This window comes from Pan troglodytes, chromosome 10 (assembly GCF_028858775.2).
Source record: "Pan troglodytes isolate AG18354 chromosome 10, NHGRI_mPanTro3-v2.0_pri, whole genome shotgun sequence".
NCBI lineage: Eukaryota > Metazoa > Chordata > Mammalia > Primates > Hominidae > Pan > Pan troglodytes.
In genome coordinates this window covers 131512560-131583561 of record NC_072408.2, presented here as the reverse complement: position 1 = coordinate 131583561, position 71002 = coordinate 131512560, and the positions used below count along the sequence as shown (strand labels likewise).

The 71002-nt window shown below is 50.8% G+C and overlaps 1 long non-coding RNA gene across 1 annotated transcript; it reads right to left on the bottom strand.

Annotated features, from left to right (window-relative positions):
• Nucleotides 1–35668: 35668 nt before the first annotated feature.
• Nucleotides 35669–58313, bottom strand: LOC129136690 (uncharacterized). Its single transcript, XR_008538583.2, has 3 exons — nucleotides 55960–58313; nucleotides 55044–55216; nucleotides 35669–37386 (listed from the first exon to the last, which is right to left on the bottom strand). It is a non-coding gene; the product is annotated as an uncharacterized LOC129136690 (long non-coding RNA).
• Nucleotides 58314–71002: the final 12689 nt, after the last annotated feature.

The window sequence follows — 71002 nt, the reverse complement described above, 5'->3', positions numbered from 1 at the left end:
GGGTGGGGACCGCTCCCCCAGGGAAGGGCAGATGGGGAGGGTGACTTTGCTGCTTCTCAGAGATGGGAAGCAGGGCAAGAGGAAAACCGCATAGGGCAGGGATGGGAGGCCCGGGCAGGGCTGGGCCTCGGGCGCCCTGGGCCATGCACATGGCCCCAGCAGACTGTTCCTCTCCCCAGGGCCTTTTGGGCCACTTCCTGCACACCCCAGAGAGGTCTGTGGCCTCAGCATGGAGTTAAACCTGTGCCTTCCTGATCCAAGGGGATGGTTTTGAGCTGTGAGGGGGCCTCTCCAGGACCACTGAGTCAGAGGCGAGAGAGATGGGTGTGCAAACACGGCCAGTGTCAGCAGGTCTCTCCCCAGATGTGACAACCCTCACCCGAACCGGACCCCTGGCACTGCTGATCATCAGGGTCAGAGATGGGACATTCATTCCCACTGGATATTTAAAAGCCAGAGCAGGGGTGTGCACCGTGAGTCTTTGAGGGTCTTCCATAACTTCCAATGCCATGTCTGGGTCTCTGACCTGGCTCAATCCTCACAGCAGAGGGAGGCCAGGGGCAGCTAGCCAGGCTTTCCACAAGGATTTGCTGTGCATTGACTCTGTCCTGGGCCCCGTTCTAGATGCTGGGATACAGCCGTGAACAAAGCAGACAGAGATCCAGGTGCTCCGAGGTTTATTCTAGTGGAGAAGGAGGTGGACACGGATCAAGTCAACATCAAGGCACAGACAATGGCATTGTGGGGGTACACAGCCAGCCTCAATTCCTCACCACCCCCCACATCTGTGCCCTTTACTGGGTGGCAAAGAAGTAGAGTGCATTTCCCCACCTCTTGACTTTAGGTCTGGCCATGTGACTTGCTTTGGCCATAAGAAGGCAATGGAAATGAGGCTGTGCTAGTATTGGCCCTATCCCTTCAGGGACCTTGTATTATGCTGTGCCTCTGTCACTGGGTGAGAAAAACAGGCCCTGGGTTAACTTGCTGATCCAAAGAGGAAGAGAGACAGGTGGGGCAGCCCAGCCCATCCTGGATCAGGTGACTCCCAGCCAACTGGCAGACACGGAAATGATAATGAGTGATTGCAGGTGGGAATCTTTTGTTACGCGGCATGTCGGCAGCAATAGCTAACTGATACAATCAGCTACTGCTAAGTGCTGTTATTAATGCCTTTTTATAGGCAAGAAAACTGAGACCTGCAGAGGTGAAGAAGCTGTCTTGAAGTTAGAGATGGCTGCGCCCAGACAAGAAGCCAGCTGTGCTAATTCCAGGTGGATTGTTCATTCATCCAGCCCATTTTTACCAAGCACCTACCATGTGCCTGTAATTGTGCTAGAAACTGAGGTAATTCAACGGAAAAGTTCCTTCTGTGAGCAACCTGTTAGAAGAGAGAACTCCTCTTTTCCTAGAGTTTCAGCAGAAGTCTGAGGTTTGGGTCCCATCAGCCTGGTGTGGGTCACCTGCCTGCTCTGAGCTAGTCACGGCTGCAAAAGAATGTGAAGCTCTGATTGACCAGGGTAGGTCACGTGTTCATGCTCCTCCCTGTAACTGGGAGAAGGGATGACCCCATCGGAACCAGACGGACTGAGAGCGGAGGAGAGATGGTTTTCCCAGAGAAAAAGGGGTGCTATTAAACCCCAAGAAGGGGAAATAGGTGCTGGGCCAATAAAAAAGAACAATGTATACTCCAGAGCTCCGGGGCCCTAATAAAGACCCCTGCAGCTCTCTGCTCCTTAGTGAAGCCCCCCAAGGTCCAGGGCTGCTCCAACCCCCAAGGTCCAGGGCTGTGCCAACCTCCCCTGCCTCCGACACTCCTCGTGGGCGCTCTGCCTGGCTCTCGGAAGATCAGATGTGATTTATTCCTGGCATCTGTGCCACCGCTTGCCGTGAGGTGCTTTGCAGCAGAATAATAAGTTACAGGGCCATTTATCTTGTTGGCGGCTTCGGATAAAATGAGCAGTCTGTGCAGACAGGGCCTTTAACGAACATGATCAGGGCTGTTCATTTAGAAACCAGGAGGCCTTGACATTGGCTTTAATTGAAGTGGTTAGCAGCAAGGGGCTTGGCTGGGTTTGTTCAGAATGGAGGGTTGCAGCAAAGGGCAGACTTGTCTTTGAGTCTTGTCTGTGCCTCTACTCTGTGTTTGACTTTGGGTAACCTCGGTGATCTCTTCCAGACTTTGTTTCCTCACCTGTGAAACGGAGATGTATCAGTCAGTATCGGCTCAGTTGTGTTGCAGTAACAAACAACTCCAAAATCTCATGGTTTTCTAACAACCAACGTTTGTCTCTCACCCGTGCTATGTGTCTGCTGTGTGTTGGCGATGGGCTCTGTGCCACGTCTTCTCACTCTGGGATGCAGAGGGGGCCTCTGCCATGTGGAGCATCATCGGGCTTGAGGCAGGCTGTGCACTGCTTCTTAGAGCTTCTTCTTAGATGCAACTTACATCACTTCTGCTGACATCTCATTGGCCCAGGCAAGCCACACGGCCATGCCTGACTTCTGGTGGGGGACGGGCATAGAGATGAGAAATCCTGCCTGTGACTGTTAGCAGGAAAGCTGGAGAATTATTATTTATTAGAGAGAGCAGTTCTGCTGAGCCATCGTAGAGTCAGGGTTTTTTTTTTTTTTCTTGTCCCTCCTGGGGCTGCTAATCATCTGAGCCGAATCCATTCTGTTTTTCGCTGCCAGATTAATCATTCTCCTTGTGCCTCTGCCACATCACTCCATCTGCTGTGAACTTGAGTGCCTGCTGCAGGGCATTGAAGCTGGTCAGCCTGGCACTCAAAGAACCCCTGGGCTGGCACCTCTCAAGATAGTCAAAGCTGAGTCAGAGAGGGCAGAGACTAGGTATTTCTCACTCCCCACTTCGTCTCCAGCTTCCAGAACTGGCATACAGTAGGTGCTCAGCAATTATTTGGTGCCTGGCATACAGTAGGTGCTCAGTAATTATTTGGTGCCTGGCATACAGTAGGTGCTCAGTAATTATTTGGTGCCTGGCATACAGTAGGTGCTCAGTAATTATTTGGTGCCTGGCATACAGTAGGTGCTCGGTAATTATTTGTGGCAACTATGAAATGACTTGCCCAAGCCCACATGCCAGGTTGTAAGCCAGACAGGGCTCACGGCAAAGTGCTCACTATTGACAAGGCTCAGTGCAGCTGCCCCGCGGCCACGGTGTTTTCTGGCACTCGGCACTCGCTGTGCCCCAGGCCTCAGGAGCCGGCTGTCTTGTGTGCATCAGTCCCTGGGGGTCCTTCAAACCACCCCCCAAGGAAGGCACTGTGGTAAGCAGGTTCTTTACTGAGATAGTCATCTGTGTTTATTCACCCTGTGATTTCCCTCCCTCAATTCCAAGGCAACATCCAGCCCTTTCCTTGATACTTGTTTTTCTGGGCAGAGATGAGAAGCCTCTGGAAGATAGTCCATCTATACTGGCCTTTTGTGAAAACTCGATGTATTAGTCAGGGTATAGATTCAGCTGCTGTAACAAAGAAACTCCAGGCTGGGCACGGTGGCTCATGTCTGTAATCTCAGTGCTTTGGGAGGTTGAGGTAGGAGGATCACTAGAGGCCAGGAGTTTGAAACCAGCCTGGGCAACATAGTGAGACCCTGTCTCTACAAAAAATACAAAAAAAATTTAGCTGGACATGGGCATGGTGGCACACACCAGCAGTCCCAGCTACTTGGGAGGCTGAGGCAGGAGGTCAAGGTGGCAGTGAGCTATGATAGAGCCATTGAACTCCAGCCTGGGCGACAGAGCAAGACCTTGTCTCAAAAACAAACAAAACGAAACAAAAAGAGAGAGAGAGAGAAGAGAAACTCCAATGCAACATTGGCTAAAGCAAGAGAGAAGCTTGTTTCTCTCTACTGTAAGAGGGCTGACGGAGGCGGGCCGTCAGGACGGCCAGGAGCTTTGCCTTACAGTAATTGGGGTCCAGCCCCTTCCATCCTGTTGTCCATCCCCCCTGGATATGGTCCTCATGGCGTGGTTGAAGCCGTGTTAAAACCAGACCCACATTCCAGCTCTCGGAAAGGGGGAGAGGGAGAAGCCCGTGAAGCAGGTGTGGACACTTCCACTCACATTCCAGCAGAAGCAAGGGAGGAGGGAGCGAGGTCTCCAGGTCTCAGGCTTTGTGGCCATGTGCCCAGCCAGTTTTACTCCCACAGAACAGGAGAACTACACGTTGGTCACACCGCAGCTTGCGAGGAAAGCTGTTGCTGGTTCTGGAGGGAGATGGAGAGAGGGAGCGAGATTTTCGTGTGCTGGGAGCAGGTAGCGAGGCAGGCCTGGTGACCTGGTTCTGCCGCAATGCTCTGGAGGTGAGGGGTCTAGAATTTGTGTCCTGCACCAGGAAGAGGGCGCCCTAAGCCAAGAGTTCCAGGACAGACAAGGCCCGCCTCCTTCACCCCAGAAAGGACCACTTCACAGTCCCCATTCCCCATCCCAGGTCTCTCCAGGGTGCCCAGGGGAACCAGTGACTGGAGGGACCTCATGGACATTTGGTCTTTGATCCGACCCAGCATGGAGGAGCCCCAGTCCTGAGACTGAATCTTCCTTCATCCTGGGAGGATGGGGTTTGGAATCAGTCCCCAGTCAATTGGAAAGAAATAAAAATCAGTTATATCTTGCGGCCTGACATGTATGCACGTTGCCTTGATATCCCTCTTACATTAAGTGAGGAGACTGGAGCTCAGAGAGGTCAGGTCACTGCCCTGTGGTCACACAGCAAGTTCACAGTAAAACTGGCATCGGGAACCAGGTTGGCGGTTTGCAGACCCGCATACGCTGTGGCTGTGCTATTCCTCTCTGCTGGGAACCAGGTTGGTGGTTTGCAGACCCCGCATGCACTGTGGCTGTGCTTTTCCTCTCTGCTGGGAACCAGGTTGGCGGCTTGCAGACCCGCATACACTGTGGCTGTGCTATTCCTCTCTGCTGGGAACCAGGTTGGTGGTTTGCAGACCCCGCATGCACTGTGGCTGTGCTTTTCCTCTCTGCTGGGAACCAGGTTGGCGGCTTGCAGACCTGCATGCGCTGTAGCTGTGCTTTTCCTCTCTGTGTGGGTGTGCAGGCACTTTTTGAAGTTTGGACACAGGGCAGGCAGGAGGCATTGGGGTGGTGGACGGTTCTGTGTACCTGAGGGCATAGGTGGCTGGGATTTGTTATGAAGGCTTGCCAGGGGTTCCAGAAATTTCAGCAGGCCACATTCTGGGAAACCTGTTGGAGGCTCTTGGTTACTTTCTAAACAAGTGTTTACCACTGGGCTGGGCTGGAAGCGGCTGGTGAATTATTCAAAGGCCATTGCCGGGGGGATGTCCGTGGCTTCTGCCAAGCCCCCTCCCCTCCCCGCTGCCTGCAGTGTTCCTGTTTGGGGAACCGTCTCTCAGGCTCCAAGGGGAGTGACGGGAGTGAGCTGTAGGATGAGTGGCCAAGAGCTTAAGGCTGTTCTGCCACTTTTGGGCCAGGCCAGTTAATCCCCCTCTCTGAGTCTCAGTTTCCTCATCTCTAAAATGGACCCAAGAATACTAGTGCAGGGACAATTACATGAGAAAATAGGTCGCTATCTAGCCCAGTGCCGGGTGCAAGTAGCAAGTACTCAACATAATGCCAACATTTTCCGGTAAAGTGGAGCTTTCCTGTTCTTGAAAACTCAGTAATTTTTCTCTTAGGTATGCGCCAAGGCAGAATTCTTGAACATGTGTCCCAGGCGACATGACTAAGAATGTGTGCAGCAGCATCATCTTCAAGCGTCAAAAGGAAACCCAGGCAGGCGCGGTGGCTCACGCCTGTAATCCCAGCATTTCAGGAGGCTTAGGTGGGAGGATCACTTGAGCTAGGAGTACAACATCACCCTGGGCAACATGTCGAGACCCCATCTATACAAAAATTACACAAGTTAGCTGGGCATGGTGGTGTGTGCCTGTGGTCTCAGCTACTCAGGAGCCTGAGGCAACAGGATCACCTGAGCCCAGGAGGCAGAGGCTGCAGTGAGCTGAGATCACACCACTGCTCTCCAGCCTGGGTGATGGGAGTGAAATCCTGTCCAAAAAAAAAAAAAAAAAAAAAAAAAGGGCCGGGAGCAGTGGTGCACACCTGTAATCCCAGCACGTAGAAGAGGCTGAGGTGGGTGGATCACCTGAGGTCAGGAGTTTGAGACCAGCCTGACTAACATGGTGAAACCCCCATCTCTACTAAAAAAAAAAAAAAAATCTAGTTGAGCGTGGTGGAGCATGCCTGTAATCCCAGCTACTTGGAGGCTGAGGCAGGAGAATCGCTTGAATCTGGGAGGCCGAGGTTGCAGTGAGCTGAGATCACACCATTGCACCCCAACCTGGGCAACAAGAGTGAAACACCATCTCAAAAAAAAAAAAAGCACAAACGAAACCCTGTTCCATGCGCAGTCACCCCCTGTTCCTTTCTCCCCCGGCCCCTGGCAAACACCAATCTACTGTACAGCTCTACGGGTCCAGCTGGTCTGGGCTTTCCATAGAGATGGGACCGGACACTGTGTGGCCTTCTGTGTCTGGCGTCTTTCACTCTGCATCATGTTTCGAGGTTTGTCCACTTTGTAGCGTGTCAGTGCTGAATCTGTTTTGTGGCTGGTCATATTCCATTGCATGGACAGACCGTGTGTGGTTTATGGAGTCGTCAGCGGGTGGACATTCGGGCTGTTTTCACTTCTTGGCTCCTGTGAATAACGCTGCTATGCGCATTTGTGTACAAGTTCTTGCGCGGACGTGCGTCTTCGTGTCTCTTGGGACTACGGACATTGGAGGCCAGTGCACTCCTCGTGATGGGGCCCGTCCTGTGCGTTGTGGGACGTTTTGCAGCATACCTGGAGGCACAGCACCCTCTCCACCAGTTGTGACAGCCAAAAATGTCTCCAGACACTACCAAAGTGCCCGGAGTCAATCTCACTTCAGGTAAAATCGAGACTCATCTGTGGAGAGTTAAAAAACAAAACCTAAAACCTAGTCACAGAAGACCACATACACCATGACCCTTGTGTTAGGAAGTTTAAAAACAACTACGACTCGATAATCAATTCTTTTTTTTTTTTTTGAAAGCCTCGCTCTGTCACCCAGGCTGGAGTGCAGTGGCGTCATCTCGGCTCACTGCAATCTCTGCCTCCCGGGTTCAAGCGATTCTCCTGCCTCAGCCTCCTGAGTAGCTGCGATTACAGGCGTGCATCACCACACCCAGCTAATTTTTGTATTTTTAGTAGAGACGGGATTTCACCATGTTGGTCAGGCTGGTCTCAAACTCCTGACCTCAAGTGATCCTCCCGCCTTGGCCTCCCACAGAGTTGGGATTACAGGTGTGAGCCACCTCGCCTGGCCTGATAATACATTCTTTAGGGTGAGCTTCTCAAAGTGTGTCGTCCCAGAGCTGCAGCAGCAAAAGCTCCTGGAAACGTGTTGGCAATGCACATTCTCGGGCTCTACTCCAGACTTGTTGAGTTGGATGCTCTGGGCTGGGCCACAGTCTCCCAAGTGACTGAGCACACTGTCGTGTGAGAAGCACCGGTTTAGGCACAAACATGCTCATGCCCAAAGCCCACAGTGAGGATGAAATACGTGTTTATTTCAATCGAGGAGTGGGGTTTACTTCTGGGGAGAGTCTGGGGGCAGATGTGTCCCTGCCTATGTTCTGTTCTTGCATTGGGGGTAGCTTCATGAATGTCCATTACATTGTGAAACAAATTCAAAACCACAAAAAGAAATGAAGAAATAAACCCATAAAACAAAAACAGGTCAGGCTTCACCAACCATGGGAGTGAGTCACAAGACAATGATTAATCCGATTTTATGCACCTGAGGTCATGAAAGAACTCATGTGGACCATTACTACCATGTGCAGGTTTATTCATCAAGAGGGGAGTGAGGGCCCCGCTGCTGTCCACAAATAAGCTGTGGCCTCTGCTGTCTGTTGCCTCCGCTTTTCTCAGACGCCTCTGCCTCTGGGAATTAGGGGTAGTTGCTAAGATCTATTGAACAGTTGCTGTGTGCCAAGTCTGTTAGCTTAAGCCCTCACGCTGGTGCCCCTGAAGTCCCCTTTTACAGATGTGGAGACTGAGTCTGGGAGGTTCAGTGATTGCCCAAGGTGTGGAGGGGCTTGGGGTTGGAGCCCCAGGTGCACATCTGTCCACACAGGCCCTTTGCAGGGCTGAAGCAGGATTACTCTGAACATCCAAGTCAAGGCCACCCCGGGATTTCATCCAACAATGAAAGCCAAGTTCAAGGTGTCTTGATTTCTTCTGAAATTGCCCTAACCTTACCTGTTAAAGGCCTGGCTGACTTGTGCTGTTCTTTTTCTTGAAGAAGTCCCCAAAAGATGAAATCACAAAGTCCAGAGCGGTGAAGACATTGCCCAAGACCCACAGCAGAGGCAGGATTCAAACCTGGCTCCCCTCCTCCAGGAAGTCCTCCAAGCCTGCTGCATTTCCCCAACTCCCACAGAACTCAGGGGCTTAGGGACATGTCAGCAGAGCCTGTTTGCTTTCTAACCCAACACTATGGGCCGCCAGCCCCTCACAGGCAGAGCTCAGACCTTTGACTTCTTTGTATGTTCCTCCTCTCACCTCTCTGATCCTCTCCTGTCAGGTCAGTGTGAGCTGGGCGCACATGAGGCATCCAACAGGCCCTTTGCGTGTGAGTGGGCAGTGCAGTGAGGCAGCCTGCGGCTCAGGCATGGGGCCCCCTGAGCATTTACCCTTGTCTCCCCCACTTCAAATTGTTTGGGAACAGAGACACCCAACTCTGCGAATTACACTGAAACCAGGAAGGTCCCACTCACTCCCTAAAAGAATAAATCAAATGACAGCTAACGGTGACCAAACCCTTTCTATGTGCTCTGCACTCTGCCTGGAGGAGTATGTTTAACACGCAAGAGGGCCTCTCTATCATTACTATCCTCCCCATTTCAGAGAAGGAAACAGGCACAGAGAGGCTGAGTGACTGGCTCAAGGTCACACAGCTAAAAAGAGAGGGAGCCAGGATGTGAGTCCTCCTTGGGGTGGAAAGACTCCAGCGAGGGCTGTGGTTTTGGCTTCCCATGGGGGAGGCTGGGGAACGAGGCCAGGAGGCCCCTGAGGCTGATTCTGGGTCTCTGTCACGTGGTTTCTCTTGGGTCAGCCAGCAGGGGTGGGCAGCTCTGAATGCAGGCTCAGCCCAGGCCAAGGAATGTCACAGCGGCTGTGGCTCAGCGGGCCAGCCAGAGCGGAGGCTGGGGGAGGGAGTGGCGTCTTGGCAGCCGTGACAAATAGAAAACAGATTGTGTTTCCCTTTGCTTCCACCCCCAGCCAGGGGAGGGGATGTGCCGGAACCCAATTACCCACTTACAATGGATGCTCTATTGTGGAACGGGAGGCAAGGTCGGGGCAGGGGGAGCAGGCCCTGCCCGAGGCTTGGTGTCCCTGGCACGGCCCCGTTGCTCGCCCGCCCTGGCTGACCTCCCTTCCTCCTGACTCTGCTGCCAGCCCCGCCGCCCCCTCTCCTACCTCACAAAGACCCAGCGCCCTTTCCAAAACTGCATCTTCCTTCCAGGCAGCCTTGACTCTCGCTGTGGAGCCGCAAGGACTGTGGATCCTTGTCTGAGCACTAAAGTCCAGCAAAGGTTTCTGTCACTCCTTCCTTCCTTCATTCATTCTTTCACTCATTCATTCCTCCCCCACCAGCCCCCTAATCTCTCTCCTCTCTCTATCTTGTTAATGATCTGGAAATATTTGAGCATCCAGGCAGCTTGGTTCCCATCGAGATCCACTCATTGATTCACTAAATATTTACTAAGCACCCACTATGTGCAGGCACTAAGAATCTGTTCATTCACCACTGTTTGTGGAGTACCTACTGTGCGTGAGGCCCTAGACAGACTTGCATTCACTTAGCAGGTATTTGTGGAGCATCCACAGAGATACATGTTTGTCCAGTATTTGTGGAGCGCGTACTATACGCCAGGGAGTCATTCATTCATTTACCAAGCGTTGGGGGGGCACCTACTACGCTCTGGGTGTTGGGGTGCCACAGTGAACAGGACAGACATGGTCTCTGCCCTCAGGCATCTTATGGTCCAGTGGGCAGGGGCAGACTCTTAACAACAATTTGATGTGCTGTGCATTTATTGCACACCAGCTGTGTGCAGGCTTCTTGGAGGGCAGGATTAGAGATGCACGCTGGTCCATGTGAACAGCCTGAGCATGAATCAGACCTAGATTGGGACTGGGGTGCCGACTGCATCACCAAAGAAGGAGACTGACTTCACCTCCAAGACCTCAGTTTACTCAGCTGTAAAATGGGTGGTGGTGAGACTTAGCCAAGGGGCCTGGGAAATAGGAGTTTGCTTCTGTTGGGGACAGCTGTTGCTTTTACCAACTCAGCATCTGTTCCTCCTGGTAATGGCGCCCCGGATCTCGTTGAGGAAAACAGCTTTCTTCTTTTCTCTCATCCTCTGTAGTTCAGGTGGGGCTGACCCCGCCTCCCTGGCTCCTGGAGGAGCACATGACCAAGGCTTGGCCAATCAGGTCATCCCATCCTCTGACAGCAGTCATTGGTCCAAAGGAGGGTCACATGATGTAGTCGGGCATCCGTGAGATTCTTACCTTAGGACGGGAGAGCCTGCCTGAGAATAAAACCAACCCAGAGGGCCAGGCGTGGTGTCTCATGCTTGTAATCTCAGCACTTTGGGAGGCCAAGGTGGGCAGATCACCTGAGGTCAGGAGTTCGAGACCCTGTCTCTACCAAAAAATACAAGGGAGGCTGAGGCAGGAGAATTGCTTGAACCCGGAAGGCGGAGGTTGCAGTGAGCCAAGACTATGCCAATGCACTCTAGCCTGGGCAACAAAAGCGAGACTCCATCTAAAAAAACCCAAAACAACAACAACAACAACACCCAGAGGAATGGAGAGAATGAGTCCTGGTGGTGCCATTGTGAGCCCCTGGATCCAGCTGTGCCTGAAACTCACCCAACCCCTGGACTTTTCAGTAAGATGAGCCGATAAACTCTCTCTGTCGCTTCAGCCACTTTGAATTGGGAATTTTGTCACTTGAAGCCAGGAGCCCTGACTGACAAATAGGCCTTTTCTCTCCCCTTATTTCATAAAACACCACGCGTGGAACAAGCAAAATTAATGCCCCTGCTTCCTAAACAGCCGATGAGCAATGGCTAATGGTAGAGGCTGGGCAATGACTCCTTTCTCTTTGGTGCATGAGGACATCCATTCTCTGGCCGGCCCCTGACCTCGCCTCACTGAGCTGGAGCAGAAATCACTTAACCTTCCAGGCGTCGGCGTTTAGAGGTTTGTGATGGATGGTGCTTGGCCTCGTGGGCAGAAATGGAAAATTCTCGGCCGTCTGATCTGTCCCTTCTTTCTGCTTTTCACGGCTGGCCCCGGCAGGAGTCAGTGGCGGGATTCGGAGATGGCAAGCGTGCTCTGTCAAGGGCCAGATAGTCAATATTCTAGGCTTTGTGCGTCATGAGGCCTCTGTTGTGCATTCTTTGTTATTTTTTGTTTTGTTTGTAAAAACTCCTTAAAAATGTAAAGAATGACCAGGTGCGGTGGCTCATGCCTGTCATCCCATTGCTTTGGGAGGCCTATGCGGGAGGATCACTTGAGGCCAGGAGTTTGAGACCAGCCTGGGCAACGTAGTGAGACCCAGTGTTTAAAAAAAAATTAGCTGGGCGTGGTGGCATGCACTTGTAGACCCAGCTACTCGGGAGGCTGAGGTGGGAGGATTGCTTGAGCTCAGGAGTTCAAGGCTGCAGTGAGCTGTGATTGGGCCACTGCACTCCAGCCTGGGCAACAGAGCAAGACCCTGTCTCAAATAAATGAATAAATATATAAAAATTTAAAAAATGTAAAAATTATTCTTAGTGTGGAGGCTGCGAACTCTTCTCCTTTGCTACTGGCTGGATTTGTCTCACAGCCGCGTTGTAATGGCCCCTGGATGAGGCCATGGTTCTGGGGACTCAGTGGCCCTTTTCTCTTTCCTGACTTCTCTCCCTCCCTTTCTTCTCCCCTCTCTCTCTTTCTTTCTTTCCTTTTCTTTTCCCTCCCTCTTTCCTTTCTTTGTTCTCTCTTTCGTGGGATAAAAACCCTTGTTCTCACAAACCCAGGAAATATCCTGGAACTATTTTGGTGTCAAAACTCATCCTTAAAAGTAGCCCATCTCCTTTGCTTGCCATTTCTCCCCATGGCACATAGTACAATTTGTAATTATAGATTTATTTCTTTAATTGTTTTGGGGGTATCTGTTTCCTTGTTCTGAAATAGAAACTCCATGAAGAAGGAAAGCTGGGGAGGGGGTGCGGGGTCTGGGTTTCCAGGCAATTTGGGGCTGATTTCAGCGAATGGGGGGTGGGACATGACTGTGGTGAACTTGACAAAGGGCAAGATGCTGGCCTTGCAGCTGTGTGGGCAGAGCTGGGCGGGGCTGGGGGCTGCTGGAGTCGCCTCTACACAGGCAGGCTCTGGCCACGACCCTGAGCCATGAACGGAGGAGGGAGTGGGCTCTCGTCCCTGGCCTCCCAGAGGCCACAGCTTGCTAGGGCCAGCTCGCAGGTGTGATTCTGCTCCTAAAGCTGGATCTTTCCTCTGCCAGTGGAAATCCATCGCTCTCCGGCTGCTCGAGAACTCCTGGCTACAATTTGGCAAGATTCGGATCTGGCTTCTTTAGGATGAAGGAGCTGCCGGGAGTCACAAGCAGAGACACTCATGTGGGTTCCGAAGGTCCGCTCTCTGGGCACCCCAGGCTCGGAGTATTCTAAAATCCCGAGCCATCCACAAGTTCCCTAACAGGACCCTTCTGGCCATTCCAACAGGACCCACTGCCCGCGTCGGGGAGGCCCACGTTTCAGGCACTGTAGACCAGCGGGGAGGAACCGCCTGGTGGGTCTTGAGCTGAGGACGTCTGGCCTGGGTGGGGAGTCCAGGCTGTGCAGCCCCACTGCATTTTCTGTGGGCTCCACTGCCCCTCGGGAGTCTGCAAAGGGTCCCAGCGACTCACCCATCTGGACGCCCTTCCTGCGGCTGCCTGTTCACCTTGGCTTATGCGTGGTGGCAGGTGGCGTCTGCAGGAGCTCCAGAGCACTGGGCCTGGTGGAGCTGCACCCCCAGCGGGTGCCCAGGGGTCAGACACGCCGATCCACATAAGGACACTGTGCCCGGTGTTTACATCCAGGTTTCATTCCATTGGATGGGAGCCCAGACCATCGAGTTATTAAATATTTATATAACGTCACTCATGCCTGGGCCTCTGTGGAGCAGTGCGACTGAAATCACTGGTGTATTTTGAGATCCCCCCATCTCTCATTCAAATTCCTTGTCAGGAAATTCCTTCTCATTCAAATTCCTTGTCAGGACTCCCCTTTTGTCAGAGTCGACACCATTATTGTCCCTATTCCACAGAGGGGAAACTGAGGCACAGGACTGTTAAGTGCCCAAGGTCACAAGGCTTGGTTGCAATTCATTCATTTATGTATTGATGTACCATTCAGTGAGGGTGCTGGGGGTCACAGGTGAACGAAGCAGCTCCTGCCCCTGCTCACGGGGTCTGGCAGGGAGTTGGGGGTGGGGGCACAGCAGGGGGACTTGGCTAAAGTCCAGGAGTCCAGGAAATCTGTCGAGCATGGTGTGGCCCAAGGGTTGAGCACCCAGCCCTTGGGGGCAGCTCTGTCCAAATTCTGGGCCTGTCACTTACTACCCGTGCCTCAATTTCCCCACCTCTTAGCCTTTTGGTGAAGACTAAATAAGTTGTTATGTGTATCTGTAATAGATGAAACAGAGTCTGGCACATTGTAAGTGCTGTATCCGTATCACCAGTGATCATGATAAATGCCAGTTGAGTACATGAACAAAAAGCAATGTTTCAGTTCAGTCTTTGAGCATCCATGGGTGACAGTAGCTAAAGTTTAGACCATGTGGGGAACAGTGTGCCAGCTAGAGGGAACAGCATATGCAAAGGCCCGCCCCACTACTGTACCAGGGCTCAGCGTGGATCTGTCAAGGGATGAGGCCTTTCCCTGGGGGCCCACAGAGGATAAATCAGAAAAGAACAGGCAGGTATGTCTGGGGAGGGGGGCGCAGAAGAGAGGGAGGGAGCCTGCCTTGGACCACGTGTCTCAGACGCACGTGGGAACAAGAATGGCAGTGACCTAGTCATCGGGTAAAATGATAGCTCAGTTCTGGGGACCAAGACCAGGACACGCGGGTCCTCCTGGGAGGCTTCTCTTCTGACTCCTCTCCTGGCCCCATAAAACCCTCCTTGCAGGGCCGTGGCCGCCGAGCTCTTCGGCTGTGGAAAATGAGGAGCCTGCTGCCTCCTCCAGGTGTGTGGAGGGAGCCGCTGTGACTTTCATCTGACAGCGAGCTGCTTCCTGACCAGAAATGACTCAGAAAGATTTGTCGGCAGAGTGCTGCAGCTGTTGTCCCGGGATCAACTGGGAAGCGCTGGATCTGGGTGGCAGGGCCACTCAGTGCCCATGGAACTCAGGCTTTCTCCAGGACTTCTGTCTGGGTCGCCTCCCTCTGAGGAAGCCGCCACCCCCAGAGGGAAATGACTGGCCTGCCATTCACCCCTGGGAAATCCTGCCAAGGCTTCTCTCTGCCCTCTTGTTCTCGTGATGGCCACTGAGGGAGGGCATGTAGGAGGGTGTTTATTCCATCAGCAAATTGTTATTCAATCAACACACATTTTCTCAGTGCCTCCTTTGCTAGGTGCTGATGAGACAAAGTTATAGGAGGTGTTGTCTTTACTCTCAAGATTTCAGCCTCATGTGAGAGACACATGCAAGCTGGTAATTTCTCACGGTGAAATCTTTATGGGTTGGGAGTTAATTCAGCCAGGCTCTCTGTTTGCAAAAGGTAAAACAAAACAAAGCAAAACAAAAGCCTCCAACTAGCTTAGGGGAAAAAAGGAAATTTAATTGTCATGATATAACTGAAAAGTTAAGTACATACCTTCAGGTACAGCTTGATCCGGGGGCTCAAAACATTCACCAGGATTTACTTCCTTTCCATCTTGGCACCCTGCCTGCTATGGTTCTGATTGCTATGGGGGGCAAAATAACCACCCCCAAAGATGTCCATGTCCTAATCCCAGGGAACATGTGAATATGTTAGCTGACATGGCAAAAGGGACCTTGCAGATCTAATGACGTTACATGTCTTGAGATGGGGGGATTCTCCTGGATTATCATAAGGGTGATGTAATCACAAGGTTCCTTATCAGTGAAAGAGGAGCATGAGTCAGAGAGAGGAGTTGTGACTGCAGAGGCAGAGGCAGAGGCAGGAGTGATGGCTTTGCTGGAAGGGGCCATGAGCCTAGGAGTGCGGGCAGCCTCTAGAAGCTGGAAAAGGCAGAGAATGGATGCTCCCCTGCAATTTCCAGAAGGAACACAGCCTTGCCAACATCTTGCTTTTAGTCCAGTGAGGCCCGCTGTGGCCTTCTGACCTCTAGAACTGTAAAATAATACACTTGTGTTGTGTTAACTCACATCTCCCTTGGTTCCAGTCTAGGGGGAGATGGAATATTTCCTCCCTGGTAACTCTGGCACAGTTACCTAGCCCTCCCTCTGATGGGACCAGCTCGGCTCGCATGCCCGTCTCTGAGCCAGTCACCTGGCTAGCAGTGCTCTGACTGGCCAGGCCTGGGGCACAGGCTCTGCCCTTTCAGGGGGTGGAGGCCACCTGACTGTCCTGGACTGCGTGGAGGAAATTCAGAGTGATGCCCCCATTGAAAAGGGGAATGAGGCTGCATGCAGTGGCGCACGCCTGTGATCTCAGCACTTTAGCAGGCCAGTGTGGGAGGATTGCTTGAGCCCAAGAGTTCCAGGCTGAGGTGAGCTATGATTGCATGACCGCAATCCAGCCTGGGCAACAGAGCGGGACCCTGTCTCTTAAAAAAGAGAAATGAATGCGGTGTACCCCAAAACAGTGCCTGCTCTCTACAGCAGGGGAGGGAGAACTCTCACCTGGCTCTGAGGAAGGAGGGAAGAGCACTGGGGGGCATGAGGAGACCTGAATTTTATTCGCCATTTCCGGTCTCATTCATGGGCTGTGTGACCTTGCGTAGGTGGTGCAACCTCTCTGGCCCTCCATTTCCGCACCCGTAAAATGGGGCTGATAGTCATGGCCTCGCATCTTCCTGGGCTGGGATCATTCTTGAGCGACAGGCTGGCTTGGAACGAGCCCCGTTGCCGTGCAGCTAGCCCGGGGCTCCCGGAGGGTGGGCGTTTTCATGCCTGGGCAGCCTCTCGTTTGTTTTCTCAGTGGTTTTGCTTTATCGGGGAGTTAAATGGAATCTTCGTCCTGTGACTCAGACTTCAAAGGAGATGCGTGACCTCCTGGGTTAAGCTGCCTGGGGCTGCTGGTGCCGGGTGAGAAGGCAACGCGGCGCCTTCTGTGTGTGGTCCCGGGGCCCCCAACCCAGGCCGCCTGCTTCTCTTGCTGACCCTGGCCACCGCCATCTCCATTTGTCGGGGTTTCTGTCGGAGTAGGAGCACTGGAGCTTTGACCCGTTTGTTGAGAAGGAAGGGGCTTCTCGGCCAGCTCGCCTTCCAGTTTGGTTCAGAGCAGGTGCCCAGGGTCACATGACACATTAATCAGGACTGACTGGCTGCAAATGGCAGAAAGTCAAATCAGGTGGGTGCAAAGCCCAGCTCCACTGCCTATTAGCTGTGTGACCCTGGGCAAGTTACTTAACCTCTCTGAGCCTTGGTTTCTTAATGTGTAAAATGGCGATGATAATAGTATTTACTGCACAGAGTTGTTCTGAGGATGAAATAAGTTGATAGAAAGTGCTAGAACACATCTGGCACGTAGCAATGCTCCAGAAACGTCAGATCTTGTTACTCATTGGCCTCTCCTCATAGTGAGGTGGGAGCAGGTACGCGGGGTGTCTGATTACACGTTGGATAGAAAAGGCCTTCCTGTCATCTCGCCTGTCTCATCTTCCCACAGCAGCGGGAAACAGCTGGGGCCTGGCCAGCATGTGGTCCTGAGCAGGGGCCTGGGGACGGCCTCGGACCCTTGGGAGGTACAGGGGAAGGCCACCTTGCTGTTGGGTGGCAGCCAGGGAAGGGTTAGTGACAGCTCATGTCCTGGAACTTTCTGTGGAAGCTGGATCTAGAGTAGAGAGTTTGTGAGATGACCCTGGCCGCACACTGGTTACCAGACAACTTCATTCCCACACATCCCGGGAGTGGGGTGTCATCCTCCCAACCACCCTCATGCTAACTTCCTGCCCATGGGAAATGGGCCTCCGAGTGGCTAGCTGGCTCCCTTCATTGCCTCCATTTAGCCTTCACCATGATCTTTGAGGTGTTACTGTTCCCATTGTACAGATGGGGAAACTGAGGCCCAGAGAAGTGAAGTCACTTGCCCAAGGGCACACAGCTAGGAAATGGCAAGGCTGAGGCCTGCTTGGCTTCTTGGCCTTAGCTGGGAATTCTGATGCAGTTTGGCTTCCTGTGCTATCACTATTGACCTTGAGGCTGGCTAGGAATCCACCTAGTCACTGCGCAGATGCAGACCCAGGCTCTCTGCAGCCCAGGGCTCTGACTTAGACGAGGGCACCAGAAAAATGGGATTTTCCTTCTGCATGGCCCATGTTAGAGGTTAGGGTTAGGGATTTATCCCCAGCTCTCCTGGCAAATTAAACGGCATCTATGCTCAGTGTGCTGCTGGGGATTGCGGTGAGTTCAAGGGCATCTGGATGGGCGCTGGTCAGGGAAGGGGCATTTGAGCAGAGCTTTGGGAGATGGGTAAGAAGTGGCTTTGAAGAACTGACCGGATTGGTTAGCATGCCTCAGCTATAGGTAACAGAAAACCCAGCACACTATGGCGTAGATGACAAGGCCATTTAACTTAAGAAGTCTGGAGGTATGAGTTCCCCGGTGTGGCTCAGCCCCTCAGTAATGCTATCGAAGACCAGGCCATTCAGTGTGTATCACGCTGCCATCTCTCTTGTCTCAGGGTTCCAATATGGCTGCAGCTGCTCCAGACATCAATTATTTACACTGCAGCCTCTCAAACTGGAAGAAAGGGGCTGGGTGGGGAGAGAGGAGGTCTTCTCTGTGTGTTTCTCTTATATCAGGAAGCAAAATCTTTCCCTGAGTTCCCAGCAGACTTCCTTTGATGCCTCCTTGGTCAGAAGTGAGTCACATGACCACACCGAGGCCCGTCGCTGGCACAGCAGTGCAGAATGATCATCCAGCTGCCTCACCGCAGGGCTGGACCTGGGGCTGCCTCTGTAAAATCGGGAGCATGGACAGTGGTGTCCGGGCTGTGTCTGTTCGTGGACAGGCACTCATTGAGCACTTACTGTGTGCCATTCACCCTTATTACTGCCATATCAAAAGAAAGATCAAAATGAAATGTTTTGGAGGCCTCTTGTTTAACTCTCACATTTTACCAAAGGGAAAACTGAGGCCTGGGGTGGCTTGGCAACTTCATAAGTCACCCAGTGGGTTAGTGGCAGAATGCTTGCCTGTCTGTTCACTGTTGTACCCCAGTCCCTGGAGCAGTGGCTGGCACTCAGGAGGACCTCAGTAAGTGGTGGATGGGTGGGTGGATGTGTGGGTAAGTGCGTGGATAGGTGCATGGGTGGGTGGGTGCATGGGTGTGTAGGTGGGTGCATGCGTGGGCGGGTGTGTGGGTGCGTGGGTGGGTACGTGCGTGGGTGGGTGGGTGCATGGATGGATGCATGCGTGGGTGCGTGCGTGGGTGCGTGGGTGGCCGGGTGCATGCGTGGGTGTGTGCGTGGCTGCGTGGGTGCATGGGTGGGTGGGTGCGTGGGTGCGTGGGTGGGTACGTGGGTGCGTGGGTAGGTGCGTGGGTGGGTGGGTGGATGGATAAATGTTCTCAAGGAGCTGCTGGGTGGAGACAGGAGTCAGAAATTGTGGTGGTAACCACAGCACCACACTTGTCTAACTATCTGACTTCCATCCCTCCTGCTGCGAGCTTAGCTCTTTGTGGGTACACCTTCATGGCAGGGCAGAGGGGAGCTGGTCGCCACCCTTTTTGTGGTCTGTTTCTTTAAACAAAGTCCCACTTCCACTTCTGGGGAGCTTGCAAAGCCCTGTCCCGGGTGGCCCTGGCGGGCAAGTTGGGCGGGTGGGCCTCAGCCCCCAGGAGGTATTGAGAGGCCCAGGGAGAGGGAAACCCTGGGCACAGTCCCAGGGAGAGCTACGCCAGGAGGCAGCAGCGGGGAGGGCTGGGCAGTGGGGTGGGAAGCATTTGGGGGTTCTGTTTTCAGTTCCTGTCACTGCCCTAAGCTCCCCTCACATCTGGGGGAGCCTTGAGAGATGATGGGGGGCCCTGGAGCTCCTTGCAGAGCCCTAGGCACTACAGGTGCTCTTAGGTTCTAACAAGAGCTGGGCTTCTCAAAACTGCACACAGCTCAACCAAGAATTTTGCTAAAATGCAGGTTCTGCTGCAGCAGACCTAGGGTGGGGCCTGAGACTGCGTTTCCAACATGCTCCCAGAGTATCTGGGGCTGCTGATCCATGGAGGACACTTTGAGTAACACGAGTTTAGAGCAATGCTTGCAAATTGTTTTATTTTATTTTATATTTTATTTTATTTTATTTTAATTTTTTGAGATGGAGTCTCATTCTGTCGTCCAGGCTAGAGTAGAGTGGCATGATCTTGGCTCACTACAACCTCTGCCTCCCAGGTTCAAGCAATCCTCCCACCTCAGCCACCCAAGTAGCTGGGATTATAGACATGTGCCACCATGCCTGGCTAATTTTTGTATTTTTAGTAGCGACAAGGTTTCACCATGTTGGCCAGGCTGGTCTCGAACTCCTGATCTCAAGTGATCCGTCCACCTTGGCCTTCCAAAGTGCTGGGATTACAGGCGTAAGCCACTGCTCCTGGCCTGTTTGCAAATATTTTAAAACACAACCCCTGGTAAGAAGTACATCTTGTAACCCTGCACACATACATGCGTGTGTACACGCACACACACACACAAATGAAACTATAATAAAAGCTTCAGGAACTTGCTCCCTGGTTTGCCAAGGGTCGCATGGCATACTAATCAGGACTTACTGGTTGCAAGTGACAGAAAGTCAAATCAAGGGGGTTCAAATCTCAGCTCTACCGCTTCCTAGCTGTGTGACCTTAGGCAAGTCACTTAACCTCTCTGAGCATTAGTTTTTTAATCTGTAAAATAGAGGCCACCTTCTGTGGGCAGCTGGATTTCTTTTCTATTTACCGGCAGCAGCCATTGGGAATTCCCCAAGGGCCCTGTGCTGCTGGGGGAATGGATTTTCTATCCCACCCAACTGAGTCTAGTCCTGACTCCTCCGCCCTTGGGCCTTCCATCTTCTGGTTCTGTGAAGTGGCAGCTGCCGGCCACCTCCCAGGCCCTCTTGAGGCTCCTGAGTCTGGCCTTCTCCTGGCTTGTCCCTGCTTTCATTTGAGCCTTTCCCGAATCACCTGATTGCATCTACTTCATGCAGGGTGAGGACTTCGCAATTTGTGCTGTAAATTGCCCAGTGGAGGGTTCTGCTCAGACAGTGGACACCACCCTGGGGAACTCTGGGAGATCCCTGGACTGGCCCCCTCTGGGTTTAGCATCTGCACCAGGCCAAGCCTCCCCAAAAGCTTTGTCCTCTGTGGTAGGCAGAATCCTGCAATGTCCCCTAAGCCCCTCTCCCCTGGTGTCCACGCCTGGGATAATCCCTCCCTTGAGTGAGAACGCGATGGGATAGTTGTTGCCTGGATCAGGTTACGACATGTGACAAAAAAGTGATGGTGTAGTCTCTCCCATGACCGCATGACACCATGGGGAAGTTGCAGTAGCAGAGGAGCCCCCGGCGGCTTTGAAGAAGTCAGCTCCTGCGCTGCAAGCGGAGGCCTGAGAGCCGAGAGCCAGCCCTGGTGACAACCAGCCGGAAAGCGGGGCTCCCACGCCCCCCGCAGGCTGCCTCCCTATACCTGACTCTGAAAAGGAACGCTGGCCAGGAGCGGTGGCTCGCGCCTGTAATCCCAGCACTTTGGGAGGCCGAGGCGGGCTTATCACTTGAGCCCAGGAGTTCAAGACCAGCCTGGGCAATGTAGTGAGAGCCCGTCTCTACAAAAAATACAAAAAGTAGCCAGGCATGGTGGCGCACACCTGTGATCCCAGCTATTCGAGAGGCGGAGGTAGGAGGATCTCTTGAGCCCAAGAGCTCGAGGCTGCAGTGAACTGAGGTCACACCACTGCACTCCAGTCTGAGGGACAGAGGGAGATCTTGTCTCAAAAATAAAAAGAAGGCTGGGCGCGGTGGCTCACACCTGTAATCCCAGCACTGTGGGAGGCCAAGGCGGGTGGATTACCTGAGGTCAGGAGTTCAAGACCAGCCTGGCCAACATGGTGAAACCCCATCTCTACTAAAAATACAAAAATTAGTTGGGTGTGGTGGCACATGCCTGTAATCCCAGCTACTTGGGAAGCTGAGGCAGGAGAATTGTTTGAGCCCAGGAGGCCGAAGTTGCAGTGAGCCGAGATCGTGCCACTGCACTCCAGCCTGGCCGACAGAGTAAGACTCTGTCTCAAAATAAATAAAATAAAATAAAATAAAATAAAATAAAATAAAATAAAATAGGAATGCTTCCAAAGAGCCCTGCCTGACACCTCTGCTTGTCACTCATTGATGACCTGTGTCTGCAGGGGAGGGTGGCAAGGGCACTCTTCAGTGGGGCACATTGTCACCCCTGAAAACATCAAAGGTTGGAGCCAAACTCCTGAGCCAAAGACAGCTTCTGGCGGGGTACAGTGGCTCACGCCTGTAATCTCAGTGCTTTGGGAGGCCGAGGTGGGAAGATTGCTTGAGAACAGGAGTTCGAGACCAGCTTGGGCAACATAGCAAGACCCCATCTCTATTTTTTAAAAAACAAAAACCTAAGAACAGCTTCTTAACTGCTCTGTCTCCAGGATTTCTGGAAAAAAAATAAAAATTCCCAAGCAAAGCCTAAGATGTACTCTTGGTACGCTTGGACTTAATACCAAATCCATATGGAGCCAAGCACAGCCAGACCCTCCAGCCACATCTGCCCACACAACCTCAGGTGCCCAGCGCCTCGCCAGCCACGCAGCCCTTCCTGTTCCTGGAGCCCACCTGGTTCCTTCCCACTTCAAGGTTTCTGTGCTTGGTGTTCCTCCGTCTGAATGCACTTCCCTGCCGTCTTTGCAGAGCTGGCTTCTCGTCCAGTTTTCAGCTCAAGGTCAGCTGCTCAGAGAAGCCTTCTCTGACCTTCAGGTAGACAAGCCAAACTCTGAGCAGCACGAAGCTTTCTCTGCCGTTGCTGCGTTTGTTTGCTTTCTTGTTGACTGTCTGTCCTTCCCCAGGAGGCTGCCAGGCCTAGTGGAGGGAGCTTGTTCCCGACCACCTTCTGGGAACTCAGAGAAGGCTCAGGCACATGGTGGGCTGAACGAAGGAAGGTGATCACAGACTGTGCATCGCAGATGGAGCGAGGCCCAGGGGCCTCCCCGGCTGAGGGGGGGTGATGGGAGGGGACCGCCTTCATTCCATTGTTTCTAAGTCGCCCTTCATCTTCAGAGCTGCGTTCAGGAATTGCTAAGATGTTTCCCCCAGGGAAGTGAAAAAAAGCTTTTTAAAAGAGAGGGAGAGAGAGAGTGAGAGAGCACGCTCAGACTGAATGTCAGTGGCTGCCTGGGCTGCAGCCAGTGGTAAGGTCGATTTGAGTGGCCCCTGGCCCCAGCTCCATACCTGATGTCTCAGTGGAGTGTGGGGAACAGAGGCCTGGGACCCCCGCTCAGAAGCCTCACGGGTAGGGCTCCTGGAGGTCACCCCTTGTTCCCACGTGTGACCCTCATTGGGTCCCCTTGGGGCCTAGAGGACATTTGGGAACTAAGACCTGGTGTTTGGGACGAGGCTGCCTGGCCCATCTCTCAGCTTTTGCCGTGTCACTTTGGGTGAATTCTCAGGCCAGCAAGCCAGACATTCCTGAGATAGCCACCAATTCCGTTAAACAACAATCTGTGAGCCAGGCAGGCCCTGGTGGTCAGCTATTTAGCAACCATTCCCTTCTTTTCCTCTCAAATGGTCTGGATTTTATTTAGGGGGTGAGTCTCCCTGTCCCAGGGAATTGATCATGATAGATCTAAGGGAATCCTGTTTCTTCTTGGTCTAGGGTGGGCATGAGACCAAGCTCTAGCAAGCAAAATGTTAGGGAAACTCGGCTGGGGGCAGATTTTAATAAGAGAGAAACGAGAAGAAAGTGCCTCTTGCTGCCTCTCTTCCTTCCTGCTTGGCTCACTGGGTGAGGGTGAGGGTGTGTTGTCTGGAGCCACAGCAGCCACTTTATGACTATGAGGGAAAACAGGGCTGACCCACTGAGAATGGTGGAGCAGAAAGCTGGGAAGCTCCTAGGTTCTTGATGATTTTATGGGGTCAAAATCATCCTGAAACTGCCTTTCCCTAGGCCTTCTGTTACATGAGTGTCTTAGTTCAGGCTGCTGTTATACCAGCAGTCCCCAGCCTTTTTGGCACCACGGACCAGTTCTGTGGAAGACAATTTTTCCACGGCCTGTCGGTGGGGAGGATGGTTTTAGGATGAAACCTCCACTTCAGACCACCAGGCATTAGATTCTCATAAGGAGCAGTCAACCTACATCCCTCGCATGCGCAGTTCACAATAGGGTTTGTGCGTCTATGAGAATCTAACGCCGCCACTGATCTGAGAGGAGGCGGTAATGCTCGCTCGCCCGCTGCTCACCTCCTGCTGTGCGACCCAGCTCCTAACAGGCCATGGACTGGAATTGGTCTACGGCCCAGGGGTTGGTGACCCTTGTGTTATACAATATCATAGACTGGTGGCTTATGAACAACAGAACTTTATTGCTCAGGCTGGGTGCGGCGGCTCATGCCTGTAATCCCAGCACTTTGAGAGGCCAAGGTGGGCAAATCGCTTGAGCTCGGGAGTTTGAGACCAGCTTGGGCAATGTGGTGAAACCTTGTCTCTATAAAAAATGCAAAAAATATTAGCTGGGCACGGTGGTGCACACCTGTAGTCCCAGCTACTTGGGAGGCTGAGGTAGGAGGATTGTTTGGGCTTGGGAGGTCAAGGCTATAGTGAGCTGTGGTCATGCCACTGCATTCCAGCCTGGGCAATAGAGTGAGACCTTGTCTCAAAAAAAATTTTTTTTTGTCACCCAGGCTGTAGGACAGTGGCATGATCTTGGTTCACTGCAACCCCGGCCTCCCCACGTCAAGCGATTCTCCTGCCTCAGCCTCCTGAGTAGCTGGGATTACAAGCATGTGCCACCATGCCTGCCTCATTTTTTTGTAGTTTTAGTAGAGATGGGGTTTCACCATGTTGGCCAGGCTCGTCTCAAACTCCTGACCTCAGGTGATCCACCCTCCTTGGCCTCCCACAGTGCTGGGATTACAGGTGTGAGCCACCGTGCCCAGCCAACCAGCTAGTTCTTAAAAAGTCATTTACTCAGGGGAGCCTGCCCTGATTCTCTCTCCACAAGAACAGGTCACGCTTTTCTGCCTCGCAGTTTCCTGGCCTCTCATGCACTGAAAGGCCCTGTAACCCCACAGCTGTTAAATGTCAGTCTCACCCCTGAACCTGGACATACCAGAGGAGCAGCGACTGTGCTTGTTTTTGCTCCTGGCACAGTGCCCGGTGCTTCATGGGTCCTCAGCAAATATTTGTTGAAAGCATGAATGAATATCCCGAACCTTAGAGATCTCACAGTCCAAAATCAAAATGCGATACTCCAGCGGCAGCTAGCATGACTGAAATGAAAAAGACTGACGCCCTCCAGCACTGGGAGAATTCAGAGGGCCTGGAACTCACACACAGCTGGAGGGAATGTGAAATCACGTAACTACACTGGAAAACAGTTTGGCAGCTTCTTAAGTTAATCATACACTTCCAGTATGACCCAGTGATCCCACTCCAGGTATTCACCCAAGAGAAATGACAGCGTCTGTCTACACAGAGACTTGTACACAAATGTTCATTGCTGCTTTCTTGTCATAGCCAAAAACTGGAAATAAACCAACAGCCCATGAGCAGGCGAGTGGGTCAGCACACGGTGGTATATCCTTACAATGAACTATTGATGTGCACGACAACATAAATAATATGGTCTGGCTGTGTCCCCACCCAAATCTTATCTTGAATTGTAGCTCCCATAATTTACACAGGTTGTGGGAGGGACCCGGTGGGAGAGAATTGAATTGTGGGGCAGTTTTCCCCATGCTATTCTTGTGGTAGTGAATACGTCTCATGAGATCTGATGGTTTATAAGGGGTTTCCCTTTTTGCTTGGTTCTCTTTCTCTCTTGTCTGCCACCATGTAAGATGTGCCTTTCACCTTCTGCCATGATTGTGAGGCCTCCCCAGCCTCATGGAACTGTGAGTCCATTAAACCTCTTTTTCTTTATAAATTACCCAGTGTCAGGTATGTCTTTATCAGCAGCGTGAAAATGGACTAATACAATAAATGACTCTGAAAATACCTATGCTGAGTGAGAGAAGAGCTGGGCAAGAAAAGAGGACATTTTGGGAATGAACTGGGGGCGGGGACAGAGGATTCAGAGTGGAAGTCCTAGTTATTACAAAGCCCCACGAGGTCGTGGGGTCTGGCCCTGAGACTGTTCTGGTTTCCTTTCCTATCTCTTCTCCTAAACTCTGTCCACTCCAGCCCGCTCGGCCTCTGCTCTGCTTCCTGAATGCACCAGGCATGTTTCTACCTCAGGGCCTTTGCACTGGCTGTTCCCTCTGCCTGGGACCCTCTTCCACCAGACCCAAACGTGGCACAGATCTCCACTGCCTTCAAGTCTTTGCCAAACGTCACCTCTTCCGAGAGGCCTATCCAAATCTCTTCTCTAGCTAAAAGCACTCCCAACCTGCCTTTAGTTTCTGTGTTCTTTCTTGGCATTTACTATCAGGTGGATGTATGCATGCACACCTACCCCCAATATGGACGTGTCTCAAAATAATTTGCTAAATGAAAGAAGCCAGTCAAGGAAAGAGGACCTACTGTGAGATTCTGCTGACATGAAATGATGCCATTTACACATAGTTTCATTGTCTCCTCCATTTATTTCATTAATTAATTTATTTTTTGGAGATGGAGTTTTGCTCTGTCGCCCAGGCTGGAGTGCAGTGGCACAATCTCGGCTCCCTGCAACCTCCACCTCCCAGGTTCAAGCGAGTCTCCTGCCTCAGCCTCCGGAGTAATTGGGATTACAGGCGCCCGCCACCACACCCTGCTAATTTTTGTATTTTTAGTAGAGACGGGGTTTCACCATGTTGGCCAGGCTGGTCTTGAATTCCTGGCCTCATGTGATCCGCCAGACTCTGCCTCCCAAAGTGCTGGGATTACAGGCATGAGCCACCGCGCCTGGCCTGTCTCCTCCATTTAAAACGGCATTGGCCAAAATAATAGCCACTGGTCACGTGTGGCTATCAGGCACTTGAAATGTGGCTATCAGGACTGAGGAACTGAATTTTATGTCTTCATATCTTTGTTTTAATTAGTTTAAATTAAAAATTAAAAACCGAAGCAGTTTTGCCAGTGTGGATGTGAATATTAAAGGAAGATGATTTTTTGATACTCAGTTCTTGGAGACTTTTAAGTCTCTATGGAACAACTTCAGTAGATTAATGTACCTTTTCAACTGTCAGTTTTATGGAATCAAAATGCAGATCAAATATTTCCGATGAGAATTTAGTGTCCACATTGAGATGGGCTCTAAGTGTGGAATACACAGTGGGTTTCAGAATGTTAGGATGAAACAAATGCATGTAAATAGCTCACAGATTAATTTTTTATGTGGTGTGCATGCTGAAATGATAATATTTTGGATCAATTAGATTAAATTAAAATTAATCTTTTTTCATTTTTTATTTTTATTTATTTATTATTTTCAAGACAGAGTCTTGCTCTGTTGCCCAGGCTGGAGGGTGGCAGCATGATCAAGGCTCACTGCAGCCTCAACCTCCCAGGCTCAAAGGATCCTCCTGTCTCAGCCTCCCAAGTAGCTGGGACTACAGGTGCAGGTGTCACCATGCCCTGATAACTTTTAAATTTTTTTTGTAGAAATGGGGTCTCATTGTGTTTCCCAGGCTGGTCTTGAACTCCTGGGCTCAAGCAACCCTCCCGCGTCGGCCTCCCAAAGTGTCGGGATTACCGGCGTGAGCCAAGGAGCCCAGCCACATTTTTTTCCCTTTTTTTTTTTTTTTTTTTCTTTTTTAACGTGGCTACTAGGAAATGTTAAATTCTACCTGTGGGTGGCATTATGTTTCTACTAGACAGGCTGCCCTGGAGCATCAACTCAATGAGGACAGGGAGTGATCAGCTCAGCTTCCTTCTTTTTATTTATTTATTTGAGACAGTCTCATTCTGTCACCCAGGCTGGAGTACAGTGGCACGATCTAGGCTCACTGCAACCAACCTCCGCCTCCCAGGCTCAAGCCATTCTCCTGCCTCAGCCCCCTGAGTAGCTGGGGTTACAGGCGCCTGCCACCATGCCCGGCTAATTTTTGTATTTTTAGCAGAGACAGGGTTTCACCATGTTGGCCAGGCAGGTCTCGAACTCCTGACCTCATGATCTGCCCACCTCGGCCTCCCAAAGTTCTGGGATGACAGGTGTGAGCCACTGCGCCTGGCCTCAGCTCCCTTCTTTAGTGTCAGCATCTAGAACCCGGCCTACTGTGTGCCCTGGGAGTCTTGGTTCTTCCCAGTGGAAAGGACTGTCTTTAATTTGCTGACCGTGGGCATCTGGCCTTGTAACCAGGCCACTCCCAGCCTACGGGCAGAACGGAGCTGCTGGGAGGACACAGGCAGGGTGACTCAGTTCCCGTGCTGGAAAGAGGAACTTGGGCGTCTGCGCCGGACCTTGTCATCTCTGCCCCGGAGTGGCTCCTACCAGGTGGCGCTGGCCAAGCGCCTTTCTTTCCCCTGCCCGCCCCAGGGCCGGTTGCTGAACCTCCTCCCTGTTGGCTGCGGAAATGGTTTGCATCATTTTTGTGCCTGAGGCCTGGGGGCGTGTGAAGTTCAGATCCACTGGAAGGCAATCAGCCTTTGTCCTTGTTCATGAAACACGAATCAATACCGCATTGATTGAAAGGAGACTTGGCTTCCTCTCCAAATGCCTCCGAGCAGGAATTGCTATACCCGAGGTGGAGCACGGAGAGAGAAAAGCTGGGACACTGGCTGGATGAGGATTTGTGCTTATTGGCTTTTTTTGTTTTTAACACGCTAAAACTTGTGGTTTACTGCAATCTATACATCACAGAAAATTTACCATTTTAGCCATTTTTAAATGTACAATTTGGCAGCACGAAGCACACTCACATTGTTGTGCAACCATCACCACCATCCATTTCCAGAACTTTTTCATCCTCTCAACTGACTGGTGTTTAAGACTTGGGGGAAGCCGGGCTGGGGTGGGGGTGCGTTCTGGTTGGGGAGGGGCTGACACTAGGGGATCATGGGAGAATCCGGGCGTCCCAGCATGCACTGGGTTTCTTCCCTGGCATCTATCTGGGTGCAAGACTTCAGGAAAAGCAGGAACAGTCACATGTGGATAACTCCAGGTTGGCTTCATACAGGGGCCATTTTCAAAAGTGTGGGCAGGAATAGAGGAACCCTGGCCTGGAAATGGAGGTGATGCCACCACCCTTGGGCTGGAAGGGAGGAGGGAAGGGATAGTTCCAGAAAGCCAGGAGGAGAGGGAATGTAGCAGGAGCTGTATTGAGAGGAGAGGGCCCTTGAGTGGCCTGAGGGAGCCCTTGACCTCACTCATGTCCTGCCGGGCTACCCCGTGCCAAGTCCAACCAGAGGCAGAGAGCAGTGGGCTGTGGATGTGGTTAAGGTGGGTCAGCTTCAGGGGCAGAGGGCCAGTGGAGAAAGGAAGAGAGAGATCTCTCGGACAAACAGAAGATGCCAGCACACAGGGTCTGATTTGTTTCTTGGTATAGTGAGCACCTGAGTCTGTCTCCATAGCCTCTGCTCCTCCTCCTTCGGGCAAAATGTCCTGATTTCCATGGGGGATCCAACCTTCCGCTCTTGGTCCAGAGACGGTGCACCCAACTCCAGGCCAGTGATTTGGATCTGAGCCAATTGGCTTACTGCTGTCCCCAAATGGTTTAAGATGGCCAATCAAGGTTGATCTTGGAGCATTTGCTGTATGTAGTACCCTGAAGGAACATCTCTTTCCTGCTGGACTCAGGCCTGGGGGATGTGGCATAAAGCTCCTGGCAGCCGTCTTGCCACCGTGTGACGTCTATTAATAAAGCCAACATGCAGGAGAGGGCAGACCAGAGAGAGAAGGAGATACCCAAGCCTGATGACATTAGCTAAGCCCCTGGATCCAGCTATGCCTGAAGCTGATGCTATTCCTAGAATTTAAATTGCTTCAGCCAATAAACCTCCCTATTTGCTTAAACCCATTTAATTTGCACTGACTTGCAGGAAAGATTCCTCACATTATCAGTTTTTCCTTTTTTTTCTTTCATTTTAAGCAAGCTATAGTCTGGTTCTGGCATTCTCAGGGATTTTTTAAAAGTTCAGCAAGAATGCTGAATAAGCCGCAGATGTGGATAGCAGCAAGCCGTCTTCTGCTTCTGATCTTTTGGGTCAGCATTATTTTACTAACGAGCCAAGCAATGGGTCTGGAGAGGGTGGGGGTCCACCAGGGCCTGTCCTGCTGAGCTGAATGCGGCAAAGTGAAGGTGAGTGCTGTTCACCTCTGTCCTGGCATCTGGTGCCCCAGAGGAGGTGGTCTGCTTCTCATGTTTCACAGGGGCCTGAACAACCTGCACCCTTCACTGAGTCTCAGTGTTTGCCTTTGCAAAATAGGCTAACAAGAGGAAGAAAAAAGAAAATGCCCAGCATCCGGGCCCTGGTAAGCCCCGGAGAGGTGACGGAGTGCAGGGTTAAGAGAACAGCACAGGCTCTGGACTTGAGTCCCAGCTCCCAGCTAAGCCACTTCTTAGCTGTGCAGCCTTGGACACACTACTTCACCTTTCTGTGCCTCAGTTTCCTAGCCTAGAAAATGAGGATGATAACATTTCTTCACTCATCGGATTATCAGGACTTATCAGTGCCTTTAATGTATCAATGAGCATTGTGAATTTCTTCACTTACCGGTTTGTCATGGGGACCAAACGACCACAGACAAACAAAGCCCTCAGAGCAGTGCCAGAAACATGGTAAGCACTCAGTAAACAGCAGCTGCTGTTTTTACCCAAAGACTGGTAGACAAGGTTACTATTGGCAATGTTTATTATCTCTCACACTCTCAGCAATTCTCTATAAAATCTCACTGAGGGCCGGGCGCGGTGGCTCACACCTGTAATCCCCGCACTTTGGGAGGCTGAGGCGGGTGGATCACGAGGTCAGGAGATCGACACCATCCTGGCTAATATGGTGAAACCCCCGTCTCTACTAAAAATACAAAAAATTAGCCGGTCGAGGTGGCAGGCGCCTGTAGTCCCAGCTGCTTGGGAGGCTGAGGCAGGAGAATGGCGTGAACCCGGGGGGCGGAGCTTGCAGTGAGCCGAGATCGCGCCACTGCACTCCAGCCTGGGCGACAGAGCGAGACTCCGTCTCAAAAAAAAAAAAAAAACTCACTGACGTCCCTCCCAATGTATCTAAGGACCGTTTGCCTCTTGCTGCTCACCCAGCACCAAACAAGTTATTTAACCACCCAGTGCCTCAGTTTCCTCATCTGCAAAATGGGGCGTTAACAGTTCTTACTTCACAGGGTTCTCATTAGGAGGAGTTGAGAAGCCACCAAGCTGCACTTACATAGCTCGCAACCCATGTTCGTGCAAGGGCTGAGTGCTAGTATTAGTAACAGCGTTACATTAATAACATTATAATATAGCATATAATATATATAACATAATATTAATAACAACATTATATTAATAATGTGCTATTATTAATAAGAGCATTACTACTCCCAGCAATTGCAGGGAAAAAGCTTGGCGGTGCGTGTAATTCCAGCAGGCACTGGAGCCTGGGGGTCAGTTCCCTCACTCCGTGCTAGAATTTTAAAGAAAACAATAAATTAAAATATACATGCATTGGTAATTCTTAAAAGAGAAAGGAGAAGGTTGGAATTTCACCCAGGAGGCATTTTTAGCAGAAAAGCATCAACTGGAACTTCATGTCTGCCCCTGCCCTGGTTCCTGCAACTTCTTGTCATTAACCAGCCCCTTAAGATCCACCAAAGACTCATTCAGTTCCTCGTTTGGTTTTCAGGAGTCAGGTGGGACAGTGAATGGTCCAGGCTTTGCTGTCCTCCAGCCTGGGTCTGAATCTTAGGCTGATTCTGTCAGCAAGGTGACCTTGGGTAAGGCACTAGAACTCTTGTGCTTCAATGTCCTCATCTGGAAAATGGAGATAACTCTACTTACCCTCCAGTGTCATGGAGTGGGTCAGAACAGTGTTCCTTGGCCAGGTGTGGTAGCTCATGCCTATAGTCCCAGCATTTTGGGAAGGCCAAGGCAGGTGGATCCCTTGAGGCCAAGAGTTTGAGACCAGCCTGGCCAACATGGTGAAACCCCGTTTCTACTAAAAATACAAAAATTAGCCAGGCATGGTGACATGTGCCTGTAGTCCCAGCTACTCAGAAGGCTGAGGCATGAGACTGGCTTGAACCTGGGAGGCGGAGGTTGCAGTGAGCCAAGATCACGCCACTGCACTCCAGCCTGGGTGATAGAGTGAGAGTCCATCTCAAAAAAAAAAAAAAAAAAAAAAAGAACAGTGTTCCTCAAAAAGGATGGAAGTGGTATCCCTTGCCCCCCACCCCCCCGCAGGTCTTATCAGTGCCTTTAATACATCAATGTGCATTGTGCATTTACAAGCAGAGGTGTGAACATGCAGTTTTTCATGGAATCTTTTTCATAGAGCATCTGTGTGCATCAGTGAGTATGCTGCTGGGCATCCTGGATTAGGGAAGATGACTGCAGGTTCTCAGAGCCTGGAGTCAAATACACTTGACGACATCACCTCTGTAACCCTCACCCTTGCCATTTGCAGTTAGGAGGGAATGGTTATCCTGTGTGGCTGGAAAGAAGATAAAAACTCAACACTTTAAAGACCCAGTCGTACTGGGGACGTTGTCAGAACCCAACAAGAAATGGATTGATTCGTAAAGTGTATAAAAGTATTTTGACAAAAACAAAGTTATACCACATGAGGGAAGAGTGAAGAACCCAGAAGAGTGAGTTATTGGGTGAAACAGAAGAGGAATCTACAGAGTAATATTGGTCCTTCCAGTTCTCCCAGAAGACCATCATGTGACTATGGAAACAGAAGGTTCTGTGCCAGGGATCAGCAGAAAGCTATGGGCAAGGTTGAGCAAGTGCACAGATATGACTCAAGGCATTCATTACCCATTGCTATGTAACAAAATGTCACAAAGTTAGCAGCTTAAAATGATACCCAGTTTTATTTATTTATTTATTTATTTATTTATTTATTTATTGAGACGGAGTCTTGCTCTGTCACCAGGCTGGAGTGCAGTGGCGTGATCTTGGCTCACTGCAACCACCAACTCCCTGGTTCAAGCGATTCTCCTGCCTCAGTCTCCCGAGTAGCTGGGATACCCATTTATTATGTAGCAATTTCTGTGGGTCAGGAGCCTCACATGGCTTAGCTGGTTCCTCTGCAAGGCTGCCATTAAAGTGTTAGCTGGACTGGGTCTCATCTGAAGGCTTGACCAGGGAGGGATCTGCTTCAAGCTCACATGGTTGCTAGCAGAATTCAGGTTCTTGTTGCTGTCAATTAGGGGAACCAGTTCTTATGGGCCGAACTGTGCCCCCTCCAAAATTCCTTTGTTGAAGTCCTATGCCCCAGTACCTCAGAATGTGACTGTATTTAGGAATAGGTCTTTGAAGAAGTAATTAAGTTAAAACAAAGTTATTAGGGTGGGCCCAAATCTGCTATGACTATTCTATCAAATAAGATTAGGACATACACAGGAAAGACCACGTAAAGACACAGAGAGAAGATGGCCATCGGCAAGCTGAGGAGAGAGACTTCAGAAGAAAAGAACACTGCCCACGCCTTGATCCAGGGCTTCCAGCCTCTAGAACTGTGAGCAAATAAACGTCTGTTCGGTAAGCCGCCTAGTCTGTGGCACTTGTCACGGCAGTCCTAGCCATCGAATACACCGACCATTCCAGTTTGCTCAGGACTGAGGGGCTCCAGGGATGCCAACCTTTCAACCCTAAAACTAGGATAGTCCTGGATAGACCAGGAGGGAATTTCCAGGGATGTGGGTCTCTCCAGTGCTAAAGCTGAAAAAGCCCAGGCAGGCTGGAATGAGTTGGTTACCCTCGCTGTGGGGCTGTAGGGCTCAGATTCTTGCTGGCTTTGGGCCAGAGGCTGCCCCCTCTATTCTTAGCTGGTCATTGGCTGGCGGCCACCCCCAGTTCTCTGTTATGTGGGTCTTCCCACATACCCACTCACTTCATCAGAGCCAGCAAGGGAGAGAGCCTCCTAGCAAGACAGACACTATGATTGTAGGTCCTGCAAGTGACATTCCATCACCTTTGCAAGAAGAAAGCCTCATGTGGGTCTAGTCCACAATCAAGGGGAGGAGATTAATAAGGGCATGAACACCAGGAGGCAGAGGCCACTGGGGCCTCCCTGGAGTCTATCTGCTACTCCATGTCCAGGTTTGCTGATTTTGTCTTTATGATTGTTTAAACAATAATAAAAGCTAACAGTCTGTGGTGGCTGCCATGTGTCAGACAGTACTCTAAGGATTTTAGATGTATTAACTCATTTAATCTGGCCTCAGTCAGGAGAGATTAGGTCTTGCTGCATTAACAAATGACCCCCAAATTCCAGCTTAACAAACAATAATCACAGTTTATGTCTTGTCCCTCATGGGTGGCACAGATCGCTCTACTCTTGGCAAACTGCAATAGTTGTAGGAAGGGAAGTGAATGAAGTGAATCGTGGTGAATTGCGCACTGGCTCTTAAAACATATCTGTTCCATCCGGGTTTCACGCACTGCACCAAGACACGTGACTGCACCTCAATTCAAGGGCTGGAGAACATGCAATTCTTTGTGTGCTGGGAAAGAGAACAGGAAAGTGAGCAAATGTTTGGGGGAAATTGGAGCAAATCGCTATCCTCACCAGCTGTGTTAGGAACAAGTATTATCCACATTTTTCAGATGAGAAAATTGAGGCCCAGAGAGGTTAGGTAACTTGCTCAAGGACACACAGCTTTTAAGCTGCTAAGCAAGGACATCTGATGTCCTCAAGAAAACCTTCCCATTTCTCATTCATGCTAGGACTGTTTGATGATCTGTTCTGGGACACACACACCACCCTGACTGCAGAGCAGGGTGATGGCTTTGAGTATGTGGCGCTGTGAGGGCCCCCAGCACCCTCCCCTTGTTCCTTCCACAGCTCAGCTGAGATCACTGTGTGATTTCCTGTTAACCTTGTAATAATTTATGGCAAATCTAATGTGCCTGCCGCTGGGTGAGCTCATCCAAATCCCCTTCTATTGTCTGAGCCTCATACCGGGAGATGTCCTCAGAGGCCCCTGGGATCATTGCCGGGTGATTTATGGCGCCAGCTTCCCCGAGGATTGAAGCCAACCCAGTTGGAGGCTCGCCGTGCTCAGGAGAGATGGCAGAGAAAGATCTGGTTGGCTGGTTTTATCCCTGGAGGAGAACAAACCTGAGGAGTGAGGATTTTCAGAAGCTCAAGCCAGACAGTGTGTTATATTTTCTGCTGCTGTGTCCTTAGAGAAAAACCTGCTTGGGTTGCAGATGGCTCACGGGCATCTCGAACTTACCATCATGTTTAACATCGACCTCAGGCCTGCTCCTCCACTGCCTGCTTCTCTGGGAATGGTAACCTCATCTCCCTGTTGCTGGACTAAACACCTCAGAGTCATCCGACTGCTTTTTTTCTCTCCTGCCCGTGTCTGACTCATCAGCAAATCCTGCTGTTTTTCTCTTCCAAATACATCCAGAATCTGCGGACTTCTCACCACCTCCACCTCTCCCCACCCCAACCAGGTTCCAGCTGCCATCATTGCTCGCCTGGACAGGTGCAGTAGTCCAGGTCCCTGGTCTCCCAGCTGCCACCCTAACCCCACTGAGGCTATTCCTCACACGGCAGCCAGAGGGATCCTGTTAAATCCCAAGTCAGAGGAGGCTGCTTCTCTGCTCAAACGCCTGCCGTGGCTCCCACTTCCCCCAGAGTAAACACCAAGTCCTTCTGTGGCCTCAAAGCCGCACACACTCTGGCCCTCCTGGAGCATCTGTCCTCTGTGTCCTCATCTCCCACCGTTGACCTCTTTGCGCACTTAGCATCAGCCATGCTGGCTTCCTTGCAGTTCCTCAAAGTCGCTACAGGCGTGGTCCGGCCTCCAGACCTCTGCGTTGCCTGTTCCCTCTCCCCTAGATGCCCCATTGCTCGTAACCTTCCCTGTTTCAGGTGCAATGACTCCTTTCTCAGCGAGGCCTTCCCTGCCACTCCACTTAATATTGCACCCCCTTGCATCCCGTCCCCACTGCCCCTGCGTCATTTTCTGACCTTAGCACTTACCAGTGTCTGGCATAGTGCGTGTGTATCAATATTTATTGCATGTTTTCTTCTGCTACTTAAATACCAGCATCATGGGGGCAAGGTTACTGTCTGTCTTGCTCCCTCCTGTATCCGCAGTGCCTAGAACACTGCCTGGCACACAGTAGGTGCTCACTAAACATCTGCTGGATGTGTGCATTCAGCAATGAGTTCAGCACCTACAGTGTGCCCGGGACTCACACAAAACCAAGGCTGGAATCCGAGAAGCAGAGGCAGGCAGCTCAGAGTGCGGGCTCTGAGTGAGACAAACTTGGGTTCACATCCTGACTCTACAACCAATGGCAGACTGTGTGTGACACTGGGCAAGTCGCCTGGCCTCTCTGAGCCTCAAGTTGCCCCATCTGTAGAACAGGATGGTCGTGCTATTTTCCTTGTGGGATCGCTAAGGGGCTTCACAGAGGGGTCTTTGTGCAGCTCTCGAGGCAGCATCTCACATGGGAGGAGGGGCGGATCAAGCATCTGCCATGCTTACAGCTTTTAGTTTATGTCGTTGGAGGAAGACAGAGAAGGGCGTGAATGCACCTGCTCCACCTTCCAGAAGCAGAAGCCCTGCCATCGCTACGCCGTAAAAGCAGATCCTCCAGGAGATGCTGTACGTTGCAGTCAACTTGTCAACAAAATGTCAGGTTCTGTCGCTAAGTTGACACCTGTGAATTTGCTTTTTAATTTCAGGAGCTTTTGGGGTACACGTGGATTTTGATTACATGGATGAATTGTACAGTGGTGAAGTCTGAGCTTTTAGTGCTCCCGTCTCCCTAGTTGTGTACACTGTACTCCGTGTGTAGATTTTAATCCTCCTCCTCCTCCTACCCCCACCCCACGTGACTCCACAGTCCCTCATATCACATCATATCACACTGTCTCATAGAGGCAATTTATTCCAAGTAATCCATCCCTCCTTAAGACACATTTCAAACTTCATGACCCCTAACAAAAACTTTTAAAGACTCGGGCAAAGAGACTGGTCTGAAAATTTCCTTGCATTCGCTTTCTTGTTCCTGTGCAGAATTATTCCTATTCCCCAACCTCTCCTTCCTTTCAGTGGAAATATAGGCTCCTCTCTAGTCTTTTTTTTTTTTTTAACTTTTATTTTAAGTTCAGGGGCGCATGCGCAGGTTTGTTACGTAGGTAGACTTGTGTCATGGGGGTTTGTTGTACAGGTTGCAGGCTAGTGCAAAAGTAATTGCGGTTTTGGACCATGAATTTTAAATCATTATAACTAGGCTCAGACACATCTTTATTAATCAAAATAAGAACGATTACAATCAAGTCATTTTTTGCCAAGAAGAAATGTTCATTTATTCCTGTAGTGTAAAAATCTGTGCTTTGGGATTCGATGAACTCTTGGAAAGCGCTTTCTGCATCCTGCTGGTTGTGGAAGCGTTTTCCCTGCAAAAAGTTGTCGAGATGCTTGAAGAAGTGGTAGTCGGTTGGGGAGAGGTCAAGTGAATATGGCAGATGAGGCAAAACTTCGTAGCCCAATTAGTTCAACTTTTGAAGCGCTGGTTGTGTGACGTGCAGTCAGGCGTTGTCGTGGAGAAGAATTGGGCCCTTTCTGTTGGCCAATGCCAGCTGCAGGCGCTGCAGTTTTCAATGTGTCTCATCGATCTGCTGAGCATACTTCTCAGATGTAATTGTAATTACACCACTGTACTGTATGTTCGTTAGCAGTTCCAGGGCTAAACGTGTTGTTGATGTTGCGCGTTGTCTCTGCTGCTTTATGACCCATTTTGAACTCGAGTAAGAAAATCACTCAAATTTGCTTTTTGTCTAACATCATTTCCATAGTCTAAAAGAAATATAAACAGCAAGTAATAATAAGTCATTACCCAAGAAAAGCTAGAAACGTGCATTAAAATGATATATAAAAACCACATTTATTTAAGAATGTATTCCAATACCAAATGGCAAATTTCAACAGTGCAAAAACCACAATTATTTTTGCACCAACCTAGATACTAAGGTACTCAGTACCATAGTACTTAATACCTGGGCACTAAGCCTAGTACCCATTAGTTATTTTTCCTGCTCCTCTCCCTCCTCCTGTCCTCCATCTTCAGGTAGGGCCGGTGTCTGTTGTTCCCCTCTGTGTGTCCATGTGTTCTCATCATTTAGCTCCCACTTATCAGTGAGAACATGCAGTATTTGGTTTTCTATTCCTGCATTAGTTTGCAAGGGATAATGGCCTCCAGCTCCATCCATGTTCCTGCAAAGGACATGGTTTCATTCTTTTTTTGGTTGCCTAGTGTTCCATGACACCTATCAATTTTGATTTTGCCATTGGCTTTTCTATTTCAGAGCCGTGTCTTCTCTGTTTAAGGCCTTGGTCATGGTTGCAGGCCCTTAAAGCTGGAAAGCTCCAATTGCCGTGCACATGGGGCCAGTGGCGGTGATGACTGGGGTTGGTGCTCAGGGTCCATTGCTTATGTCACAACTGCCCCCTAAGCCCCCTACCTTCTTCACCTCTGCAAGCAAACCTCTCACCACATGGCCTTCGCACCTGCTGAGCCCTCGGCCTAGGATGCTTTTTCCTTCTCTCCACGAGAGTGTTACCACTTGTCCCTCAAATGCCAGCTCCATCGTCATCCTCATGTCCTTGGGGAAGCTCCCTCACCCCCAAGACTGGGTGCGGCCTTCTGTTACAGGCACCCACAGCACAAGCAACTCCTGTTCAGGCCACTGGGCACAGCTGACATTCATGTGCATGACACCACGTCTCGAGTCCCTCCCCCGACACACCCTGTGGGAGCCAGGAGGGCCGGGACTCATCTGGTTTTGCAACTTACCAGGTGCCAGTTCTGCAGTGCTGGGAGGTGCTCAGTGCACATTAGCAGAATGTGTGAACAAGTGCCCACACCTGGCGTCTAATAAACAATGGCCTCTTCGGGCAAGTGGCACCCATTGGAATGCAGTACGTGAGGGCTCCGTATTGCAGAATTGACCTCATCCTTCCTCCTGCCCTGTGTTTGCACCCTCTCAGTTCCTCCCATTGTGGCGGTGAAGTTTGTTTTTCTACTCCTTGACTTTGGCTTTAACCAAAAGCACGAAGCTGACATGAGTGTGTGCCAGGTCTGAGCATGGGTGTCTAGGGACCTCCATTGACTATGTTTGCTTTTTTGCTCCTCCTCCTTTGCCATAAGGAGAATGTGCTGAGTGGCCACTGGTCCCACAGAGTGGATGAGAGATGTGTGGGGCTGAGCCACACCTAGATCAGCCGACCTGCAGCAGCCGGGTGAATCCAGGTGAAGTCAGCAGAGCCTGGCGGGCGAGCCAGCCTAGATCAGCCAGCGCCAGCCGCCCTGCTAACACATCAGCCAAGTACATAGTGATTGTTGTACACATCGAGGTTCTGTGGTTGGTTGTCAAGCAGCACATAGTAGGTGCTCAATAGATAACTATGGAATGTTTGAGCATACAGCTGGAGCTCCATAAAAGACATCCAATAAAGCCCCCAGCACTGTGCTGGGCACACGGGAAGTGCTCAAGACACAGTGCTCCCTTCTCCCTGCTTCCTCCTGTCAACAGCAGCAGCAGTAGGTTAGAGAGGCCGATATTTGAGACATTGTGGCAACCTTTACAGTCCACACTCTACTATTCTACGGGACACCCCGAAGCCTCCAGCCACCCCCTCGGCAGCCCTCGGTAGAACAGGGTCTATGTCTCTCTCTTGGCCTCTTCTGACCAAGAGTCTTGTTCCTAGTGGTGAAGAAGCCGGGGTCTTCCTGGAGCCACTGCAGACCCCCTAGTCAAGGGTGGCTGCTTTGTCTCTGCAAGAAAGCAGATTGTTCTCTTTACCGACTCCTGCTGTTTACTGTAAATAATTAAATGGGATCTTCTCTCTTCCTCCCCTCCCACCTCTTCACAGGCGGAAGCCATAATTATTTCAATGCAACATCCCTGTCATCAGCCCTTTGAGCAGGGGACACAGCACCGTTTGGGATCCCACACTGTGTGTACACAGTGATTATTCTGGCATCGAGGGCAGAGAATGAAACCTGGAGTTGTGTGTCTTGAGACACCTCTGCTCACTACTCACTCTCTAGACACCAGGAAAATTCGACTTCCCGCCACGCCCAGCCGGGCCCTGCAATCGGCTCCCAGCTTCTGTGGGTGCAACATGAGCCTGGTAGCTCCCAGGCAAACGCTGAGCAGCAGGCGAGATCATGGTGGCCGCGGTGGCCGCAATCTGTGAGGTCAGAGCTCCCGTTAGGCGTGGGCTATCTATGGATTTAATAAGCCAAGGCCTTCAGGGCAGGGCCCACAGAGCAGGAATGTCCTGAGGCTCAATATTCCAGCCATTTGTTCCTGTCCGTTGTCTCTCAAACCAGATCCTCTGCCACTTCTGAAGGTCCCTGCAAAAGAGGCTTCTGCCTCTAACCCTAAGCAGCCAGCCCAAGCCTGCCGTGTGGAAAGAAGGGCACAGGGAGGCAGGAGTTGCAGTCTGTGCCTCGCGTGCCCCCTGTGCCGTCACCCTGTACAAATGTGGCCCAGGCAAAGCTCCTCTCTGCACCTCGGTCCCCTTGTCTCAGGAACAGGATTTCTTTCTTTCTTTTTTTATTTTATTTATTTATTTATTTTGAGACGGAGTCTCGCTCTTGTTGCCCAGGCTGGAGTGCAGTAGCATGATCTTGGCTCACTGCAAACTCCGCCTCCCGGGTTCAAGTGATTCTCGTGCCTCAGCCTCCTGGGTAGCTGGGATTACAGAAACGCGCCACTACACCCAGCTAATTTTTGTATCTTTAGTAGAGACAGGATTTCACCACATCTGCCAGGCTGGTCTCAAACTCCTGATCTCAAGTGATCCACCTGCCTTGGCCTCTCAAAGTGCCGGGATTACAGGTGTGAGCCGCCGCGCCCGGCTGAGAACAGGGTTTCGTCTATTTCTCATTAAGTTGCTGATGGCTCCCTTTCAGGATTCACCGCCACAACCAGGCCTCCCTGGCACCTTGTTTTAAATCACAGCCCTCCTGACCTAGATCCAGGGCCCCAGAAGCAGAGCCAGAGAGAGAGGTTTTTACAGGAGAGGGAGGGAGGGCGGCCTCAGCCTAGACCCACGGGGGTCTCTGATATGTGAACTCCACCAGGGTTTGTCCCATCTGTAGCCAGGTGGGTCAGGATGTGTGTGTGTGTGTGTGTGTTGTTTTTTGTTTTTTGCTTTATTTTTGAGACAGGGTTTCACTCTCTTGCCCAGGCTGGAGTGCAATGGCACCATCACAGCTCACTGCAGCCTCCACCTCCAAGGATCAAGCGATTCTCCTGCCTCAGCCTCCTGAGTAGTTGGGACTACAGGAGTGTACCACTGTGCCTGGCTAATTTTTTTATTTTTTGTAGAGACTAGGTCTCACTATGTTGCCCAGGCTGGTCTCTAACTCCTGGCCTCAAGCAATCTTCCTGCTTTGGCCTCCCAAACTGCCAGGATTACAGGCGTGAGCCACTGCATCCAGCCTTGCTTTATTTTCAATTGTGGTAAAATACACATAACATAAAATGTACCACTTTAGCCATTTTTAAAGGTACAATTCAGTGGCATTAAGGACATTCACAGTGTTGCTTGACCATCACCACTCTCTCGTTCCGAAAGGTTTTCATCACCCCAAGCAGACTCTGTCCCCATTAAGCAATAACTGTCATTCCCATCCCCCAGCCCCTGGTAAGCGCTAACCTACTGTCTGTCTCTGTGAATCCGCCTGCTCTAGGCACTTTATTTAACCGGAATCATGCATCTGGCTACTTTCACTTAGCATCGTGTCTTCAAAGTTCATTTACGTTAGAGCCTGAGTCAGAATTTCCTTCCTTCCCGCTGCACTTTCATTTTGAATAGACTTTACTTTTCAGAGCAAGTTGAGTTCACAGGAGTGTCATTCCTCTTCACGGCTCAACAATATCCCCTGCATGGAGGCGCCCCTCGTATTATTTGTCATCTCCTGATGGGCACTTGGGCTGTTCCTACCTTTTGGCCATTGTGACTGGTGCTGCTGTGAATGCCTGTGCACCAGAATCTTTCCTAGTCCTTCCTCTCAGGGGGCCAGGCTTCTGCCCTCCCCTCCGTCCTGCTCCCTGTGTCAGTCTGTTTTGGTCACTGGCTGTGGCCTGGGAGACACTCCCACTTGGATGAAGGCAGTCACCCCCGGTGGTGCTCAGGGTGGAAGGGGGCCAGCAGGGGAATCCGGGTGGTGCCAGGAGTGCCCTGCATCTCCCCGTTCCTCCTGCCTTCCCTGCTTTGCTACCCCCAGTACTTCTCACCTTCTGACACCCCCGGTATGTGCTGACTTCTTGGGTTTCTTGTCTGCTTCCCCCTAGAAAGCACCCAAGGCCTGGGGCTGTGCCTGTTTTGCTCACGGCTGGACCCACCCTTCCTGATACACAGTCAGGCTCAATAAATATGCATGGGATGAATGACTAGCACGTGCGCACACACGATCTCTTGGAATTCTCGCCGAAACTGTGATGTCACTGCTGCTGTCATCCCCATTCTACAGAGAAGGAAATGGAGGCTCAGGAACGTTGAGTGAATTCTCCAAGGTCACAGAGCTTGCGAGTGGCAGAGCAGAGACAGGGGTGCAGAGCTGCCCCACGCCTAGCACTTCCCAGCCGGAAGGCTTGGCCTGTCTACATGATGAGCTGGACACCTGTCAAACACATGTCACTCACACTAATTCGACTCTGCGTCTTTGGAGAGAGAGAAACTTCGATACCCAGCCAATGGCCAGGCCATTGCGCTCAACTAGTGAGGGTGAGGACCTAAGTGTGCAGTTTCCACAATTGCGTCCCTTCTCTCATGCCCCTCTTTTTTATAATAAAAAATAATTTTAAACCCCAGCACTTTGGGAGGTTGAGGCAGGCAGATCACTTGAGGTTAGGAGTTTGAGTTCATCCTGGCCAACATGGTGAAACCCCGTCTCTACTAAAAATACAAAAATTAGCTGGGCATTGGTGGCGAACGCCTGTAATCTCGCTACTCAGGAGGCTGAGACAGAAGAATCACTTGAACCCGGGAGGCAGACATGGCAGTGAGTTGAGATCGCAACACTGCACTCCAGCCTGGGTGACAGAGGGAGATTCTGTTTCAAAAAAAATTTTTTTTTTTATTTTAATTTTTTAGATACAGGGTCTCACTGTCACCCTGCCTGGAGTGCAGTGGCATGATCGTAGCTCACAGCAGCCTCGAACTCCTGGGTTCAAGCTATCCTCAGCCTCTCAAGTAGCTGGGACCACAGGTTCGTGCCGCTATGCCCAGCTAATTAATTAATTTTTTTTTGTAGGGACAGGGGTCTCACTATGTTGCCCAGGCTGGTCTTGAACTCCTGACCTCAAGTGATCTTCCCACCTGTCAGCCTCCCAAAGTGCTGGGACTACAGGCTTGAGCTACCGCACCCAGCTAATTCACGCCCCTCTTAATGCGAGCATCTCAACACACTGACGGAGACCCTAGCTGCCAAAGTTACACATTGAGAAAAAATCTACGCGCTGGGCGAGGTGGCTCACGCCTGTAAGCCTAGCACTTTGGGAGGCCGAGGAGGGTGGATCACCTGAGGCCAGGAGTACTAGACCAGCCTGGCCAACATGGCAAAACCCCGTCTCTATTAGAAATACAAAATTTAGCCAGGCATGGTGACGGGCGCCTGTAATCCCAGCTAGTTGGGAGGCTGAGGCAGGAAAATCGCCTGAAGCCTGGAGACGGAGTTTGCAGTAAGTCGAGATCGCGCCACTGCACTCCAGCCTGGGCAACAGAGCGAAACTCTGTCTTTAAAAAAAAAAAAAAAAAAAAAACGACAGAGGAACAATGCGTGGAATGCATGGATGCATGGTAAGCTGCAGAAATCTTCCGTGAGTGATGGATTGTGACAGGCGTCTGCACATTTCCACCTTGGCGTTAGTACTCAGACCAGGACGTGGAAGGTTCCTATCATCCAAGACTTCCCTTGTGCCCCATCCTCCAGGGGTAACCATGATAGAGGCTCTATCCCCACAGACCCTCTCTGCTGTTCCAGAGCCTCACACAGTGCGTGAACTCTCACCCCTCGGTGTCTGGCCTCATCTGCATATCCTCCAGTGAGGGTTGCTCTCGCTGTCCGGAAGCTGCAGCTCGTGCTTGCTAATTTCTGTGCAGTTTTCAATTACATGAATAGGTCGTCGCTTGTTTTTCATTCTAGAGCTGATGGATGTTTGGATTGTTTTCAGCGTGGGGCTATTACAGATCGAGGTGGTGTAGAGGTTCTTATCCATGTCCTCTGATGAACGGATACCCCCATTTTTCTTGGGAGTGTATCTGGGAATGGGATTGCTGGACCACAGAGTAGTCATGTTCTTAGATTCAGTAGCTGGCGACAATTTTCCAAAATGATTGTAACAATTTACTCTCCCACCTTTAAATCCTCATCAACACTTGATATTGCCAATTAAAGTTACTTTTTTTTTTTTTTTTGAGGCAAGGTCTTGCTCTGTTGCCCAGGCTGGAGTGCAGTGGCACGATCATAGCTCACTGCAGCCTCGAATTCCTGTATTCAAGTGATCCTCCCACCACAACGTCCTGAGTAGCTGGGACTAGGTGTGTGCTACTATTCCCAGCTAATTATTTTATTTTATTTTATTTTTTTAAGAGATGGGGGTTTTACTATGTTTCCCAGGCTGATCTTGAACCCCTGGCCTCAAGCAATCCTCCTGCCTCGGCCTCCCAAAATGCCGGGATTACAGGTGTGAGCCACCACGCCCAGCCTAAAGTTACGTATTTTTGATACAATATGTGCAATGGACTGAATGTTTGTGCAACCCCTCACAACAAATTCATATGTTGAGACCCTGGCCCCGATGTGATGGCCTTAGAGGGTGGGGCCTTTGAGGGGTGGTTAGGTCGTGAGAGTAGATCTCTCATGATGGGACCAGTCCCTTATAAAAGAGACCCCAGAGAGCTCTCTAAGCCCTTTTTCTGCCCTGGGAGGACACAAGCTGCTGGCGGCTATCTTTGACAGCTCTGGGACTTTGGCCAGGTTTCTCAGCCTCTCTGAACTTCAGTCCTAAAATGGGATAATGGCCTCCTGGGCTGTGGCGGGGATTAAGTGAGCTAGCTGGTGTAAAGCGCTTAGAACAGGCCCTAGTGCATAGCTCCTGCTCAGTAAGTGCTTGCTGTTTATTTTCCTTCCACGAGCACCTGGGATGGGGGTGGTGTCCTCAGTACTTGTCAGCAAATAGCAGTGCATTGCAGTATGAACCTGACTGGCCCGGCGACTCTAAGGACGAGGGCATCTGGTGTTAACTAAAATAACCCTCAGGCCCAGTGCAATGACTCACGCCTGTAATCCCAGCACTATGGGAGACCGAGGCAGGAAGATTGTTTGGGGCCAGAAGTTCAAGACCAGCCTCGCCAACATAGTGGGACCTTGTCTCTCCAAAAAACTAAAAAATTAGCCAGGTGGGGTGGTGTGTGCCTATAGTCCCATCTATTCTACTTGGGAGGCTGAGATGGGAAGATCCCTTGGACCCAAGAGTTCAAGGCTGCAGTGAGCTGTGATTGTGCCACTGCACTCCAGCCTGGGCAACAGAGTGAAAAAAAAATTTTTAATAAAAGATTTTAAAAAGAGTCATCCTCACAAAATGGACATGTGGCTTAAAAATCCCCCTGTAGGGAGAAGACTAGCCGAGTAAGAAGAAAACAGCTAAGGAATGTACAAGCCATGTCCACAATTTACAAGTTAGAAATATTTATATCATGAGCATCAGTGCTCAAAATTTATTATTACGGTCACAGGGTACACTCAGAACTGTCTGGAATGTTCTGGTTTGGCTGACCTGTGGAGGAAGATGGGGTCATAGAACCTAGCTCTCCCAGGACTGGTTAGAGCTGTGTTCCCAGCTGGTAGTTAGTGTTCCCTGGGTGGTACTCAGGACAATTTTAACTGGTGCACCGTTCAACTTTTGTCTTTTAATTTCCGTAGTCACACATTTATTGTAACATGTGCTAGAAAAAGATAAAATAGCACATCTGTCTTTAGGCAATATTGGTGGTAAAAAAAAATCTCCCTAAAGACACAGGGACTTCCAGGGGGTCTGGTCGTCCCAGATAAATTGTGAAGTGATAACGTCAACCAGGTATCAGCAAATATTTGAAAGAATGAGTTTAACCAGTTAGAACGAGAAAGTGGTTTTTTACTGCATGATCTATTGTTGATGAAGACAACTGTGGAAGGACTGGGACATGCACAGGAGTGAGGAGGGAGGGACGGAGGGGAGGGATGCTGTGTGTGCGTGCAAAGAGGCAAATCTTAGCTGGTTCTGTGAACTTTTGTTTCTTTTTCCTTTTTCTTTTTTGAGACAGAGTCTTGCTCCATCACCCAGGATGGAGTGCAATGGCGCAACCTCGGCTCACTGCAACCTCCACCTCCTAGGTTCAAGTGATTCTCCTGCCTCAGCCTCCCAAGTAGCTGGGATTATAGGTGCACATCACCACGCCTGGCTAATTTTTGTATTTTTAATAGAGACAAGGTTTCTCCATGTTGGCCAGGCTGGTTTCAAACTCCTGTCCTCAAAGTGATCTTCCTGCCTCAGCCTCCCAAAGTGCTCACCATGCCCGACCCTGTGACTTTTTGTTTCTTTAGAATGAGAGACCTCAAGGAAATTTGGTGGAATGTTAATATCCATTTAATCCAGGTGGTTGGATATGTGCAATCAGTTTCATTATTAACTGCACACTTTGTGTGTTTGAAATAACTTTTAATTTAAAAGCTATTGAGGAAGTGGGTTTGGAAGAGGAGTGATGTAATAACTGAAGGGGTCTAGTTTGTTATCTGGATTATTTCTCCTCAAAGTGGGTAACGCTTGAAAGGTAAGAGGGATTGGAATCACACCGTTTGGACACACACATGTTCAGAATACACAAGCAGAAGGGTCCCTTTGTCAGCCCAGGCACCTCCTCTGTGATCAGCGCTCCGGCCTTGGTATCACCCCTGTAAAAGGCCGCTTTCTCCCAACCAGAACAAGGTGACTTAGAGGCTGCCCCACGTCCCAGGAATCCTTGATTGATTAGAAACTTTGCAGCCATCATGAGTTTGGAGGACATTTGGCAGTGAATGACACAGAACCCAAAATAACGGTGGTTTAAATAAGTTATGAGTTTCCTTCCCACAGATAGACAAAATCCAGAGGGAGTCATCACTTCCATCTCGTGGCCTAAAACGGCCATTCCAGCAGGGCGCGGTGGCTCATGCCTGTAATCCCAGAGCTTTGGGAGGCGGACGGAGGTGGGAGAGTCGCTTGAGCCCAGGAGTTCCAGACCAGCCTGGGCAAAATAATGAGACACTATCTTTCCAAAAAATGTTTAAAAATTAGCTGGGTGTGGTGGCACACACCTGTAGTCCCAGCTACTCAAGAGGCTGAAGCAGGAGGATTGCTTGAGCCCTGGAGGTAGAGGCTGCAGTGAGCTATGATCAGGCCACTGTACTCCAGCCTGGGCAACAGAGTAAGACTCTGTCTCAAATAAATAAATAAATGAATAAATAAATAAATAAATAAATAAATAAATAAAATGGCTGCTCCAGCTCCAGCCATCACATCTGAATTCTGGCCAGCAGAAAGGAGGAGGGCTGGGAGTGGATGGCTCTCCCTCCCTTTAAGGACACTTTTACTTCCATGCTGGTATGGGCATGGCCATATGGGCATGGCATTGGCCATATCTAGCTGCAAGGGAGGCTGGGAAATGCATTGTTAGTCTTGTCGCCGGAGTGCCCAGCTAAAAGCCAGGGTTTCTAGTACTAAGGGAGAAGGGGTGGTTGGTGATTGGACTAGAGCAATCTCTGCTTACAGTGCTGTGGGGGTGGCGAGCCCTCCTCCCGAGGAAGGTCTCAGTGTGTTGCCGTTCCGCCACCTTCCCACCACCCTGGAGCTCAGTGGAGGATCTGGGGCCTATGACCGTAAAGTTTCATTAGGGCAAGTCTGCTTCGCCCAGCACATGGCCCTCTGCTAGGACTAGGACAGTCTTTGGAAAGATTCACGAGATGAAAGGAAGGTGGTACTTGGGGGAGACTACTGAGTTTGGGAGCAGGGGTGACAGTCACAGGCTTGGACCCCAGTGGCTGGGTCCCAGCTGTGCCCCATGCTAATCACTCTCAGAGCTGTTGCTCGGAGGAAGTCATGACGCCTCTGCTAAAAGTTGCAGCTGCCCCAAAGGGTGGCCAAGAGGTTAGGCCTATGCCTAGCTCAGCTCCGTCCTCAATAAACACTGCAGAGAGGCAGCAAAACTCCCACCGAAGACTGAAGCTGCCCTCCTCTCTCAAGACAACTACGAAACCACTGTTTCACAGGATCCAGCACTTAGGACATCAGTGAATGAGACCTCCCTCCCTCCCTTCCTTCCTTCCCTCTTTCCTCTCCACCTTCCCTCCCTCCCTCCCTTCCTCCTACCCTTCCTCCCTCCTTTTCTGTTTCTTAACCTTTTTTTTTTTTGTTTTTTTTGAGACAGAGTCTGGCTCTGTTGCCCAGGCTGGAGTGCAGTGGTGTGATCTCGGCTCACTGCAACCTCCACCTCCCGGATCTAATCTCTTGCTTCAGCCTCCTGAGTAGCTGGGATTACAGGCGTGCACCACCACACCCAACTAATTTTTATATTTTTAGTAGAGACAGGGTTTCACCATGTTGGCCAGGCTCTTCTCAAACTCCTGGCCTCAAGTGATCTGCCCACCTCGGCCTCCCAAAATTCTGGGATTACAGGCGCCTGGCCTATTTCTTAACTTTCTTATTTCTGCTGAAACATCTATCTGTCTATATCTATCTATCTATCTATCTATCTATCTATCTATCTATCTATCTTCTATCTATCTATCTATCTATCTATCTATCATCTATTTCTCAGAGTATAAAGGGAACTGATCTGAAATGTACAGCTTGATGTGATTTCCATGTGTGTACCCAGGAAACTGCTACCCAAATCAGGATAAAGCACATCTCCAACCCCAAGAAGGCTTCCCCAGAAGGTGCGTCCCCCTGCCACATCCCAGTCAGTAGCACCCACCCCTGCTGGGGGGGTCCCTGCTATTTTGACTTCTCTCGCTATAGAGGGATTTCTCTCTGGAATTTCCTACACATGGAAACATGCGGCGTGTGCCTTTCCGCAGCCGGCGTCTGTGGCTCCCCACAGTGTCCACGAGACTCGTTCATGTGCGTAACTGTGCTGCGTTCTTTACTGTTGCCATATAACCTCCCTCAATGTGAACAGACCGCAGCTCACTTAGCCATCTTTGGATGGATTTCCTGTAATGGGCAACTACAAATGGAGTTTCTAGAAACATTCTTGTATATACCTTTTGGTAGACATAGAAGGAGTAAATTTCTTCTTATTAATAGTAAATTTATTGAAGTAAAACCAATTGGGCCAGCTTAGAAAAAGTTAAGTAACTCGGGGTAGGACAGAGGCATACACATGGCAAAGGTGTTGGGGTGCCCAGAGGCCAGAGGTCTGAGGAGCCCTGAGGTGGGGCAGGGGCAGGTGCTCTATGCTGAGTTTGAACCGTGTGGCCGGGTTCTGTTCCATGCAGCCCAGTGGAATCCTGACTAGTGAAGCTACAAAACAGACGTGAGCTCACTGGGCTGGGGCTTAGCCAAAATCTTGCCCCTTCCTAAGGATCCTTCTCTAGCCCCCGACCCTCCCTGCTCCGCATTCAGCTGCCTCATTCAGCTGGGGAGGGTGCAGGCAGGCGAAGAAACAGAGGAGGCCTCCAATTCTGGCTTCCCAACAAGGAGCGCTTAATGAGGCAATTAAGCAGAACTATTTTCTCTTTATCTCCCTCTCCATCTTCCCACAGCCTGTCAGAGCACAGGAGCCTGGAGGGCCATTGAAGAGGAGAGGAGCCTGTATGCCCTGTTTCAAGAACCTGAGAGCTGGGCTCAGAAACGGGCAGCAGCTGGACCAAGGTCACACAGCAAGTTGGTTGCTCAGCCAGAGTCAGCAGAGGGCGGGGTGAACTCCAAAGCCCTAGGGCCCCAGCAGGTGAGGGGGTAGCATGAGCCGGGTGGGGCCTGGGGCAAGGTAGAAACCTCCAGGGCTAGCCAGAGGGAGTGGCCACGATGCAGCATCACTGGACTGTAGCCATATGGGGGGTGGGCACAGGCCTGAGTAGTGAGGGGGATCTTCCTGGCCTGCCTTATACTCGTGTCTCCACAAAATCCCCCTACAGCCCAGGAGTCACAGGTACCGCCTGGGGGGTCAGCACCGTCCATGCACAGTGTGTGTGTTGTGCACTGTACAAAGGCACTCACTGAAGAGGCAGTGGGGGTGATCCCAGGCCATGCTTGACTACTCATCCTGGAAGAACTGATTTTCATAATGTATCCACCCAAAGGGCTCTTTTTTCTTTTCTTTTCTCTTCCTTTCTTGCTCTCTTTCTTTATGGCCTTGCTCTGTCACTCAGGCTGGAGTGCAGTGGTGCAATCATGGCTTGCTGCAGCCTCAACCTCCCAGGCTCAGGTGATCCTCCTGCCTCAGCCTCTCGAGTAGCTGGGATTACAGGTATGTGCCACCACACCCAACTAGTTTTTAAAATTTTTTGTAGAGATGGGGTCTTGCTCTGTTGCCCAGGCTGGTCTTGAAGTCCTGGGCTCAAGAGTCCTGGACTCTTGGTGTTCCCAAATGCTGGGATTACAGGCCTGAGCCACCACGCCCAGCCTGGGGCCTCTTTTTTCTAATTCCCGCATGGTGCTGGGTCAGTTTGCAACCCCAAGAAGCAGATGCCCAGGTGAGATTAGACATGCAGGAGGCTGACTGGGGGAAAGGGCTCTGGGGGGAAAAGGAACGGCGAGGGGGAAGGGAGATCCTTCAAGCCGTGGTGCTGGGCCAGCCCCTGTGCAGGAGAGAGGGAGGGAATGAAGTTGGAGTAGGAGGAGCTTCAGGCTGCAGACAGTTCTAAGGTTTTTGCCCCGGCCAATGGGGAGTCCTGAGGCCAAGATCCCCTCCCGGAGGGTCCCGCATGGCGCTGGGATGGACCTGCCTTTATTTCCCTTCCTGCTTGCTCAGTGGCAGGAAGCACCCATGGGGAGCTTGGCGTAATGCAGGTGCGGGTGATTCAGAGCCCGGCACCTGCCATACATGCCCCGAGGGGGCCACTTGCAAGGCCACCACATGTGCCCATGAATATGTTATTTGCTAGTAGACAAAGTAACTACTATGTTAGTTATTTGCTGGAGGCACCCCTGTGCGGGAAGACAGAGTTGGAAACAGTCTTTGTACAAGCCTAAGAGTTCTTTGAGGTAGGGTAACCATGCAAGCAGTTTTGCATTCTGTATCATAATAAATCTGAAATTGTTGGCCGGGTGCGGTGGCTCACGCCTGAAATCCTAGCACTTTGGGAGGCTAAGGCAGGTGGATCACTTCAGCTCAGGAATTCAGCTCAGGACTTTGAGACCACCCTGGGCAACATGGTGAAACCCTATCTCTACAAAAAATACAAAAATTAGCTGGGTATGGTGGCGTGTGTCTGTAGTTCCAGCTGACTGGGGATCTGAGGTGAGAGGATCATGTGAGCCCAGGAGGTTGAGGCTGCGGTGAGCCGTGATTGCGCCACTGCACTCTAGCCTGGGTGACAAAGTGAAACCGTGTCTCAAAAACATAAAAATAAATAAATACATCTGAAATTGTTGCAACATAAAAATCGTTTTCTCGCTGTTGTCCTTGAAACTTTCCCTACACTATGGTATGTTGGCCTCCTGCCCGAGGGGGGTACATGGTCTTGTACAAATGTATCTGTTTCTCATTGTTGCTGTGACACATTGCCACAGACTTAGTGGCTTAAAACAACACCCATTTATTCTCTTACTCTTATGGAGGTCAGAGGTCCAAAATGAGTCTCATGGGGTTAAAATCAAGGGTTGACAGGGCTGGTTCCTTCCAGAAGCTCCAGGGGGGGGATCTGTTCCTTGCTTCTCCCAGCTTCTGAGGCCACCTGCATTCCTTGGGCTTTTACCCCTTTTTCCATCTTAATCATCAACATAGCACGTCTGTCCTCTCTGAACTGTCTCCCTTTTATAGGGCCCTGTGTGATTCCGCTGACCCATCTGGATAACCCAGGGTCATCTCCCCGGCTCAGGATCCTTCACGGAATTGCATCTGCCAAGTCCCTTTTGCTAGGTGAGGTCACATACTCAGATTCCAGGTGTTAGAACGTGGGTGTCATTGTTCAGCCTTTAGGCATTAGGGGATGTCATTATTCAGCTATCACATCAAATAAGAAAACTGGGGAGGTAGAAACAGTCCCTGGCTGGGAGGGAGTCCCAGACGAGCCATGTGACTCCCTCATGCCCCTCTGTCTCTTGGGGCTTGGTGCAGGCCTGCTCCTTTTGGGAGTCCACAGTTCCTGCTCCTGTGTGGGCAGCATCCGTTATCCTGTTGCTGGTACCAGCTTCCCTCCTGCTCTCAGACCACCTGCCACAGGCCAAGCTGACCATCCTCCCTTCCTCTCCAGCTCAAGGATGGGTAAGGGGCCCAAGCCTGGCTCATCAGAGTGGTTCATGACCTTGGCCAGGCCACCAAGAGCTTCACCTGAAATTCAGCATGGGACCAAGAGTATCAGAGAAGCTCTCTTTCTTCAAGGGGCTGGGACAGAAGAATGAAGACTTAGAGCTGCTGGTGGTCATCCTACCTCCAGGTAGGAAGATCCTGCTTGACAGTAAAGTCTATGCAGGAAAAAATAGACTAATAAATAGAAAAAGGCCAGTGCCTATTGACCTGGAGCACCTGGATCCAGCTGTACCTGAAGCTACCTCTGCCCTGATAGTTTCAGATACTGAGATAATAAATCCTCCCTTTGGTTTAAGGCAGCTTCAGTTGAGTTTGTAATTCTTGCTACTCAGAGTCTTCTCTGGTACTCCCTTCTCCAATTTTGGACACCCAGCCCCGTGCCTCAGAATTAACAAACTGTTTTTTGCGTAGGCAACAAGCTCCTGTCAGCCTCCCTTGCTTTCCTTCCTCTCCTCTCTTTCCCCCTGTCAGCTGTGCTATTGGGTGATACATCCTAATGTATATTTAACAGTGGCTCAAAATCGAATTAATTTAGATTGGTTAATAAACTGTAACATCCGTTTCTAAATCAAGCTACATTTTCCTCTTGAGCAACTAAATTCATGCCCGTTGGTTTAATTTGTTGCTATTGTAATCCTTTAACGCTGATGAAATTATGGAGAGGTTTCTAGTGAAATTATCCAGATTTGATTAGGGTTTGAACATATTAATATTTTTCCTTCTGAGTAGTCTTTGGAGAAAGACTGGCTGAGGGTGTGCAGGTCCCATGGGCTGGGAGGGTGGGGAGTGCCACCTCAGAAAGCAGATTCAGTCTGTCCCTCTTCAGATAATCTTCTTCTTAAAAAACATTTTTAATTTTAATTTTAATTAATTAATTTTTTTTGAGATAGAGTCTTGCTTGTCACCTGAGGTTGGAATACCATGACGTGATCCAAGCTCACCGCAACCTCCACCTCCTGGGTTCAAGGGATTCTCCTGCCTCAGCCTCCTGAGTAGCTGGGATTACAGGTGCCCACCACCATGCCTGGCTAATTTTTGTATTTTTTAGTAGAGATGGGTGTTTTACCATGTTGCCCAGGCTGGTCTCGAACTCCTGGCCTCAAGTGATCCGCCTGCCTCAGCCTCCCAGGTGCTGGGATTACAGGCATGAGCCACTGTGCCCAATTTTTATTTTTTAGAAACAGGGTCTTGCCATGTTGCCCAGGCTGGTCCTGAACTCCTGGCTTCAAGTGATCCTCCTGCCTTGGCCTCCCAGAGCACTGGGATTACAGGTATGAGCTGTGACACCCGGCCCTTTGGGAAAAAAAAGTGCATTTATTGAGTACTGACTGTATGCACAGTCCTGGATATGAACATTCTCAATGGAGAGTCTGCCAGAGAAGGTTCTGGGCTCCTAAGTGGCAGTTGTTCCAAACGGATAGCTGGAACACAGTGGGTCCCCTCCAGCTTTGCCTCCAAACCCATCTCCAGTTGCGATGGAGCCTTCGCTGTCTGTTCATCATAAACCGGTGCCGGGTAGGAAGAAGATGCTCACACGGAAGTCACTTTAACCTTGGCTTTGACCCTGGAGGATTTCCTCCTAAGAGCCCCTCTCCGAGACCCCATGGTGATCTGGAACAGTAGAGGCTGGGGAGAGGAAGACTGAGGGCCAAAGCTCCATGCAGACCCTGCCAGGAGGAGCAAAACCCAGGCCAGCGGCCTCCCTCTGCTGCCTCTATCCTGCCTCCTCCCTGTGGAGCTTACTCCCCCCTCACTGCCTGCTAATTCCATTTGTTCTGGAATGTGCCAGGCCTCGCCCCAAACAGTACATAAGCACCGAGGAATCTGAAGTGCGTTTCCAGGTTCCCTCCTTCAGGGGCAGGGTCTAGGAGCTAAGACTGGAGTGGATAATGGCAGGCACAGAGAGGCCCCCAAGGAGGCTCCGGTTTCCAGCCAGTACATGGGGCCAGGGACCCCGGGCCAGCCTGACCTGCCCTCTACTCACTGCCGCTCTGGCTGGCGATTCCTGAGCATAGCACAGAGTTATCAAGAAGGGGCTGCCCTTCTTTTCCACTGAGTGAGGGATGGAGTAACTGCTCCTTGTGTTGCCAAGGGACACGCTGGATGCCCTTCGGATGTGCAGATGGCCGGGGCCAAGTCCCTCTGCCAAGCCTTTGCTGAAGCCATTTCCTCTGCAGGGCCTGACCTTCCCCAGCCTCCTGCCTGCTCCCCTTCACCCCACACTCAGCCGTCAGTGCAGAGCCGAATCCTCCTCCTGGAAGAACGCACTTGCCCAGCCCACAGTGCTTCCCCGCTGTAGAACCCACCACACATGGTCACTCCAGAGCTGAGAACTGGCTTCCTCACAGCCAGCTCCCCCGGGGGCCTGCAAACTCAGTGAGAGCAGGAGCCCCCTCCCCAGCTGCCACCATGTCTAACTCAGAGTTTGTCCACTGGTGGGCCACAAATGTGCTTAGCTGCTCTTGCACAGAGATTCATTATTTTTTAAAACATTAACTGGCATCATTTAAAAGTTAGGATATTTCGCATTAAAAATCTGGGCTCTGTTAAAAAAATCAGATCTGGGCTGGGCATGGTGGCTCACGCCTGTAATCCCAGCTCTTCGGGAGGCTGAGGCAGGAGGGATCACTTGAACCCAGGAGTTTGAGACCAGCCTGGGCAATATAGCGAGACCTCGACTCTACAAAAAACAAAACAAAACAAAACAAAAATTAACCAGGTGTGATGGCATGCGCCTGAGGTCCCAGCTACTCAGGAGGCTGAGGTAGGAGGATTGCTTGAGGCTGGAAGGTTGAGGCTGCAGTGAGCCGTGATCGTGCCACTGCATTCCAGCCTGGGCGACAGAATGAGTAAGACCTTGTCTAAAAAAAAAATTAATAAAACAAATAAGTAATCAGATCTGGTGACCCCGGGCCCTGCATTCTTATGTGACAATTGTTGGAACTGACCTTTAGATGTGGCAGGCACTCCCTCTGTCACGGTCACTTCACTCCACTCCCTTCCGGTCCCTATCGCCGTGCCCCAGCAGCTCTGCTTGTTGACACTGCCTGTCTTGCCTCTGGCCTCCGAAAGTGCTGGGATTACAGGCGTGAGCCGCCACGCCCGGCCGCAAGTAGGAGTTCTAATGAGGACACAAGTGGAACGCTAAGTGAAAAGGACTTTCTCCATCCTGGAGACTGCAGGCGTGGAGCGGGGAGGAGGGGTGAAGGGAGACCAGGTTTGGAAACCAGGTAGTCAGCGGTCCAAATCCCGGCTCTCCCGCTCATTGGCTGTATGACCTTGGAAGTGTGCTTAGCGTCTCTGAACCTCAGTTTCCTCATCTTGAATATGATTTTGAGCTTTCGACCCCCTGTCTAGTCCTTTGTGTCCCTGCCCCCAGCCATGCCTGGCACACAGGAGCCCCTTTACATTCAGCAATCCTTGCAACAACCTTGCAGGACACAGTTCTTCATATTCAAGAACTGAGATGGAACATCTCCGTTTGTAAGCGTTGTCCACACACTCCAATGTGCACAGAATCCCTCTGGGATTGAATGGAGAATCTGCTCCATGTCGCTAAGCTCCGCCCTCACTGTAAAGCCTGCTTTTTGTCACTGATTGCAGAGGTCAGACTCTACCTGGGGCGGCCTGGTGTCTGTGCTCACTATTCTCAGGGAGGGGTGCTCAGGAATGTCTCAGATGGGTCAAGGGTGCTACATGGGGTCCCCAGTATTACCGGTGCCCAGGAGGTATAGGACAGCAACCTCCAGCACCCAGAATCCCGCCTCTCCCCTAAGCACACACTATCTCCAAGCCCTTTCATCATGGTGTGGGTTATTCACCACTCATTAAAATAGAGAAAATAATCAACAATCTATTACATACCAGGCACCATCAAAAGCCCAACGTCACTTCCAAAACAAAATCAGAAATGATTCCTAGCTTTCGAAAGACGAGTTTTTCCACCTTCCAGAATGTTAGCACCAGGCAGGCAGGGATGCTGCTTGTCTAGTTTCCTGCTGTCTCCCAAGTGCCTAAAACAGAATCCAGCACACAGTAGGTGTTCAGCGAATGTTTGTTGAATGACTGCACAACAGTATAGTAGTAGCATCTTCTCAGGCTTTCGCTATTGGGAATTCTGTAGTAGGAGCCCCTATGCGCATTCCTCCTTTAGGGATAAGGCAACTGAGATGCTGAGAGGCAAAGACATGGGCCAGCATTAGCCCAGCTGCTCTGAGTGGGGCCAAGAGTAGAGCTTAGGCTTCTTCTGACGCCAGCTGAGGAACAAAACCCTCTCTGTCTTCTCAATCTCCTTGCCAGCCTACAGCTTGAGATTTTTCACACGGTGGATTTTCAGAGCCTACGGTCGGCATCTAATGAACAAATACGTGGGTGGGGACTGAATACCTCTTGTAAGAATCTCATCTAAGCCTTTCAAGGCCACTCTGGGAAGCTTACTTCTTGGAAGAGGACTTATCTCTTCCTTCCCAAAAGAGCTGCATTCTAAATCCAAGCAGCCATGGAGTAGCTGCTCCTGGAAGGATACTTCAACATCCATGAAATGTAATGATGTCCTCAAGTGAAATATTTCAACAGAGTGCTCAGGAACCCAACAAAAGAACATGGGTTTAGGGGAAATACACAGACACGCACACACACACCCCAAATTCTTTCCTTAAAACATAAGCTGGAAGGATTTTATCTGCTCTCACAGGGAAAACTCAAGAGGTTTAATTTAAAACTTGGGCGGGCTTGTGGTTTTTCAATGGGGTGATTTTTCCGTAGTCAGGGAATGAGATAATAAGAAAATGTTTTTGAGCCAGTGTTTGGTTTGGCTTCAGAAATTCAAACCAGCCTTCTTCTGAGAGCTGTCGGGCCTCGTGCATAGTTCAGGCTGGTATCTACCACCGTCAGGAACCCAGATTTGTGATAACATTTATGCGGCCAAAGACTTCCAAGGGAATGCAGGCCGAGGGGTGCCTTGTGCACTTGGGCACAGCAGAGCTTGGTTGAAAAAGGCAGGTCTCTAACCTGGCTGCGCATCACCCCGTCTCCAGACACCCAGACCCTTAGCAATCATGTAAAATATGGGCTAAGGCAGGCTGGGTGCTGCGGCTCACGCCTGTAATCCCAACACTTTGGGAGGCTGAGGCGGGTGGATCACTTGAGGCCAGGAGTTTCAGACCAGCCTGGCCAACGCGGTGAAACCCCATCTCTACTAAAAACACAAAAATTGGCCAGGCGCCGTGGCTCATGCCTGTAATCCCAGCACTTTGGGAGGCTGAGGCGGGCGAATCATGAGGTCAGGAGTTCAAGACAAGCCTGGCCAACATGGAGAAACCCCGTCTCTACTAAAAATACAAAAAATTAGCTGAGCATAATGGTGGGCGCCTGTAATCCCAGCTACTCGGGAGGCTGAGGCAGGAGAATTGTTTGAACCTCAGGAGACAGAGGTTGCAGTGAGCCGAGATCAAGCCACTGCAGTCGAGCCTGGGCAACAGAGTGAGACTGTCTTAAAAAATAAATAAATAAACGAATATATACATAAAAATTAGCTGGACATATGGGCGCATGCTTGTAATCTCAGCTACTCGGGAGGTTAAAATATGAGAATCACTTGAACCCAGGAGGTGGAGGTTGCAGTGAGCCAAGACCATGCCATTGCACTCCAGCCTGGGTGACAGAGTGAGACTCTGTCTAAATATATATATATGGGCTAAAGCAGACATAAGGGTAATCTGCCATGATCTGGAAGCCCCATAATGAGATAGCATCTTTTGATCTGTCCTCAGCAGGTTTCATCAGCCTCCTGCTATCTGCATCAACCCACTGGAGGGGAAGCCTGAACTGCTCTTCCCCAGCCCACATCTCCCCAGCATCCCCTGGGGGCTTTTGATATGGATTTTACCTGGTGGAAATGAGCAGAAGAGCATTGCAAATGGAGTGGGCTTGTTTTTTCCCCACTGCTTTGCCTCTTTTGGTCTGCTTTGGGATCTCTGGGGAAAATAACTGTTGCTGATGGAAACAGGAATTCCTAGAGCCCCAGTTTGGGGTTAAGGTGATGTAGGGCAGGCAAGCCCCAGAATCAGGGCTTAGCCTGGGAGGGTTCTTGGCTTCACCCAGGAAAGAATTCAAGGGCAAGCTGGTGGTGTTTGATTGCAGCCGCAGTGCAGGGCAGCAGCAGAGGCACTGGGAGATCGGGCAGTGTGCCCAGAGCAGCAGCTCAGAGGCAGCCCTGCAGTCTCCTTTATACCCACTCCTAATGATATGCAATTAAGGGGTGGGTTATCCAGACACTTCTAGAAAAAAGGTGGTAACTTTTGAGTCATCAGGTCATTGCCATGGAAAGGGGTGATAACGTCCAGGTGTTGCCATGGCAATGGTAAACTGACATGGCACACTGGTGGGTGTGTCTTATAGAAAGTTGCTTCTGCCCTGCTCCTATTTTAGATAGTCCTCAATTTGGTCCAGTGTCTGAGCTCTGCCTCGAGTTGAGTCCTGCCTCCTACCTCAGAGGGAGATCAGGTAGGAAGTTTTAGTGGTATTTGCTCCTGGAGTACCAAGCATTTCAGGGGAGAGCCTCTCATTCATGGGCGGCTGGGCTGGAAGGGGATTTTGAGTGGAATCACTCACTGCACAGTCTTCCCCAGGGGGGTTCTCTAATTTCAGGTGACCCATGCCCCTCTTGAGAATAATGTTGATTGACATTCTGGTGTTCTGCCCCAGGAGCCTCCAACTGTGTCTAAAGAGGTCAGCTAATGGCTTCCAGCAGGGGCAGGTGACACTTGTGCTCAGCTCCTCTCAAAAATGACTCACCTCTCCTTCTGCACCTGGCATTTGAGTCTAGAGGTCTGAAGACCCGCAAAGGGTCTTCTCTCATCATCCCAGCCCTACACCTCAACTTAGCTTAGGACTGGCCCTCATTCAATGCCCACCTCTGACCCTAACCCCAACCCACCAAAGCCGGTCCTTGATCAAGACCTGAGCCCTCTGTGAGGCCTGAGAAGCTGGAGGGAGGTTTGGTCCTGTGTTGCCCCTGGGACGCCTCATCCGGCACGTCCTGGCCAGCACAGCATCTGCCATTCACTCTTACACCTTGGACAGCTCCCAGGGATCTGCTCCCAGGTCCATGGGCTGCCATCTGCCAGACTGTCACATGCTTCGTCCTCTGTCGGTTTGCCCTCCAACCAGGCCTCAAGCACTCTCCCTCTTACCATCATTCCTCCAAAAAAAATTTTTTTTAAAAGATTATGCTTCCAGCCAGGTGCAGTGGCTCACACATGTAATCCTAGCAATTTGGGAGGCTAAGGTGAGAGGCTCACTTGAGCCCAGGAGTTCAAGACCAGCCTGGGCAACAAACATAGTGAGACTCCATCTCTACAAAAAATATACAAAAATTAGCTGAGCGTGGTTGGCATATGCCTACAGTCCCAGCTACTCGGGAGGCTGAGGCAGGAGGATCGCTTGAGCCCAGGAGGTCAAGGCTGCAGTGAGCTATGAACGCACCACTGCACTCCAGCCTGGATGACAGAGTGAGACTCCACCTCTAAATGAAAATAAAAATGAAAAAAGAGAGAAGAGAAGGGGTATATAATCAAAAGCAACAAGCCTGAGGCTGCAAGGTGCGTGGTTCCCAGACAATGGAAACTGCCGTGGGCCATGACAGCCCCCAGCTGATCCTGTACCTGGAGGGGACGGTTTGGGGGTATGACAGAGTACGGGGTGCACCTTGGGAGCTGGCTATGGAGCTGCCACTTGGAGAGTGGGGGGCTGCCCTGTGAGCCTGCCAGGGCTTTCTCCCCAGCCATTCAGCCTCCTTGGGTCCTCTGCCCCAGCCTGCCTTCCTGGCCGGTCAGGGTGCCGAATAACTCCAGTAACCATGAGAACACCTCCCACTTGCGGAAGCCTCCCTTTATTTGTTGGCTGGGGCTGGCGTAACTAATTAAGCCACAAGCTGGGTGGCTTAAAACAACAGAAATGCATTCTCTCAGTGTTCTGGATGCCAGAAGTCAGAAATCAAGGTGTCCACAGGGCGGTGCTTCCTCTGGAGGCTCTAGCGGAGGAGCCTTCCTGCCCCTTCCAGCTCCTAGCAGCTGCCCGCAACCCTGGACCTTCCTTCCTTGACGCAGCTGCATCACTGGCTGGCTGTCCTTTGTGCGTCATCTGTTTTTATAAGGACACCAGTCACTTCCTTTAGGGCTTGCCTACTCCAGTGTGACCTCATCTTAACTTGGTTCCATCTGCAAAACCCTGTTTCCAGATAAGGTCAAATTCACAGGTTCAGGGTGGACATGGATTTGGAGAGCGGGGATGATATTCACCCCAGTAAACTCCCCAAGGGCCTGCACTGGGTGAAATACATTCCCTGTTTCGCCACATAATCTTCACAGCAGCCTGTGAGGCAGGTGCAGTCAATTCCCACTGCGTGGATGAGGAAACACGCTCACAGAGGCTGAGCGTCAAGTGCCCAAAGCTGCACAGGCTGGGGGAGGAAAATGGCTTGGAACTAGATAAAGGTGAATGGATTAAATACCACTGAACTGTACATGCTGCAAGGGTTAATTCTATGTCATGTGAATATTACCTGGTAAAAAGCGTTCTATCTTGGTACCTTTCCACTGTCTAAAATCCACGCTGCTAGAGGGAATCTGTGGTCTTGAGATGTGAATCCCATCATTGAGCCACTTCCTGTGGTGGGAGTCTTTGTGTCCGGGAGGCCTCGGTTATAGTGCAGATGAGCTTCCTGGAAGGTGGGGACTGTGTGCTGAGCGCCTCCCTTTAATACCCAGCAAGGACTGTGTTCCCTCACTGGCCACCTGTCATTTTAGAAGGCAGAGGATATGGGTAAGTTTTGCTTAATTAATTTTGGAGGAAGGGATACAGGGAAAGTGACAGCAATTGGGAGCTAGTTTTTTGGTTTGTTTTTGGTTTTTTATTATTTATTTTTATTATTTATTGATTTATTTGAGACAGAGTCACTCTGTTGCCCAGGTTGGAGTGCAGTGGCGCGATGTTGGCTCTCTGCAACCTCCGCCTCTTGGTTTCAAGCAATTCCCCTGCCTCAGCCTCCCAAGCAGCTGGGATTACAGGCACCCGCTGCCATGCCCAGTTGTTAATTTTTGTATTTTTAGTAGAGACGGGTTTTCACCATGTTGGCCAGTCTGGTCTCAAACTCCTGACCTCAAGTGATCCACCCGCCTCGGCCTCCCAAAATATTAGGATTACAGACGTGAGCCACTGTGCCCGGTCTGTTTTTGTTTTTTTAGAGACAGGATATTGCCCTGTCACATTGGCTACAGTGTAGTGGCATGATCATAGCTCACTGCAACCTTGACCTCTGGGGCTCAAGGGATCCTCCTGCCTTAGCCTCCCTAGTAGCCAGGACTACGAGTATGGAACACCATGTCCAGCAAATGTTTTTAAAGTTTTGTAGAGACAGGGTCTCACTATGTTGCCCAGGCTAGTCTTGAACTTCTGGGCTCAAGCAATCCTCCTGCCTCAGCCTCCCAAAATGCTGACATTACAAGTGTGAGATCCAGCCATGGCCAGGATCTTGAAGTTCGTGTGTTTTTCCTGCACTGGCCCCTCTAGCCCATTCCTGGCCTCACTCCGTGCACGCCCCCAAGCCCCTCACCGGCCTGCTGGGAGAGCTGGGGTCACTGTTGAACAGTCAGCCCCAGAAGCCTAGCTCCCTATGTATCTGCCGAAAGGCCTGATACAGCAATAGCTCAATTTTATTGATCTTGTCAAAAGCAGTAATTCAAGAAAGCTATTTAAATTCACGGGAGGAAGCCACAGCAATTATCCACGTCTGCATCAGATTCTTCATCATTTTTGTTATTGGCTGTGGAGCCTGGAGACATTCTGTGTGCGGCTGACGCGGCAGCGAGGGGACCGCTGAGGGCTGAGGTTTTGTTTGCAGCCCAGGAAAACAAATACCATAATCAACAGTTCGCCGATATAAATCTATATGCATAAAGGTTTACAGGGTATTACCATGGGGACACACGGGCACCCAGTGGTTTAGATTCATTTTGTCCCTAATCCCAGCCAATTCCCGTCAGCCTATTCCTGCAGCCCCTGTTTTAGTGCATAAAAACATTGTGATGTGTGATGGAGCAGGTGATTTTTTTTGCAGTCTTTCCCCCATAGTTAAACTTTAATGAAAGTTTAAATCACAGTGGAATTTGAGTGACAAGCAGTTGAGATCTGTGGCAGGCACCGTGAGTCTGGCTGGGTGGTCTATGGCAGGGATTGGGGAAGATGACCCCACCTACCCACCACCAGAGTGCCTCGGACCTCAGCAGATGGCAGCTCTCTGGATTGGGGTCATGATTAATTCATCTCTTAATCCCTGGCACCTAGTAAGTGCCTGGTACACAGCAGGTGCCCCAGTGAATAATTGAATGAATGAATGAATGAATGAGCTGGCTGAGTTGCCTGCTTTAAATTGTTGTTTGCCAAACAGTTGCTCCTGGATATCCTGGTGTCATGATATTTTCTGTCTGTGCTGGACATCTTTAGTGTGTCACTCCAGGCCCAATCTTCACTCTGTTCATCTAGGCCTGTTGGCTTCCAGCCCTTGGGTGTCCAGCTAGAGGTTGGAAGCAGGTAGAGAAAGAGGCCAGGGGGTGTTTACAGCCCCAGTTCCTCTCTGCAATGTCCCAGGTTGGCTGCATCCCTCCAACAAAGGATAGGGCTCCTATGGGGTGGTCCTCTCTTACAGCCACCCTCTTCAGGTTCTGGTAACTTACCTTCAGGTGTGGTGATAGCTCCTCATTGTTGCTACTGGAGGGGAGGGGCTTCTCTATCCCCTGCTCACACCTTTGCAGATAATTGATTAGTTAGCGCTTCTCCATTTCCTGTGTCAGCATACCCTCCTCTGTTTTCTAGTGGGATCCTAACTGATAATGCATCTAAACTACTGTTTTCTTCTTCTAAAATCAACTCACATGCTTTTACTCAAGTACCAACTTGAGCCGTGAGAGCCAGCAATTCTCAAAGTGTGGTGCCACACCAGTAACCTCAGCATCACCTGGGAGCTTGTTAGAGATGTAAACTCAGGCCCACCCTGGACTCACTGAATCAGGCATTCTGATGTTGGGGGGAAGCTCCCTGTGTTCTCATAAGCCCCCTAAGAGATTTGCACACATTCTCAAGTGTGAGAACCACTGGTCTAAGTAAGAATTCCAGCAAAATCAAAGGTTTGGATGATGTGTGGTCCGTGCTACCGGATGCCTTCCCAACACCCACTCTGCCCCCACCTTCCTCACTAATAAAACCCTAATTTTGTTCAAGATAGTAGTACACCTGGTTTGAATCCCACCTTTTCTAGCTTCCTCTGCAAGTAGGGGTTGCTCCACGACACAGCTCTGGCCAATAAGATGTAAGTGGATGTCCTTGGGTGGGGCTTCCATAAAAGCTCTTTAAAAGGTGAAGGTGGGTGGGTGGCAGTGCAGGAAGCTAGTGCAGGTCTTTTGCCCTATTCTCTTTTTTTCTCTTCCTGCCTGGAATCTAGATGCAATGCTGGAGGTACAGCAGCCACTTTGTGACCATAGGTGACTATGAGGATTAAAGGGGTAGAAAAGGGCCTGGGTATTCATGGAATGATGGGGCTACCTTCCCAGCCTTGAACTAGGCCACCTCCAGATGTCTTGTTAAGAGGGAAACAGAAACCTCTTCTTTGGGTAAGCCACTGTTATTTGGGTTTTCTGATATATGCAGCCAAATGCAATTTCTAGTTAAAATAAACACACAACTATGACAAGAAGTGGTCATCTGTGTGTCTCACTGCCAACAGCCTCACAGGCCATGAAACCCTGCTTGAACTGAAGCGTCATCATTGAAGGCGAGATTCCACTTCAGACTGGCGCACAGAGGCTTGCCTGTCAGAGCTGGCTCTGAGCAGATGCAGGATTTATGACTTTGTTTATACTTGCATCCTTGCAAAAGAGGATCTGAAGACAACTTCAAGTCAAGTTAAACTAAAATTAAAGCAGGAGAAAGATTAAGGAGACCCAGGAGGTCTCAAATGACATTTTAAAAATTGTCATTATCATTGTCATCAATCTCAAAATCTCCAGAATACTATTTACAGGGACATGCGCCAGGTCCTGGAGACCCTAAAGGCACTAGCAGCCTGATCTGAACTTCCAAGGAGTTCACCCTGCAGGCAAGAGACCATGCCAAGAGTTCACTGCAGCTGGGCAATCAGGGAAGACTGCTCAGAGAAGGTGTCATTTGTGCCGGTAGCTAGGGGAAGAGAGAATGCCCATTGATGGAATATCTGCCTGTCTCAGGCACTGCATCAGAGACTCCTGCCAGCTTCAAAACTGCTCTGTGAGGAAGGGATTACCACGGGGAAACTGAGGCTCAGAGAGGGAAAGTGACTTACTCAATGTCACACAGCCTATTGGGGGAGACCTTGGGCCCACTCTGAATCTTGAGTACTCCAATCTGAGTCTTTCGGCATCATAGACAGGGTTTCCCCAAGGCACTGAGAGATGCCAGGAAGGGGACCCCAGCTCCAGAGAAACCACAGCCTCTCGGTGTTGCTCGGAGTGCACTAGTACCCTCCCAGGTGCTTTTAATTATCCACATTTTCCAGAAGAGAAAGCTGGCTCACAGAGGTGAAGGCACCTTCTCAGGGTGGAGGAGCAGAGCCAGGGCTCACACCCAGGGCTGTGGGGCTCCAGGGGTCTGGCCAGAGCGCACTGGGAATTCCAGGAAGGCTTCACGGAGGAGTACCGGATGTGACTGAGAAGGTGGCAGAGGAAAAGGCCTAGGCCGAGGTGCGGCAGTGGGATCACGGCAGTTCTGTGTGGCCACGTTGGCAAAGAATTAGATGTCCATTGCGTGTTTCCTATGCCACCGTCCTGAGCACTTCATAGCTATCAACCCCTTTCCTCTTCACAGCCCTGTGAGCTCGGTGCTGTTTTTGAACCCATCTTACAGAAAGAGAAGTTGAGGCAGGTTACTGTTCAACCTCTCTGCCCTCTATTTTCTAGGCATCTCTCTTCTCGCCCATTCTGCAGACACCCCAGTGCCCCTGGCAGGATTTCTGTGTAGTTACAGGTGAGTGTGGACAGCCAGGGCAGTGCATCTTCATCCCTTGAGGTGTTGAGCTCTGGCTCGGAACTTCCCAGCCTCACTGGTGGAGTCTGTGCTACGACTATGCTTTCCTCCCTTCTCCTCACCTCATGGCCCCAGACAGGGAACTCAGCCCTGCAGCAGACATCTGCGGCCCTCCCTGTCCAGACTGTTTCCTTCTAGGAGGAAAGTCCCCTTGCATGTCCCTTTGGGGAAGAATCCTTTCCTTCTCTTCACCCATGTAGTTTGGGTGGGGCAGACTCTGCCCCATTACCATGGCAATTGGTTCAGGGATAGTCCCTGTGACCAGGTCAGGCCAATGAGAACCTTCCCTGAGACTTTTGCTGGAACCACTTGGGAAAGAAGGTCTCTCTTTGCAGAGTTGCTGTGCTGGTGGGATGTGCCCAGACCTGCCTGAGAGACAACCCAGTCTAGAGGAAAGCAGCACCAAGATACAGAAGGACTGATGGTGTTTGTTGAGCCCCCGAATCAAGCCATGCCTGAAGTACCCCCTAGACTTTTTAGTTACACAAAATGATAAAATTCTTTTTTTTTTTTTTTTTTTTTTTGAGATGGAGTCTTGCTCTGTCACCCAGGCTGGAGTGCAATGGTGTGATCTCAGCTCACTGCAGCCTCTGCCTCCTCCCGGGTTCAAGCGATCCTCATGCCTCAGCCTCCCAAGTAGCTGGAATTACAGCTGTGTGCCGCCATGCCCAGCTAATTTTTGTATTTTTAGTAGAGACGCAGTTTCACCATGCTGGCCAGGTTGGTCTCGAACTCCTGACCTCAGGTGATCCACCTGCCTGGCCTCCCAAAGTGCTGGGATTACAGGCGTGAGCCACCATGCCCGGCCCAAAATGATAAAATTCTAAAAGTTGGGTTTTTATCTCTGGCTACCCTCCTCTCTGTGATTCCTCTTTCCCATCCCCTACCCCTAGCCTGGATTATTTCTGGGTGCATCAAACTTTGTTAAAATTTGGGGAGAATGGAGTGGTTTCACAGCACCACGCTGCTCCGCTTTTTTTTTTTTTTTTTGAGATTCTCCAACTTCCCTGTTTTCCAGTCTCTTCCTCTCAGCCTCTCCAGGAAACTCTAGTTCCCAGACTTTCCTATCCAGGCCCCTCCCAAGCTTGGGCTCCCCTCACATCTCCAAAGCCTCATTATGGTGTCCTGCTGAGGAGATGGCCCCTATTCCTTCGGCATGCCCTGGCCTCACAGAGGAACTGGCTTCGGGCCTTGTCCACCTTTCCCTTCCCCTTTGTGAGCAGGCTCAGGGAGCCAGAAGGTCGAGTTCCAACGGCAGCCCCTCCCTTCATTGGCTGTGTGACCTCAAGCACGTTACTTACCCTCTCTGTGCCTCTGTAACCTGGTCTATAAAATGGGAATGCAGCTAATGCCTTTTTCTTAGGGTTGCCCTGAGGCTTACTTGAGTGCATTTGTGGAAAACACTCAGCACCATACCTGTCTTGTTATATTTGTTGTTATTAGAGGGGGATGATGTAGGAATTCATGTTCCCATTGGAATGAGTTATGTCACTTCCCTTAGGAAGCAGACGCAGTTACCAGTGTGTTTGAAAGTAACTGTTCCCCTACCTCCAGCACATCAGGAGGACTTTGGAAAAAAAAATTCTCTTCCTCAAATAGAAAGGAGAGCTCTGGGAGGAAATGGGGGGGGGGGGTGGGGTCCTGTTGGGGGAACCCATCAGCACATAGGGGGAGGAGGAGGGGGCTCTGGATCAATGCCTGGGGTGGAAATACAGAGCTATTGCTGGCTTTGAGCTGGGAGGGGGGGTGCTTCAAGAGTCTGGCCTCTGGAGGGTGTGCAATGGGGCCACATTCTTGCTGTTTCTTAACAACTCCTCCAAGCCCCACGCCAGCACTGGGCAGTCGAGAAGCAGTTTCCCCTGCATGAGCTGAGCCGCTTAACAGCTGATGTGGAGATGAAAAAGAACCCAATCAAGCTAACAGCCCTTCCTGGCTGCCCTGCAATGACGGTGCTTTGTGCTGAGCCGGGGAAAATATTGGCCGTTTAAGCATTCACACTCTCTGGGGAGCAGCTGCAGAGGAGGGGAGGCTGCCCGGGCAAACTTGAGAGAACTGAAGTCACTGTGGGCTTCCGGGGGATGGGAGGTGGGGGGATTGTCACGGGCAACCTCGTTGTCCCTCTATCCCTAAAGTAACCCCATGTTCAGGGAGGCGATGCACTCTTTACTTTGAGTGGTCTCACTGTGCCATTGTACAGATGAGGAAACTGGGGCTCAGAACAGGAGGTGACTTCCCTGAGGTCATATGGCTGGGAAGGCCTCAACACAGGCCAGATCTGCCTGACTCCCAATCCCGTGTCATTTTTGTTCTGTAGGTGACCTCCCAGAGCTGGCAGGCACAGGATGGAGGAGGTGGGGTTGAGGCTGGAGAAGCCAGTTTGGAAGCAAAGCAGAGAAGGTTGAATCTGGGGGCTTTGAAAGTGAAACTTAGGGAGGGGACCTGGATGCAGGCAGCTGGAGGAAGAGGGTGTGTGTGTTGCGGCAGGAAGCCTGATGGCAGGGGGTGTCGGGGAGAGACAGAAAGAAACAGGAGAGATAGAGAGATGGGGGGTAGAGAGGAAGAGACAGGAGAGAGAAAGACAGATACACACACAAACACACACACACACACACAGACACACACAGCGTCAGAGAGTTATTAACCTCTTCCTTGGTTCTTCGGTGTTGCCTGATGTCCTAGACCACTTCTACAGCTGCTGAATATCCACTCATTCCATTATTCATTCATGCATTCATTCAATATAGACGTATCTTTAATTGAGCACCTACTACTTATAGGCACTATGCTAAACTCTGGGAAATCTAGCAGACGACAAAACAGGCAACGGTCTGGACTGTCACGGAATGTACATTTTAGTGAGGGGGTAGGGAGACCAACAGAGACGTAAATTATAAAAGGAGGGGGAAAAATGGCAAACAGTAGAGAGAGAACCTCAGGCCCGGAGGCAGTAAGGCATGTGGGGACAGGATGCAGACTCACTGGCAGGACAGGGAGGGGCCACTTTTTATAAGGTGATCTTGGAAAGCTTCTCAGAGGAGGTGATGTTTGAGCTGGAACTCTTGTATCAGGAAAAAGCCAAGGTTCTGTGCCCAGCAGGCTGGGACTGGGCAAGCCGACCTTGGAAGCCTTTCAGATGGAGGGTGAAAGCCTGAACAGGAGCCTTCAGATGACGGCAACCAGAGCTGACCTTTCCACTGCTGGAGACTTCAAGGGAGACCCTGTGCCAGAATCTCCCAGTAAGTGCCCCCGAGATTCCAGACCCACAGAAGCTGAGAAAATACATCACTGTTCCCAGAGGCTAAGTGTGGGGGCATTTTGTTATGCAGCAATAGCTAACTCACACAAGGGCCTTCTTGGATGGAGAGCGGCTTTTTGAGGGTGAGAAAAAGCATTCCTAGATTCTTGCCAGCAGTTGGTCAAACTGTGTCACATGACCATGACTAGACCAATCTCTGGTTAGGGGCGTGATCACCTTGGACCAATCAGGACCCTGCCCTGGAGCTGGGCCGTGGCTCCCAGGAATCACTGAGGATGCTGGATGCTGGACCCCAGCCAGGAAGCAGCAGCCAAGATACTGCCTCCTGGCCTCCAATTAATGTCCAAGCTGCCATTTATTGAGCACTGACTGTATGCCTGGGTTTTCACCCACACCAAGTTCTGGCTCCACAGTTTTCTCACCAGCAGCCCCTTTCCCTCCTCCCAGCCTCCGCACCCGCCCATCCTGCCACACAGAATGCTGTTTCTGCCCCAGTTGCCAGTTAGAATCCCACGCTTCCTTCAAGGAAAACCTCACCTTGGAGTCTGTCTCCACTTCCTGTAAGAAGCCTTCCAAGATCCCCCACGGGGACTCATCAGGCAAGGATAGGGAGTGATGTCATCCTGACTATCACGACTGCAATCTTTTCACTGCCACGGAGCTGGGGTGCCCTAGGCGGGCAATTTTCTAGCTGTGTGACCTTGGGCAAGTTACTTAACCTTTCTGTGCCTCGCCTTCCCTGTCTGTTAAATGGAGATCATATTAGTACTTCCCTTGTTGGGTCATTATCCGAGTTAAATGTTAATACACGCAAAGTGCTCAGGATCTCGTCCAGCCCACAGGAAGCACTAGATAAGCGTTAGCTGCTGTCATTCCCCTCCCTGTTCTCTCAGTCCCCATCAGGGCTGAAGACTGACCCTGGTCCAATTGTCCTGATTTGCATGTGGCTCACTGTGGATCCACGTATGCACCCAGAGTATACCCAGGAGCACCATGGCGCCCTGGCAAACTCCACAAGACAAGCTGTCACGCTCCAGGATCACCTGGCAAATTTTCTCATGAATAAAACCGGGAGCTAAAAATGTCTCACGTTTTTCTCCACCTACAAACCCGTCAGTCTCCCCCTGCTCTACGGAGGGCACAAGGATGCACAGAATGTTCCTTAAAAGAATGGAAAAGGCATTCTGGAATCCAGGGCTAATACAATTACTCTAAAAGCATTTCTCCCCTGTTCGAAGTTAACTCGCTCCTGATGATGATAAACTCTGCCGTGCCTGGCCCTCCAGCGCGAGGTGGGGTGATGATTCTCCTAAGGAACATTTTTTCTGCCTCCCACCGGGGTCCTGGTGTTCTCTGCGCTCTGTGGCAGCCAGCATGCCAGCAGCATAGGTTTGGGGATTGCAGAAGGCGAGCGCTGGGAGGCATTTCAAAGCTGCCCGAATGCTGTCCTGGAGAAGGAAGCGGCTAGGCTGCTGTCTGCTGACCTCCTGGGTGCCTCTTCAGAGCTTTCCAAAACAAGGGCTAAAGGGAAAAGACAATACGCCCTTCACCAGGAACCCCAGGAAGATGCAGGAGTGTTTTGGCTCATTTAAGCTGGATAAGACCCAAATCCTGGAGGCTGTTCTGCAGATTTTGACACTCGGAACAATATTCTGGTTTTCACTGGGTGAGTCACTCTTGGGAGACAGAGCCGTGTTGTTAGCAGTTTCATTTTGACTTTGTGAAAACTCATGCCCTCCTTACTCCCTTTATGCCAGCCCCCCAAAAGCATCCACTGCCTGAAGTGGAGAGAGGTCTGGCTTCTCTTCGTCTGCTCGGGGGAGACTCTGAGTAGGACTTGCTTTGGAGACTGGAGCAAACTGTGGTGTGCAGAGGGTTGCTTTGTGAATTACCTGGCACCATTGTTCAGGGAATGAGCCACAGTGCTTTGAAGATTGGATACTCTGGAGTCCTTGGATATGCAGATGGCCAACAAAAGAAGTGCTTTATCTTCATGGCCTCGTTGGAGCTGGGAACATTCTGGACCTCAGTGCTGGAGCCTGCTTTCACTTCCTCTACTACCACAGTCTCAGACTTGGCCTGACAGGGCACTTCAGACCTTCTCCTGACCAACCAGTCCAGGTCCGACTGGTTTTCCCAAAAGTGCTCACTGCATCGCATCGAGACTGTAGTGCACATTAAAATGAATTACGTCCGGAGAATACAAGATGATCAGATATGAACCGTTTTGACTCCAACAATTATAATGGCTCTGTGCTGTGTGTCAGGGACTATGAAACAGGCGTTAAAAAGAATGAGGTGACTGGCTGGGCACGGTGGATCACGCCTGTAATCCCAGCACTGTGGAAGGCTAGGGCGGATCACTTGAGGTCAAAAGTTCGAGACCAGCCTGGCCATCATGGGGAAACCCTGTCTCTACCAAAAATACAAAAATTAGCCAGGCATGGTGGCGTGTGCCTGTAGTCCCAGCTACTCAGGAGGCTGAGGCAGGAGAATCGCTTGAACCTGGGAGACAGAGGTTGCAGTGAGCTGAGATCC